Source organism: Equus caballus, chromosome 7, assembly GCF_041296265.1.
Source record: "Equus caballus isolate H_3958 breed thoroughbred chromosome 7, TB-T2T, whole genome shotgun sequence".
Lineage (NCBI taxonomy): Eukaryota > Metazoa > Chordata > Mammalia > Perissodactyla > Equidae > Equus > Equus caballus.
Genome location: NC_091690.1, coordinates 78,662,831 through 78,734,919, shown reverse-complemented (window position 1 = coordinate 78,734,919; position 72,089 = coordinate 78,662,831). Strand labels below are relative to the sequence as shown.

The window sequence follows — 72,089 nt, the reverse complement described above, 5'->3', positions numbered from 1 at the left end:
TTGGATGCAGATATAATACAGTTTCTTAGTGAATTCAACCAAAAATTACAAGACAAAACAGTACTTAAGTGTGAAACTCGCTGTGTGGTAAGATCATTTTGATGACAAGTAATGTTTGACTCATAAGAAATGTCAAGCTGTTTTATACACTTCCCAAGCTGTCAAAAGTTAAAATAAGAAACAAGATCTTCCATTCTTACACAAATTTACAGCAAATATTTATTCTGAGCTCAAACTAGAGTTCCAGCAGCATTTTTTAGAACATAATGCAACAGCAAAGAAAATTTCCATATTCCATTTAGAATACATTTAACTATGGAATTAAGGAGCTTCCATCTCCCCTTCAATTGAAAATGATTAATCTTCAGTGTAATGACGTGCCAAAAGTAAATATCAGAAGAATCTAATAGAATTGTATAAGTATCTTCCAAATACTGAATGTGCTAAATTAAAATCATATACTTGTGGATTGATAACTGTATTTGGCAGTATTGAGTTGTATGAAAAGACATTTTCAAAGATGAAATATGTAAAATGTCATTACAGATCAGCATAGTGTCCCGCCCCAGTTTCTATCTCAGTTGTTGGCACTCTTCTCTACTTCATCCCCATCTTCCTAACTTGTCTGTTTCATGGCATTTGCTATAATCAGCCTTCCACTGGAGCTTCTCCCTCCCCACCCTCACCCACCCATTAGATTGTTAACTCTGAGAAGACAGGATGCCCTTCCTGTCTGATTCTCCTGCTAGGTCTAGCACAGTGCCAGTAGATTGCACGTCAAGTAGGTTTCAATAAATATACATTAAGCGAAAAAAAAACTCACCAAAAAATGATGAACATTTGCAATCGATTTTGGTGACTTTGAACCTTGATTAAGTGAAAGTTTATCCCCCTAAAAAAATAATTTCATTCGTCTTCTTAGTAGACCTATACTACAAAAACTTGTACTCAATTAATATTATTATACTTTAAATTTCAGCAATAAAAATTTGTTTTCTCTTTTGTTATATAATTATCTACAAGATTTCCTTGATTTTGCTTCTTGGCCTACAAAACGTGAAATATTTACTCTCTGGCCCTTTATAGACAAAGTTTGCAGACTCCTGATGTATACCCCATATAATGGTATGCATTGTGGTGATTTGTCTTTTTTATTTTTGAAACACTGCTTATTTGTCTTGGATTCCCTCTCCACATACAGTTCAAAATCCCTGCTCCCATTCTGTCTTATACTCTTGCTCTGTTACTCCTTCTAATTAGCATGCATGTATTATTACTCAGGATTCTAATTATATGTTTATATTTCTGTCTCACCACTGGACTGCAAGGACTGAGTCATGTTCAATATCCATTTTAGTGATTTAGCCATGTCTTCTAGTATCTATTTTGGTGGATTAAATGCAGTAGCATTTTATTTGCATACACAAAACTAACCTCTTCATAAGCTGAAAACTGAATTCCCTATCTCTATCTCCCTGTCACATCCCTTCCACCAGATATGCGTTTCCTCTATCCTTTCCATTTCAGTAAAGGAGACTTCTATCAACCTGGTTGCTTACATCAGAGATATGGGTATAGTCCTTGACACTTCCTTCTTCCTCAATTGCCATATACAATGTATCTCACCAGGTCTTGTTAATTTTATACTCCAAATGTGTTTAGAATGTGAAGTCTCATCGCTATTGCTACTATGCTAAACTTACCACCGTTAGCTCTCTTCTGATCTATGACCAGGGTCTCCTATAATAATTTCTCTCTTTCCACTCTTGAAACAATACATTCTCTACCTACCAGTCATTGTTACCTTTTTTGAAAAATCATCTTCTTGCTCAAAATCTTTCAGTGTTTGCCCATTGCACTTAGGTTGAACTCCAAACTCTTTAACATGGTCTGAAAGAAGTCCTGTATGACCTGACCTCTGCTTACCTATCAAACCAATTTCTACCTCTCCCTCTTATATTCACAACATTTTGGCAAAATACGTTTTCTTGTAATTCTGTAGTGTACCACATTCTTTCTCATCTGGAACTATTGTGATCTTCTTCAGTGTGGAGTGCCATTTCCCTACCTCTTAATTTAGTTGAGGAATTAGCTTAAATATCAACACCCAAGGATCCTTAAGATATTCCTTTGTTGTTGCTTGCCTTAGCATTCCTTTTTTTTTCTTTCCACAGCAATTTTCACAACTTTTAATTTCATATGTGTGACATCACTTATTTAAACACTGCCTAGTACATCCACGTAGCTCCAGGACGTGTTGAAAGCCAGTTTTATGAGTTACCAGTTTTCCTTTTTATTATTTGTAAGGTTTAGAGCTATCCAATAGGATGCATTGCAATTGTTTTAAAATCTTTTGAAGATGCTTGTGAAGTTGTAGTTAATAATTATTTTTTTGGTGAGGAAGCTTGACCCGAGCTAACATCTGTTGCCAATCTTCCACTTTTTCTTTTCTCCCTAAAGCCCCAGTATGTAGTTGTATATCCTAGTTGTCTTTCTAGTTCTATGTGGGATGCCTCCACAGCATGACTTGATGAGTGATGTACAGGTCTGTGCCCAGGATCCGAACCAGTGAAACCTGGGCCACCAAAAAAGAGCATGCGAACTTAACCAACCACTTGGCCATGGGGCCAGCCCCTTATAGTTAATAATTTTTTATTGTGTCAACAGTAATAAGTACAGTATTGTTAAATTTCTTGGAAACATTAAATTAAAAAATTTTAAGTGTCTTAGGGTTGCCTATGCATATTCTTACAAATATTTATGCATATTCTTATAAATATTTTGACTATATTTAAGAGGATATTAATGTTTCAAATTAGTAGGGGAAATAATGAATTCTTCAGTAAATTGTGTTGGGACAAACTGGCAGGCAACTGGAGAGAAAAATAAATAGCTCACACCTCACACCAGATAAATTCAAAATTCACAAAGATTTAACCATTAAACAATAAAATCAAAGCACTGATAGAAATAATAAAATAATAGTTTTGTAGACCCAAGTATGATACCTAAACCTGTAGGATAAAATATCACTATAAGCAAAGTCAAGAGAGAAATGACGAATAGGAAAAAACATTTTCAACTCATTAAAAAAAATCTGATTTTTCTGTATATGTATAAAGAATTGCAATAAGTCAGCATTAACAGAGATCCATCATTTGATAGAGTAATGCACAAAAGATATAAATAGAGCAAATAAAGAGAAAATGATTTTTAAACATAAGGAGGTCGTAAAAAAAGTAAAATTAAAACTGCTTGTAGGGACCGGCCTCATGGCTGAGTGGTTAAGTTCACATGCTCCGCTTCATCGGCCTGGGGTTTCGCCTGTGCAGATCCTGGATGCAGACATGGCACCGCTGATCAAGCCATGCTGAGGCGGCATCCCACATGCTACAACTAGAATATACAACTACGTACTGGGGGGGCTTTGGGGAAAAGAAGAAGAACAAAAAAAAGAAGATTAGCAACAGATGCTAGCTCAGGTGCCAATCCTTAAAACAAAACAAAAACAAAACTGCTTGTAGATATATTTTTCATTTATCAGATTAGCAAATATCTAAGGATTTGGCAACAAATATTTTTTGACAAGGATACAGGGAATGAGACAAAACCATGCTTCATAGGAATGCAAACTGATATAACCTTTCGGCAGGGTCATATGTCTCCAAGTTTGCAGCATTTGTTTTAATAAATAACAAGGCAAACATGTCTTCTTGGTCCACTTCTATTTAGCATTATAACAGAGTTTCTAGATAGTTCAATAAGGCAAGAAAAAGATGGAAAATGACAGGGAAGGAAGAATAAGACTGTATTGGCACGACATGATTATCTATACAGAAAGTCCTAAAAAGTCTACAAAAAATGTTACTAGAACTGATAAGTGAGCTTAGCAAGGTCACAGGATACAAGATAAAAATACAAAAATGTATTGTTCTATTGTGTTTAAATATACTAGCTATGAATAATTAGTTACATATGTACTTGAAATTAAAAAATGATATCTGGGGCTGGCCCAGTGGCTGAGTTCCATGCGCTCTGCCTTGGTAGCTTGAGTTCAAATGTTCAGATCCCAGGGCAGACCTACTCCACCCACCAGCCATGCTGTGGATGTGTCCCACATACAAACAAATGGAGGAAGACTGGCATGGATGTTAGCTCAGGTCAAATTCTCCTCACCAAAAAGATAAATAAATAAAAAGGAAAAGAAAAAGAAAAAAAGAAAGAAAATAATATCTGGCTATTATTGTGTGGTGTCCTCTGTTAATGTCATTTTGGGCTAGTTTATTCCTAGTGTTGCTCAATTTCTTTATATGCTTACTGATTTTCTTTCTACTTGTTCCTACTAATTAATGAGAAAAAGGTATGGAAATCTTCCCCTACATTGATGGTTTTATCTATTTTTAAATCAGTTCTATCCATTTTTCCTCTATATTTTGGAGCTCTCTTATTAGGTGCATACATATTTAGGTTGGTTATGACTACTTGGTGAATTGACCTCTTTATCACTAAAAGTTGTGCCTATTTACCCCAGGAAATACTCATACGTACAGTGCATGGCTCGTAGTAAGAGGTCAGTAAGTATGGGCAAAATAAACTCAGAAAAGTCCATGGATTTTGACTCACTAATTCTACTTCTGGAATTTTATCTCAATATAGTGGTTCAATACAATAAAGAAAAAACTACTTAAATGCTCATTTTATTACTATTTATACTGGAGATAAGAAACAATTGAATTATACAAGATAGGAGAGTATATAGATAAACTAAATAATGGCACTTACACATGGTGATATATTTTATAGCCTTTAAATATTATTCTTACAAATAATTGCAAGAGTATGGAAAATAAATATTTATGATTAGGGTTAAAGTTTTACGTTCATTATTCCACTTAATTCTTATAATAATTCTGTGTGGAATTTACCATGATTATCTCTGTTTTTAGATGAGAAATCTGCTTTGGTGTCTTTAAATAACTTTTTGAATGTCCAATCGGGTAACCTCAGTTAAGATATTAAGTGACAAAAAGAACTATAAAAGATTTACATGCAGTATGTCTGCAATTGTCAGAGATTATTAGAAATAAGTACAGTAAACTGTTATCATCATTTGTCCCTGAGTGATGAGAATTTAGTGATTTTTTTCCTTCTTTCTACTTTTCAACTTTTTCCCAAATTTTCATGGGAGTGGTTTGTTGACTATACAGGGTAAATAATCTCGTTACATAGAATTATATCAGAGACATTATTCAGAATAATTTTATAAGAATACCCTTTAGGGGCCAGCCCGGTGGTGCACAGGTTAAGTTCGCACGTTCTGCTTCAGTGGCCCAGGGTTCGCTGTTTCTGGATCCCGGGTGTGGACATGGCACCACTTGGCAAGCCATGCTGTGGTAGGCGTCCCACATATAAAGTAGAGAAAGGTGGGCATGGATGTTAGCTCAGGGCCAGTTTTCCTCAGCAAAAAGAAGAGGATTGGCAGCAGTTAGCAAAGGGCTAATCTTCCTCAAAAAAAAAAAAAAATACCCTTTACATAATCCTTGGCAAGTGGCAATGTAGCGTCTTCTTTCACTCTTTTGTTATAAACCTGCTCATTTCATTTTAGGGTGATGATTTGTTTTAGAAAGTTCTTTATTGCATTGTTAACATAACTCATATCTGGCTTGTAATGGGAGAAAATTGTAGTTGATGTCAGAATGTCAGCTTCAGATCCCGCTGCTACTATTTGCTGAGTGTATGGCCTTAAAGTTATCAGGACTTGTTTCAGCATTTAAAAATGAGAATAATAAGTATGTATATAAAAGGGATTGCAGCAGCTTTAGGTCAAATAAGCCATGAGGTATTTGATGAATATTGGAGTTGGAGGGGAAAAAAAGAGAAGTAAGGCAGATGGACAATTATGTGTAGATTCCATACATTTATGCCTTGATAAAGAGAGAGGGCATTGAGGCAATGTAGTCTTGGATCTTGGGGCTTCAGTATTTGTTTCAAGGACTTGATGAATTGAATTGGAGTTGTTTTACACTTCAGCATGGGTCTAGTTTAGGTTATACAATCTTATGTGTTGAGAAAAAGGGAATGAGATCAACCCCTGACTGCAATGTGGCAGTCTATCTTAGTTTCACTAGTCCCCAAGTAAAGAAAGAGTTCCAATTTTCTTGTATTTCCATCACAGTGTTTAAATGACCCAGATTCATAGCTCAATTGCTCAGGAATTCGAGGATTAAGAAAAATCATTTTCTTCTACACTGTTGGGCATAGAAAAGTGCTCAAAAAGTAGCCATTTATTAAAAATAGCCCTCTATTAATTTTACCCATTAACCCTACCACTCACTGCTGAGGACAACACTGAGAGGTCTATATCCTCTTCTTTATGTTAGTTATTCAAATATTTGAAGACAGTAATACCATAAATTCTCTTTCTAAAACAAAATATTGCTCATTTCTTCCCTCAAACTCTTTTAGTCTCAAGGTCTCTAAACAAACTAATTATCCATCTATAAAACTTTCCGGTTTTCTGGTTTATCAGCATACGTCTTGAAGGATATTCCAGGCGTGGTCTAATCAGTTTGGAATGGTGTCAGACTATTTGTTGATTAATCCCTACAAATCTAGCTATATTTCAATTAGTGAAGTTTAAAGCTGGGTTAAATTCATATTTCTCATGTCTTTTTTCACATACAGTAATGTCTACTCAGGTCTCCCTTATTCTGCTCTTTTAAAATAGTCTTTTGCTCTGAATCTAAGTTAATTAATTATTTAGCTATGCATTGCATGGTACTGAAAAAAGTTCAGAACTAAGATTCAAGGCACCTGAAATTCGTTCCAAATATATATGATCAAATATCTTTGAACCTTGCTTTCCTTAGCTATAAAATGAGAGATTCAGATGAGGTTATTGCTAAATGTTAATACCTATATGTGGGTTTACAATACGCTTAGTGCTTTCTTAAGTGCTTTACACATGATATTTACTCTTAAAAACAAATCTATCAGATAGATGCTTTTGTTATTTGCACCACTTTACAGATGAGGAAAGAGGCAAAAAGAGTTTAATTGAATTTCCCACAGTCACCCAGCTAATAAATGCCAGGGTGGGCTAAGAACCCAGGAAAGGTCACTTTATTTTAGGCAACATGCCATTACTTCAGAACTTCGTAGTTTCTCCTTTCATAATTTCTATTGTTGATGAAATTATAACCTTCTGAAAGCAGTAATTGTGCTTTATGGCCTTTTGCATTTTCCACATCAAATATAAAATTTTAAAATCAAAAGGCGCTAAAGAAAATATAATAGAGTTGTTAAAAAGACCTATACTGGAGTCAGGTAGGATCCATTGTAAGCTTTGAAGAAAGCAGCACCATGATAGAAATTATGTTTGTGCAAGTTTGAAGTTATTTCGACAAGGCTTAAAAACCTGAAAAAGGAATTGAGAGAGAAAATTGGAAACTCAGGTCATTCTACCTGAGAAAAATAGCCTGAGGAAGGATTTTATTAAGGCTAGTAGGGCTAGAAAGGAATGTGCATGGGGATTAGTGATCGATTTTCCTCTATCCATGCTAAATATCAACAAATTTAAGAGCCAACACTACCTCAGGGGCATGCAAAATGAAATGAAAGAATGAGGAGAATTATGTGCTAGGAGGGATTATAGGCTTTTTTCCTACTAAATGGAGTCAGATATGTTCAAAACAAGATAAAGTGTAAGATGAACTTTATGTCCCCAAGTTCACATTTTATACCATCCCCAATACATGTCCCATTGGTGCGCATTACAAAGTAAATACCTGAGATAGTTTGGCCACAGAAGTCTCAAAATGCCAATTGCAGCAAAAAGAAAAAGAATATAAGTCTACAATGGACAGGCAGAGGAGTTTTCCAGGTGGTGGTGATAGGTCTGAACTATGTCAGTGCTGTGTTCTCTCCACTGAGCTTTCCAATAGTCATTTCTGAGCTGGATTTCATCCAGATAGAGATGAGAAGAGAGGCAGAGAAGAATCACAAACAGGAAAAATGGATTGTTCTTCATTCAGTAAACTTTAGTCTTATTTCTCAATGTCTACGGGATGCAGTTTCTGAGGCCTAAAGCCTTGCGGAAGGTTCGGCTGAGGGCATTCTTCACCTCATTATTTCTCAGGCTGTAGATGATGGGGTTCAACATGGGAGTCACAACAGTGTATGATAACGACAGTAGCTTCTTGCTCTTGGGAGAATTATTGGACTTAGGCCGGAAGTAGGTGAGGCTTGAAGATACATAGAAAAGGGAGACAACAAGAAGGTGGGAGGAGCAGGTAGAGAAGGCTCTATGCTTCCCTTTAGCTGAAGGAATATTGAGGATGGCAGCAGCAATGCAAGTGTAAGAACACAGGATCAGCAAGCAGGGTATCATCACAACCAGAATGGTTCCAACGATCGCATAGATCTCAAACAGTGCTGTGTCTGCACAGACCAACTTCAGCACAGGTGGGCTGTCACAGAAGAAGTGGTTCACCTTGTTCGTGCCACAGAATGGAAAGCTGAAGAGCCACGTGGTCTGCACTGTAGCTACAGGAAAGCCTGGAAACCAGGAGGCAACAGCCAGTTTGGCACGTGTCCTTTGGTTCATGATGACAGGGTAGTGCAAGGGATTGCAGATGGCTACATAGCGGTCGTACGCCATGGTGGCCAGGAGGAAGCATTCAGCAACTCCGAAGAAGAAGAAGAAATACATCTGAGTGGCACAGCCAAGGAAGGAGATGGTTGTGTCCCAGGCAAGCAGGGTTCCCAGCATCTTGGGCACAATGACTAGGTTGAAGCCAATCTCCAGGAAGGACAAATTCCTGAGGAAGAAGTACATGGGACTGTGCAGCACGGGGTCAGCCAAAGTAACCAGAATGATGAGGCTGTTTCCCATCAGGGTGACCAGGTAAATGATTAAAAATGTCAGGAAGAGTAAGGACTGTATTTTAGCAGGTAGGGAAGAGAAGCTCATGAGGATAAACTCATTAACTTTTGTCCAGTTTCCTTCAGCCATAGACATAGGAATGAATCTCTAGCAGTGGTCATGGAGAGAGATTTTTGATTTGAAGGGTCAGATTCTAGATCTGTTATTCAGATTAATTCTTAGTGTCAGGGAAAGAGGCAGAGCAGGATCTCAGCTGGAAGAGGAAGGACCTTGTGTTGTGTAAGAATAAAGAGACACCAAAGAATGGCCAGAGACTGAGCTCTGAAATGGGCAATAGCTCATCATTCTCTACTCTTATTCTTTTTTAGGATCCACTTTGTTACTATATTTGCTAAAACAAATTGGATCATCTCCACGTACACTCATTTTCTGCTGCACACTTTATATTTTTTCAGTGGAGTTAAGTGAGAGGGATCCTGATGCAATGAAGTGGAGTTGGAAAAATAGTGAAAAATTTCCATTTATACCTATTATATGGGCCCCTTCTTCAAAGACTGATTATGTTCATCATCTCTATCTACTACCAAAATTAGTACTTATCTTTTTGTATGCATCTAGATACTGCAATTCCAAAATGATTTGAGAGGCTATGCAATGGAGAAAGTGAATTGTGTCATGTTTTGTTTTGAGGTGAGGGAATCTGTGGGAAGGATGCCTACAGAGTATGGCAGTTTTAATGCTCATTTTTTTTCTTTTCAATATCAGAACTACAGTCTATTTCAAATTATATAATAATTCTTTCCTTTTGCCTAGTCAAATTATAGGGTAACAACTATAGGAACTTCCTCTTCAGTCCAACAGAGCTATAATTGACAATTGATTGTCAAGACACAGTATATCCACTGGCTCTCAAAATTAATATCTGAGAGAAGTACTGCACTACAACTACAAAGAAAGTGAGTATGTCCCAGGAGATTCCAACTACTTATCTTTCAAGAATGGACAAATTGGAAAGAAAGAGACTCCCACAAAAATTCTGTAAAAAATATGAGGACTATTAGAGTGAACATTCAAAGGAAAACATACACGAATAAACAATTAACTTGGCCTATGTGAAATAAGAGATAAAATCTTAAATAAATATGAAAAATGAAATATTTATCTCACTTCTATAGAAACACTGGCAATATGATGATTGATTGCTCACTGAAGTTTAGAATCTAATGGAGGAGATATTTAAATAATCAATTGTAATTAATCACAATGAACTTGACAATACAGGAAATATACAGTACCTTGTGGGGCATGAAGAGAAAGGATATGTTATGCAGTCTATGAAGTTTTTCTAGGCAACAGAGTGGACAATGAAGTTAGCTAAAAGATAGGTAAAACATCTAGGCTGCTATATGACATTAGGAAAATATTATACAGAACAAAGTACTAGGAAAAAATAAAAGTGACTGAGCTAATACTTTTTGAACTGAAAGCACTGCTCAGTACACAGCAAAATAAATGGAAATATACTCACGCAAATATGTCTTGATTTTTGTGTTATTTTTCTTTTAATTTTGAGGGTAGAAAAAACTTTCTTTAAGAACTCAGACAGGTAACAAGTAAAAATAAAAAAGCAAAACCACGCAAACCACAACCAAAAGTCCTTTTTATCTACACACAAAAACACAAGAACTCTTATCTGACACCACTCACAAAAATTAACTCTAAGTGGATTAAAAACTTAAATGTAAGACCTGAAACCATAAAACTCCTAAAAGAAAACTTAGGGAAAAAGCCCTTTGATGTCATCTTGACAACAATTCTTTTGGATATGACACCAAAAGGCCAAGCAACAAAAGCAAAAATAAACAAGTGGGACTACATCAAACTAAAAAGCTTCAGGACAGAAAAACAGTTAACAAAATGAAAAGGCAACCAATGGAATGGGAGAAAATATTTACAAACCATGTAGTTGTTAAGGGGTTAATACCCCAAATATATGAGGAACTCATACAACAATAGCAAAACAACAAATAATCTGATTAAAAAATGGGTAGAGAACTTGAATAGGCATTTTTCCGGAGAAGACATATAAATGGGCAACGAGTACATGAAAAAGTACTCAACAAAGCTAATCATTAGGGAAATGCAAATGAAGACCACAGTGAGATACTGCCTTACACATTTTAGAACATCTGTATCAAAAAGGCAAGATATAATAAATGTTGGCAATGATGTGGAGAAAAGGGAACCCTTGTAGACTGTTGGTGGGGATGTAAATTGGCTCAGCCATTATGGAAAATAGCATGAAGTTTCCTCAAAAAATTAAAAATGGAACAACCATATGATACAGCAATCCCACTTCTAGGTATATATCCAAAGGGAATGAAATCACTGTCTTCAAGAGATATCTGCACTCCCATGTTCACTGCAGCATTATTCACCATAGCTAAGACATAGAAATAACCTAAATGTCCATTGATGGATGAACAGATAAAGAAAATGTAGTATATATGTATATATACATAATGGAATATTATTCAGCCATAAAAATGCTGCAATTTGTGACAGACAACATGGATGTACCTTGAGGGTGTTATCCTAAATAAAATAAATCAGGCAGAGAAAGACAAATACTGTATGATCTCAGCTATTTGCAGAATCTAAGTCAAACTCATAGAAAGAGAGAGTAGAATGGTGGTTGTCAGGGGTTGGGGGTTGGAGGAAAAGAGGAGATGTTGGTCAAAGAGTACAAACTTCCAGTTATAAGGTGAATAAGTTCTGGGGATCAAATGTACAGTATGGTGACTATATAGTCATATGCAGCATAATGGCGTTTTGGTCAACAATGGTCCACATATATGACAGTGGTCCCATAAGATTAGTACCATATAGCCTAGGTGTGTATTAGGCTATACCATCTAGATTTGAATAAGTACTGTAAGGGAGGAAGAAATTTTCCTCTATTCTTGTAGGTTCTTCTGGCTGCTCTAAGAATTAAATTGACATGAGACAGATTAACAGGCAAAAAACAAAGAAAAGTTTAATAACACGTATACATGGGAGAAATCCAGAAAACTGAGTAACTCATCAAAATGACCAAAGCCTCAACTTAAATAACATCCTCAGCCAAAGAAAATAGAAGATATTGAGGGTTGGGAGAGTCGGGGACTTCAGAGGGAAAGAAGGCAATTCACAAGTAGGTGAAAAGGAGCAAACATTTGGAAAACAAGTGTTTGGCCACACAGAAACAGAAGAACACAGAGGGGAGCCCAATGAACAGATTTTCCTAGGTTACTCCCTGTCTACCATCTAGTTCATGTTATGCTAAGGTTTTTTTTTAATCAAAATTCTTTTAGGCAGTTAAGGGGGAAATAACAAGAAAAACTTTCTGAATCTTTTGTTTCTTAAAAATAATCAGCCTAAAATAATCCTCATGTTAAAGAGATACATTTTGGGGGGCAAATTTTATTCCCCTTCAGCACACAGTGATGTTTGAACAAAGATAAAATTGCCTAAAGATGCATTTCTCAGAACATATCCCTATTGTTAAGCAACTTATGACTATAGTTAACAACATTGTATTATATACTTGAAAGTTGCTAGGACTGTAGATCTTAAATTCTCTCACCATACACACACACAAAAGGTAATTATGTAAGGTGATGAATATGTAATTAATCTTACTGTGGTAATCATTATTTCACAATATATATATGTATCAAATCATTGCATTGTACACCTTAAACTTACAGAATGTTAAATATCTATATCTCATAAAGCTGGAAATAAAGTAACTCAGAAGAATAGCAGTTTTCTGCTGACAACATGTATGACAAATCACAGTATATTCAGGTTAAAAAAATTTGGAAAGAAGAATTAAGATATATTATTATCACATAAGAAATGAAAATAAATTAACAAGGTTGTCAAATCAACTAGAAAGCAGAATAGACACAGAAAGGAGGAAACAGAATTAATTTAAAAATTATAAGATAGGTAAGTATACGTGAGTTGGTCCTTTGAAAAATTCAAAAGTAGAGATAAATTGTTGGAAAACTTAATAAAGAAATAAATGGAGAAAACAAAAATATGCAATATTAGGAATAAATGGAAAATCACTGCAGAAGCAGAATGAAATTTTAAAAATTATGAGAATATTATTACATTAATAAATATAATTTTTAAATGAAATTGATGGTTTTCTAGTAATATTTAAGGTTCACTTTGAGTTAAAAAGGTAAAATATGAGTTTGTTGAAGTAATTTTATCAAAAATTTATCAAAAAGGCCATAAGCTGGGATAGTTTAATGGATGACGTAATTCAATCCTTCAAGGAACAGGTAAATCTCATGATTCAGAACAAAAAAAGATGTAGTGTTTCCCGATTAATATTATGACAATTACATATAATTTAACCTGTTCTCAAAAGTTGCAAATATAATACACACAAGAAAGCCCAACAGTCAATCTTATTTGTGAATACAAGTGCAAAAGTATCAAATAAATTGAGAGCTCTGTTTACCCAAAACTATCTCTATACAGCCAAGTAGAATTTATTCTAGGAATACAAATGCTATGGATCATAATTTTAAAATAGCCAAATACAATTAGCCCCATCAAAAATTCAATTGAGAAAAATATGTTAATCTCAGTAGATCCTGAAAATATTTGATGAATTCAACATTTACCTCTGATGAAAAAACAACCAACCCAGCAAAGTTTTAGTAACTGACAAATTGAAGGATACTTTCTTAATGTAACCCAAATCTTCATATGAAAGAATAGCCAATTCTGAGTGTAGTAGTATAATATTAAGGTAAGGGTTCTACAGATCTGCTGTACAATATTGTGCTCATAGTTAACAACACTGTTTTGTGTACTTACAAATTTATGAGGATAGATCTCGTGTTAAGTGTTCTTACCACAGTTAAAAAAAAATTATTTAAAGACATGGGAAAAAAAAGGAAAGCAAATGATATAATCATACATTTGAAATCATAATGACTATAAAATATGGAAGAAATATTCAAAGTTACCAGAAAGTAAATGCAAACTGAAAATAAGATTTTATAAAATTGTAGTACACAGTTATGTTAAAAGTGAAGGGAAATAAACATGATAGGTTGGACAAATAGGAATGGCAAGCATTTGGTGTAAACGTAATTCGGCCTGACTTTGTTTTTTCCAAAAGGGCCTGATATGCCCTTCGAGCATGCATTGTATATCTGCTTAAGCATTTGCTATGTCCCAAACACAAGAACAAATGGCCTTAAGATAAAGGTACAACTTCCCCCCACATTAGCATTTCCTTAAGGATAAGCATCTTTCCTTAGGCCAGGAACTGATTGCTGTGCTCACCTTTGACCACCCAGCTCACCTGTAATCACCCAGCTGGAGACAACAGACCTGCCACCCTGCTGTGTTCACTGAGACAGCAGACCTACCTGCTGTTTCCATCAGTTGCTGTGCCAACAGAGCAGTCTTGCGACTATTGTAAAAGGGACATTTCAATCCTATGTGAAACATCCTGTTTGGGGGTATATAACCACTCTGTGCACCCCACTTCTTCCGTGCCCTTTCTTCCTTTGGGAAGAAAGGCCCCGGACCATGGTCCTCAGATTTTAGATAAAGCTTTGTTTAATTTTCTCCTGATATTCTGTCTCATGTGAATTTAATTCATTATCCGGCCAGAGGAACCCAGAGAGGGTAGAGGAAATGTCTTCCTCTCCTACAACACTTAATAGAATGGAGAGATATTCAGTATATTTAGCTAGATGGATGATGTATGTTACAAAATGGTATGTTTAGTGTGAACACATTTATTTTAAAATACTAAATGACATCCATACATAGAAAAACTGCAACTGTATTCATTTAAATGTCAAAATCTTAGTGGTGTGATTATAAGTGTTTTAAATTTCTTCTTTGTGTTTCATATATTCTATATTATTCATCTCAACGACGTATTACTTTTTATTCAAATACCTACACTGTTAAGAACAAAATACTTATGTAACTCAAAACAACTCAAAAATTTTAAATACAAATGATAGTTATAATAATATTTGTAGTAATTCAGCAAACAATAAAAAGTGTTATCTAATAATTTGTAAAGAGGTCATACACATCATTAAGGAAAAACATAATCTCTCTCTCCAAAAAACAGAGGGCACAAAGGTTCAATTCACCAAAAATACCAATAAGGAATAAACATACAAAATTATTCAATTTTCCTGGTAGTAAAAGTAAATAAAAATTAAACAAATGAGTAAATCACACAGAAATTCAATTTTTCTCATCAAACTTAGAAAAGTGAAAATAATCATAAAGCTCAGTGCTAATAAGAGGAGTGGTATGGTAGATAATATCTTTGATTTTGTCTGTTGATTAGTATAATTTTTCTGAAAAGCAATTTAGAAAATTTGTATGAAGTCCCGTAAAGTGTTCATACATTTTGTTTCAATAAATTCCTCAGAGTTTCTAATCTAAGCCAATAATCAGGGCCATAGATAATGATTTAACGTATAAACCTATCCAGTGTTGTATCATTATTGTGTTAAAATTGTAAACAATCACTAATCCATAAATGACTAGGGAAATTATGGCCCAAGCCCTTAAGAAAATATCATGTAATATCTAAGTCATTTTTGAAGAAATTTTACTGCAATTGAATAATATTCACAATGTAATATTAAATGAAAAAAAACCCAAGAATGCACACATGCACATGTAAGATTCCAACTTCTTAAATACATGCACGGGAAAAAAAAGACTGAGAGAATATGCAAAATTTTAGCAATAATCACCTTTAAGTGATAGGAAAAGAGTTGGGATTACTTCTCTAATTTCATTTTCTGGTTTCCCAAACATTCTGGTGTGAGCTACATTAATTTTAGAGCAGCAATAAAAGCATTAATGATAAAAATGAAAATGAAGACTATGTTGGTAGTATTTACTGAATACATAATAGAATTGTGCCTTGTATTTTACTTTAATTTTTTTCATATTCTTCTCACAACTGTTTGATTCAGATGCTATTTTTATCCTCCCTAAATTGCCAATGGATGAACTGAAGTTTAGAGAGGTGAAGTAATTTGCTAGTTAAGAAATTTGGTAACTTGCTAGCATGGGCAGTAAAAGGCAGAGCCTGCACTTAGAACCATAATCAGAAAAAGTATAGTACAAGTAACACTCGGGTTTTCAGCAAGACATACAGTATGAATACAGAATATTTCTTAGGTCTTATCTTTTGTCCTCTGTAATCCAGGTTCCTTAATCTCCACCAACACTGAGCTTCTTACCACTTATTGAACAAATGATTCCTCTTCATGATTCCATACCAGAGGTCTACAAATTTTTTCTGTAAAAAGTCAGATAGAAAATATTTTAGGCCTTGTGGACCATGTGATCTCTGTTGCAACTACTAGATATCTAAACAGATACACACAAACAAAACACCTAATTTATATAATAATAGAGACATGCAAATAAACAACTAGGTATACAAATATATGCAATGCCTAAACAAATGAGCATGGAGTTCCAATAAAATTTTATTTATAGACATCAAAATTTGAATTTCATATAATTTTCAGGTGCTATAAACTCACTTTTGATTTTTTTAGCTATTTAAAAAAATGTAAAATTCATTTTTAGCTTATGTGCCACATACAATAGGAGGCTGGCTGGATTTCACCCATGAATTGTAGTTTGCCAATCCCTGCTCTATGTCTTTGCCCATGACATCATCTCTGTTTGCACATGCCCCCTCCTCTACCTGGCTGACTTCTTTTCATTTTCAAAACTCGAATGTTTCCCCTGTACACTTCCAGATAGGGTTGTTCCTGGATAGCTTAAAAAATATCTATTATTCAGTTGTATTTTAATTATCTATTGATATCTGAATTTCCCAGTTTAATCTGCAAGCTCCTTCAGACCAAGAACTGCTTATTATTTATAGAAATAACCCCAATGTACGGCGAGATTAAGCTATTTATATGCATTTTTGTATGAATGAGTAGAAGAATGAACATAAGAATTTCATAAAGTTCATTATTTTTGGAGTTTCCATAGGATTCAATATCCACCCACATCCTTATACTAAAAGCACTTTCAGTAGAAGCTCCACTTTGTGACAAAGTATAATATGTGGGCTGGTGGAGAGGAAGTAGGGGAGATGAAAGGGCCTGTTGGATTTCCCATAGAAGTTCTGGAAACTGCTGAGGAAGAAGAGAGGGTACTCTGGCTTGAGGGAGGGGGACATTGCAAAACCTGGTGGTCAATGGTCACCAGCCTACAGGCTTCTTGCAAGTCCCTCTAGAATGTCTGCAGGAATATCCCTTTGATAATCATTTGACTGACTGTCCCAGGAATAGGAACCCACACTTCTAGGCCTTCTGTACCCACAGAATTTCCCTAAAGAAGTAGCGTACTCTGCTGTCCTCTGCCTCATGAATGTTCCACTGAGGCAGGTCATCCCTGAGTTCATTAGAGGAAAGTCAAGACTTGGAGGAGGTATATGTCCTGTCAAAGCTTCGGGGCTTGGAAGCTTCCTGACCCAGTAAGCCTTAGAGGACAGAATTTTGGAAAAAAATTTCCTAAGTCCTCTCTTTCTTCTTGTGGCCTCAGATCTCACTTATCTTGTGGTATAGAAGGAGGAAACTGAGGCTGAGGGAGGGGAGGAACTGATGAGATCTTTCCAGTGTGGACAAAGGACATAGGTCCTGCCAAACCCTGCCCAAACCTTGTCCAGTTGAGCAACTGAACCTGGACAGGGGTCCCTGGTTGATTCAGCCCTTGGTAGGAGCCTTACCTGTGTGCAAAAGGGAGATCTGCCTTGATCATCTTGGCCTGATATCCATGTTTCATGCTTGTCCTTGAGTATTTGAAGATCTCTGGCTCTGTTGTCAGAGGAACCAGGGAAGTTTTACTTCTTGTCCTGGATGAGCCGTTAATGGCTGGACCTGAAGCCAGGTCACTGCCACCTTTTCTGCATCAGGCATGAGTGAGCACACTGCATGGGTTGGCCATGCCCCCAGTCCTGATTTAGGAGAGTTATTCCCAGCTGTGCCTCTTTTGTCCCCAGGGCCAGTTGAAGGACTGGCAGTTGTATTTTCCCTGAGGTGTTCCTGAGTTCAGTTTAGCTCCTCTTCCTTCCCTTCCTCAAGGGTATTTGACCTTTCTTGAATCCATGGTCCTTTGGGGTCCTAAGGAATGTCAAATGCCGATAGGTTGAAGTTCAAGAAAGGAAAAACATACTCTAGTAATGTAACATTGTATAGAGAAAAGCACAAAAGTTTTGGATTCTGAGTGACCTAAATTTAATCCCAGCACTGGAACTCTCTGGTTTGTGATGCTTAGCAATTTTATTAAACTCTCTGAGTTTCAACTTCCATATTACTTAGACAGAGATAATATGCTTATTTTACAGGGGTGGTATGATGAGTTGAATTATATCTACCTTTGTGTCAATATAGTAGTGTCTTACAACATATATATTAATATCTCATGTGAATATCATGTTACAATAACCTATCCTATAGCCAACAATTGTTCATCAGCAAATATGTATTGAGTGATTACTACATGCCAGGCATCATTCTAGACCATAAGAAAGAGAAATGAGCAAAACAAAGTCTTTGTGCTCATAAAGCTTACATTTGAACAGGAAAAGCCAGGCATTGAACAAATAAAAAATTAACCACATAAGACTAAGTAGTTTCTGTAAACAAAATCCAGGAGGGAAAAAATAGGTAGCTGCCAAAAAGAAGAACTCAATCAAATAGACGTCTTTTAATATAAGATTTTTTTGTATTTTTGGCAAATACTAGGCTGGTCATTGTTAAGGAAGATGTACAAGCAGAAGATGTAATCCCTTATCCAAAGGTTGATCAAGTGAATTGAGCCCATCGGCTTTTTTTTTTCCCCTGAGGAAGATTCACTCAGAGTTAACATCTGTTGCCAATCCTCCTCTTTTTTTGCTTGAGGAAGATTAGCCCTGAGTTAACATCTGTGCCAGTCTTCCTCTATTTTGTATGTGGGTCACTGCCATAGCATGGCTTGACAAGTGGTGTAGGTCTATGCCTGGGATCCAAACATGGACCACCAAAGCAGAGTGCACTGAAATTAACCACCATGCCATGAGGCTGGCCCTGAGGCTATCAGCTTTTGAAAAGTCTAATGAGCATACAAGATAGAGACAGTGATTCAGGTTTAAGAGTCATACAATTTTAAACACTGGAAAGATTACAATTGTTTTTTATTGTAGCATAATTTTTAACAGTAAAATAATGTGAAAATTATCTTAATTCCATCAATTTTAATGAGATGACTCATTAAAAATTGTAGATTTTCCATTGGAACGCTATGTAACAGTAAATTTGTTATATTAATGTGGAATAAATTCCCAGACTAATTTTTACTGGAAAAAGCAAGTGAAGGACATTATATACACATCACACAAATTAAATATATTTCATAGAAATACATGTTACACACACATACATATAAAATTGTAAATAGTAAATTTCTGTAAAGATACACAAGAAATTGGTAATAGTTATTGCCTTTGGGGCGGGACAGTGGGGAAGCACAGAAGTCAACACTGAGAAGGAAGTCTTTTGATTGTACTTAAATAATTTTATCATGTACCATTTATTAAATTTTTAATAAAAATGAAAGACACTTGAAACAAAACAAGACTTTCATTCTGGTTCCTTCCCTATTTATTTCTAGCCTTATAACCTAGAGAAAGATATTAAAATTATTCTGCATCCCATTACTTGTTGCGAGAAGGAAATGAGATGAAGTATAGAAAACATGCCACGCCTTGGAGACTGTCATATGAGGCAAGGTTCCCTCAAGAAAGTATTTGACCTGGGACTGGAAGGTTGTCATCAAGGAGGGGAAAGGACACTCCAGTTGACCATGTAATGACCGCCACTACCATTCCTGCCACCAACACTATTTCTGCAATCACACTTAATTTTCATCAGATTGGCTTCTTTCTTTTCCACTAATGCACTAAGCTCTTTCCTGCAATAGAGTCTTTTCTTAGGTTAACCCACTTGTTTCTAATGTTTTTCTTCCTAATTTTCACCTGGTTAACTCCTACCCAATTTTCTTATACCACTTCCTGATTTTCTGATATTAATTCTTCAGAAAGGAATTCCCTAACTCTCTTGTATTAGAACTTTCATTTATTCTTCCTCAGAGAGTCTTGTTCTTTTACTTCATAGCAATAAATAGCATTATATAATTGTATATTTATTTGTGAATTCTTTGTTTAATTCTCTTTTGATTGGATTGTAATATCCCTCAGGATAGGGACTCTGTAAATACGGTACTTAACAGTGAGTGTGAAGGAGGATTGGAAGTAGGCATGGAAGTCATGAGAACAGTGAAGCAGCTTACTTGATAATAATTTAGGAAAAAGGAACTGGCTGGGCCAATGGCAGTGGCAATGTAAATGTAAATGTAAACAAAGGATGGGGAAGAATTTTGCCAAGGAAGAATTAGCAGGATTTTGAGGCCAATTGAATATTTATATGATAGTACTTATCAAAGTGTAGAACTACAACATAGTAAAACAATTTGCACAGGACTATCTTTTTGCTGTATAGCTGTTTATTTACTTGTCTCTCTCATTCAAGGAGCTAGGCACTCTTAAAGGGCAGCACCTTGTTCATTGTCATATGATCAGGATTCAGCATATAAATATTCACTGATTAAGTGAAAGAATGTGTCAATGAAAGGTGGAGTCAAAAAGAGGAATAAGTAACAATCCAATGGCAATGACAATGGAAATGGGAGTTATCACGAAGAGATGAGTAAAAATTGTGTTGCCAAGGAAGAATTTGCAGGAGCTGAGGCATGTTGAACACTTGTATGATAGCAATTAGCAAGTTGTGGCATCACAACAGAGTAAAGTACATTGAATGATGTTTCAACTGTACAACTGTTTACTTCTCTGACCCTTTTATTGCATGAGCACCAACTAAACAGCAGTACGTTGTTCTCCATTATACTTTCAGGACTCAGTATACAAATGTTCCCTGATGGAATGTAAAAATAAATCAATGTAAAACTGAGTCAAGAAGAGAGGAAAATAATAAGAAAAAGATCGCCCAGATTTGGTGATTGGAAGAATGAGTTTTTTTGTGTTTTATTCTAAGTAAACCCTGAGTTCAGAATCTCATCTTGTAGGCATACCACACAAGGAGTTAGAGTTGCCTTATAGTCTGTGGGTGACTCTCAGCTAACCTGCTCAGCACACTCCCAACAGGCTCTGATCCTTGATCCAAGTTCTACAAGGTTTGGACTTTTGTACTAAGTAGAGTGCCTGGGTGCTCAGGAGTATGTCTCTCCCATTCTGTTGACTCATGATTGCATCATTCCTGTTTTGACTGGTGATACTCAAAGTGCCCTCATACATTACATTATGGGTAATGCAAGTTGTTTACAACTTCAGAGCACTACAGAGGGAGGTTATCGCTTTTGGGTGAGTTGTTTATATGAGTATGTGCAAATAAACCCTCACAAACGACATATATTTATTAGTAAAAGGGTAGCCATATTTACCTCTTTTGGTGGGCAATTGGATAACAATTCTGGTGGGCTTTTTGGGTTAAAATTTTGGGAGTCTTTTGAGAAAAACATTTATGAGCAAAAGAGCATTTTTGTTGGGAAATGCTTAGTGGAAACATATTTGCTGTGTTTATTGTCATTCTTATTGGGGAGAATGAAGCATCCTTCATAAAAGTTGTTTTCACACATTATACTTTGGGAGCATTGTGGTAGATAGATACCTTGCTGCCTAAGCAGAAATGTCTTGGAGGCAGCTGGAAACTCACATTTGGGTAAGAGGTCACTGCTAAAGATAATAATTTGGGTCTTAATCATTCATTCAACATTTATTGAGTATTAGTGAGTGCCAGGCAAAGGAACATGAATATAAATTAGAGGCCGTTCTTACATTCAGCTGAAAGACATGCATGTAAGGTACAATTAATTAGATTGTCCTAAATGCTTTAACAATACTATGCCCAACATATGATGTGTGACAAAGGTAAGTAAACTCAGCTTTGTCTAAGGAAATCACAGAGAGGTTCTAGAAGAATTATATTCTATATAGAATTATATCATAAAGAATAGAATTAGAGCTGAATCTTGAAAGATAAGTATAAATTAACTTAGTAGGAGGAAGATGTGATAAAATGAAGGAATTTTAAACAAAAATCATGTAAAGATATACAGGCTTAATAATAATTTCTGCCATTTATTGAACACTTACTCTGGGCCAAGTATCTTTTTCATTCAGAAAATAAAAGTAACTTTATAAGTATTCTTAATGCTCCTAAAGAAATAACTAATCATGCAATAGATCAGATAATTTCCATTTAGGTTGATCTCAACATTGTTTTTTGTTATGCATTGTTTCATTTGTTCACGTTACTCTCGTAGAAGTTCTTTTCGTTTACATCTTAAACATTATTTTATTTTCTCCTTCTTTCCATCTTCTACCTATATATTTTAGAAAAGGCATATGCAATATGTTAACAGTGCATGATATTTAGGATTCAGACTAGATTAAAATCCTAGCTCTGAAACTTAAATAGTTGTGACTTTTGAGCAACTAACTTGCTCTTTTTTATTTTGAGGAAGATTAGCCCTGAGCTAACATCCGTGCTCATCTTCCTCTACTTTATATGTGGGACACCTGCCAGAGCGGCTTGGTAAGCACTGTGTAGACCCACGCATGGGATCTGAACCGGTGAACTTGGGGCTGCTGAAGCTGAGAGCACAAACTTACCACTATGCCACTGGGCCTGCCCAAGTTACTTCCTCTTTTGAAGGAAGTATCATTTTTTATAAATTGTGATAAAACCAGTGAGGAATATTGATACTTTATTTAAAAATGTGTAACTCATTTCTGCCTGTTAATAAATGTTAGTTACTGCATTTGTGCTGCTCCCTGGGAGAAGTGGAGTTTACATAGATTTCTCAAGTTACAATTACAGCAAACCTCCTTGAGAAGTCTACATAACTGATCTCTCGCTCTGAATTGAAAGAGATACTGAAGCATAGAAGTGATCATAGAGCTCCACAAGGGGAAGTGATTGACTTACATAGTTTTAATTTTATTACATATTAATATATATATATGTTATATAATTATATTATATCTCATTTACAGATTAGGAAATGTAAGGATAGACATTTAGAATAATTTTTATGAACTTGCACAGTATTTGAACCTACATCTTTCAGACGCTAAGTTGTTCAGGGAAATAAAATAGACTACGTTTAAAGAAAATAAAAATACATAGTGAAGGGGCAAAGAAATTAGTTCAATATGACTACAGTAGAATAAATAAGGGAGTAGTAAGAGCTGAAATTGGAAAGATAAGGTAGAGCTGAGCTGTAGGAGGGCTTTTATGACATGCTGAGAACGTTAGTTTCATTCCGAAGATGAGAGTGAAGCACAAGCATTTTAAGCACCATAATGGGCAAGAACTCTGGAGAGGCTGAGGAGAATGTGTTGGGACGAGGCGTATATGAAGTCTGCAAGGCGACTGGAGGCTGGGACACCAATTAAGGTGCTCTAGTAATTGTCTGGAGGGAGACATAAGTCAACACCCAAGTTTCATCTCCACAGAGGTGATTTGTTGAAACCCCAGCAATGGGTGGGGTCTCTAAGAGATAGCACGTAAGGAGGAGAGAAGAGGGCCAATCGCTGAATTCCCAGGACACGTATAGTTTGAAAGGACTTGGAAAATGACACAAAGAATCTGCACTTGTCTATGCAGAGCAAATAGCAAGGGAATCCACGGTTATGGAGGGCAAGATGATAAGTTTCAAAAGCAATGTTCCTTTTACACATGCATCAAAGAACCTGGAGAGCATTTGATTTCCTTAAGAATCTCTCTAGACCAAGAGCTGGTCCTAGCCTGGGATCACTTGACTCTGCTGTAATTCTTCCCACCTAAGGCCCTAGTCCCTCCACATCTCTGTCTGTGGAATCATAGTCTCAGAGAGCTGGAAGGGATCCTGGAGACCTAAGAGTAAAAGCCTGGGAGTCTCTGCTAAAGGGAGTTAGTTCTCTCTCTCTCTGATGCAGCTATACTTAGGCTGAGCTATGCTCTCACTGGCTTCCATCCTTAGTCTCCTCCACCCCTGGGGTTGCAGAGTAACTAGTCTATTAAAGAACGGTCACAGGCTGTGATCTCATTAAAAAGTTGTTAATGAGGCACACTGCCGTTCAGGAAGCACAGTTGACTGAGGCTCCCAGTGGCCTCTCCTGGGGCACAGAGGGAAAGCTTAGCTGAATAGACAGGATCAGATCTGAAGAGAGGGCTAATGAACTCCGCCTGCAGAGCCACATCTCCAAACGAACTCATCTTGCAAGGCAAGAAGGCCAGCTTTGAAGCTCAAGTTCCTGCTGGCCTGTAGGCTTACAGGAGTGGGTTCAGTCCAGAGCAGCTGTGATTTTCCTCTGAGCTATCAGCTCTGCTTTATGCCTGCTCTGCTGACCTATTTAGTTGGAGGACTTCAAATTCTGAGATTAATAAATGATTTTGGATTGTACTGAGTTTGTGGCTCATGAACAATTGTATAGCCCTTTTGACTGGTCTCTATCCCATAGACTTTTTCCCTTTGCCCCCATTCTCCACACTACTACCAAGACAATCTTTCCAAACATATAACTGATTATTACTTCATACTTAAAACCTTTTAATGGAAATAGTTCACAAAATAAGATCAAAGTCCTCTGCATAGAAGGCCCTTGATTATTTGGCTTCTGCCTATCTCCTAGACTTCTCTCTCATGTTAGCATTTTCATGGGATTACCATTTCATTACCACTACTATCACCATCATCGTCATCATCATAACTAACATTTGTGTGGTGCTTCTTATGTGTCCAGCCACAGAATTACGTGTATTAATTCATTTGAACCTCACCAACAAACCAACAAAGTCACTGCTGTGATTATCTCCATTTTTACGGATGATACCGAGTCAAGATACGCTGTGTAACTTGTCCTCTCAGAAAGACAGAGCCAGGATTACAACCCAGGCAATTTGGCTTCAGTTTATGCTCTTGCCTGTTATGGTATGCATCACCAAGATTTAGGCTTCTGTACTTTTTGCACTTGCTGCTTGTTTGTCTTGGAATGCCTGTCTTATGTATAATCTCCAAACTTGTCTCCCATCCCTTCTTACATTTCTTGCTCTGTTACTACTTCTCATCATTATGCATCTTATTACCCAGGGTCCTAATGTTTATATGTCTGCCTCCCTACTGGACTGAGAGTTTGTGAACATCAAAGGTTGAGTTGAGTTCAGTAACTGTTAGAGTGATTTTAATGAATCTTTTAGTGTTTATTATATTAGTTTAAACATACACAATACTATATTGTCTTTTAGAAACTGGAAACTGAATTCTTGACCTCTCTCTCCAAGCCTCTACTGCCATCTCTGCTCATCCTCCTTACATCTTGATAGAAGGAATCTCTATCAACCTGGTTGCTCATGCCAGAAATAGGAATGTAGTCTTTGATATCTATCCAAAACTAAACCACCATCAGTTCTCACCCAGTCTGCTGCTATTCCTATGCTAGTTTCTCTCTTTGCACTCTTGCTGCTTGCAATAAATTATCCACCCAGAAAACAAAGTTATCTTTTTAAAAAAAATACCCCTTGCTCAAAATACTTCAATGGCTGTCCACTGAACTTAGATTGAAGTGTAAAATGTATGACTTGGTTGAAAAGAAGTTCTAAATGGTCTGACCTCTTCTTACCTGTATAATCAATTTTTACCTCTCATGTCCTTACTCATAACATTTCCATCAAATAGATTTTCTCTGGTTTTGATATCAGGACAATGCTGACCTCACAGAGTAAGTCGGGAAATGTTCCCTATTCTTCAATTTTTTAGAACATTTTGTGAAAGGTTCGTGTTAAGTCATCTTTAGAATTGACCAGTGAAGACATCTGTCCGTGGGCTTTTTTGTCTTTGGGAAGGTTTTTGATGATTAATTCCAGTTCTTTACTTATTATAGGTCTATTGAGCTTTTCTACTTCTCGTTAGACAGTTTTGGTTTGTGTCATTCTAGGAATTTTTCCATTTCATTTAGGTTATCTGCTTGTTGGCTTGAAGTTATTCATAGCATCGCTTATAATATTTTTTATTTTGGTAACTTCAGTTGTAATAACTGCTCTTTTATTCCTGATTTTAGTAATTTGAATCTTCTCTCATTGTTCTTGATCAGTCTCACTAAATATTTATCAATTTTGTGGATGTTTTCCAGGAACCAACTTCTGATTACATTGATTTTATGTATTTTTTATTCTGTATTTAATTTCTGCTATAAATTTTAAATTATTTTCTGAGAATATTTATTATTTCCTTCCTTCTGCTCACTTTGTGTTTACTTTGCTCTTCTATTTCTAATTTCTTTTTTTTTTTTTTTTAAAGATTTTATTTTTTCCTTTTTTCTCCCCAAAGCCCCCCGGTACATAGTTGTGTATTCTTCGTTGTGGGTTCCTCTAGCTGTGGCATGTGGGACGCTGCCTCAGCGTGGTTTGATGAGCAGTGCCATGTCCGCGCCCAGGATTCGAACCAACGAAACACTGGGCCGCCTGCAGCGGAGCGCGCGAACGTAACCACTCGGCCACGGGGCCAGCCCCTATTTCTAATTTCTTAAGGTGGAATGTTAGGATATTTGTACGAGATCTTTCTTCTTTTTTAGGTTAGGTTTTACAACTATAAATTTCCCTCTAAGCATGCCTCCACTGTGTCCCATTAGTTTTGATATGCTGTGTTTTCATTGTCATTCTTATGAAAGTATTTTCCAAGTCTCCTTGTGATTTATCCTTTGGTTTATTAGTTATTTAAATTTGATATATTTTTAAATTTCCCTAATTTCCTTCTGTTGTTGAGTTCTAAATTCATTCTATTTTGGTCAGAGAACACAGTTCATATAATTGAAATTCTTGTAAATCAATTGAAATGTATTTTATGGCCTAACGTATGTTCTACCCTAGAGAAAGTTTTATGTGCACTTGAGGAGAATGTGTATTTTGCCTTTGTTGGGTTTAGTGTTCTACAAATGTATTTTAGGACTAGTTGGTTTATAGTTGCTTTGCCAAATCTTCAAGTTTTCTTTTTCTTTGATCTTCTGGTTGTTATATCCATTACTAAAGTAGAGCATTGAAGTCTTCCATTATTGTTGTTGAAATTGTCTATTTCTCCCTTAAATTCATTCAGTTTATGCTTCATATATTTTGGGGGGGGGGGTATTGTTAAGTGTGTATATGTTTACAATTATTAGATCTTCTTGTTGGTTCAACCATTCTATAAGTATTAAATATCCTGCTTTCTTTCTAGGACTAGGTTTTGCCTTAAAGTACATTTTCTTAGATTTTAATATGGCTACTCCAGCTATTTTTTGGTGGCTGTTTGCATGGTAACTGTTTTTTTTTTAACCAATCTTTTACTTTAAACCTCTTTCTGCTTTGAATTTAAAATGTGCCTCCTATAGACAGCATACACTTGAATCATATTCATTTAATCCATTTTGTCAAACTCTGTAGTTTGATTGGAAAATTTAAACCATTTAAAGATAATGTAATTAATTATTTTTAAAATTGAGATATAATTGACATATAACATTATATTAACTTCAGGTGTACAATATAAAGATCCAACATTTGTGTATATTGCAAAATAATCACCCCAATAAGTCTAGTTAACTTCTATCACCACACAGTTACAAATTTTTTTTCTTGTGATGAGAACTTTTAAGATCTGCTCTCATAGCAACTTTCAAATATATAGTACAGTATTGTTAATTATAGTCACCATGCTGTATGTTACATCCCTTTGACTTATTCATTCTATAACTGGAAGTTTGTACCTTTTGACCCACCCTTCCCCATTTCACCCATCCCCCAATCTCCACCTCTGGCAACCACCAATCTGTTCTCTACTTATAAGTGTGAGTTTTTTTAGATTTCACATGTAAATGGTATCATATGATATTTTTCATTCTTTGCCTGATTTGTTTCACTTTGCATAATGCTTTCAAGGTACATCCGTGTTATTGCAATGGCAATATTTCATTCTTTTTTATGGCCAAATAATATTCCAGTGTGTGTGTGTGTGTCTGTGTGTGTGTGTATGTATGTATATATACTACATTTTCTTTATCCATTTGTCTATAGATGGACATGTAGGTTGCTTACATGTCTCAGATATTGTAAACAATGTTGCAATGAACCCAAGGGTGCATATATCTTTTAAAATTATGGGTTTTTTTTCCCTTGAATAAATACCCAGAAGTGGAATTGCTGGAGCATATGGTAGTTCTATTTTTAACTTTTTGAGGACCCTCCAGACTGTTTTCCATAGTGGCTGCACCAACTGACATTCCCTCCAACAGTACACAAGGGTTCCCTTTCCTCCACATCCTTGCCAACACTTATTTCTTGTCTTTTGGTAATAACCATTTTAACAGGTGTGAGATGATATGTCATTTTGGTTTTGATTTGGATTTTCTTGACCAACAGTACACAAGGGTTCCCTTTCCTCCACATCCTTGCCAACACTTATTTCTTGTCTTTTGGTAATAACCATTTTAACAGGTGTGAGATGATATGTCATTTTGGTTTTGATTTGGATTTTCTTGATGATTAATGATGCTGAGCACTCTTCCATGTACCTGTTGGCCATCTGTATGCCTTCTTTAGAAAACGGTCTATTCAGATCCTCTGCCCATTTTTAAATCAGATTTTTTTTGCTATTGAGTTGTATGAGTTCTTTATATATTTTGGATATTAGCCCTTTATCAGATATATGATTTGCAAATATTTTCTCCCATTTGGTATGTTGCCTTTTCATTTTGTTGATATTTTTCTTTGCTGTGCAAAAGCTTCTTAGTTTGATGTAGTCTCACTTGTTCATTTTTGCTTTTCTTGCCTTTTCTTTTGGTGTCAAATTCAAAAAATCATCACCAGCATCAATATCAGGGAGCTTACCCCCTATGCTTTCTTCTAGGGGTTTTACGGTTTCAGGTCATATGTTCAAGTCTTGAATCCATTTTTAGTTGATTTTTGTGTATGGTGTAGGATAGGGGTCCATTTTCATGTGGCTGTCCAGTTTTCCTAGCATCATTTATTGAAGAGACTATCCTTTCCCAATTGTATAGTCCTGACTCCTTTGTTATAAATTAATTGACCATATATGTATGGATTTATTTCTGGACTCTCTATTCTGTCTTCTTCACTTTCTTTCATTAATGTCTTATAGTTTTCAGTGTACAAGTCTATCTCCTTGTTTTAATTTATTCCAAGGTATTTTATTCTTTCAATGTAATTATAAATGGGATTGGTCTCTTAATTTCTCTTTCTAAATAGTTTGTTATTAGTGTATAGAAATGCAATTGATTTTTGTACATTGTTTTGTATCCTGCAACTTTACTGAATTCATTTATTAGTTCTAACACCTTCTGGTAAAGTCTTCAGGGTTTTCTATATGTAATATCATGTCATCTGCAAATAGTGACACTTTTCCTTGCTCTTTTTTGACTTGGATGTCTTTAATTTTTTTTTCTTTCCTAGTTGCTCTTGTTAGAACTTCCCACACCATGCTGAATAAAAGTGTGAGAGTGGATATCCTTGTGTTGTTCCTGATCTTAGAGGAAAAACTTTCAGCTTTTCACCATTGAGTATGATGTTAGCTATGGGCTTGTCATATATGGCCTTTATTATGTTGAGGTATATTCTCTATACAACCACGTTGTTAAGAGTTTTTATCATGAAAGGACTTTGAATTTTGTCAGATGCTTTTTCTGCACCTACTGAGATGATCATATGACTTTTATGCTTCATTTTGTTAATGTGGTGTATCACATTGATTTGTGGGTATTGAACCATTCTTGCATCCCTGGAATAAATCCCACTTGATCATAGTGTATGATCCTTTTAACGTATTGTTGAATTCAGTTTACTAATATTTTGTTGAGGATTTTTGCATCTATGTTGATAAAGGATATTGGCCTGTAGTTTTCTTTCCTTGTTGTGGCCTCATCTGGCTTTGAAATCAGGGTAATGCTAGGCTGGTAAAATGAGTTTGGAATATTTAATCCTCTTCTATTTTTTGGAAGAGTTTGAGAAGGATTGGTATTAATTCTTCTTTAAATGTTTGATAGAATTCACCAGAAAAGCCATCGGGTCCTGGGCCTTTGTTTGTTGAGAAGTTTTTGATTACTTATTTATTCTCCTTTCTAGTAATTGGTCTGTTCTGATTTTCTTTTTATGCATGATTCAGTCTTAGAATATTGTATGTTTCTAGGAATTTATCAATTTCTTCTAGGTTGTCTAATTTGTTAGCGTATACTTATGGTAGTCTCTTGTGATTTTTTGTATTTCTTTGGTATCAGTTGTAATGTCTCCTCTTTTATTTCTGACTTTATTTATTTCAGTCCTTTCTCCTTTTTTTGGTGAGTGTAGCTAAAGATTTTTCAATTTTGTTGTTCTTTTTAAAAGAACATCTCTTAGTTTCCATTATCTTTTCTATTGTCTTTTGTCTATATTTCATTTATTTCCACTCTGATCTTTGTTATTTCCTTCCTTCTGCTAAATTTGGACTTCATTTTTTCTCCTTTTTCTAGTTCCTTGAGGTACAAAGTTAGGTTATTTATTTGTGCTCTTTCTTGTTTCTTGATGTAGGTATTTATAGCTAAGAAATTCCCTCTTGAAATTGCTTTTGATACATCCCATGAGTTTTGGTCTGTTGTATTTCCATTGTCATTTGTCTTAAGGTATTTTTGATTTCGCTTGGATTTCTTCTTTGAACCATTGATTTTCAGTAGCATGGTGTCTAATCTCCACATATTTGTTAATTTTTCAGCTTTGTTGTAATTAGTTTCTAATTTCATATCTTTGTGGTTGGAAAAGATGCTTGATATGATTTCATTCTTTTTAAATGTATTTAGACTTCTTCTTCTCCTCCTCCTCCTCCTCCTCCTCTTCCTCCTCCTCCTCCTCCTCCTTCTCCTTCTTTTCTGAGAAAGATTCACCCTGAGCTAACATCTGTTGGCAATCTTTGTCTAATTTGTATGTGAGCCACCATCACAGCACGGCCACTGATAGAGAAGTGGTGTAGGCCTGTGCCTGGGAACCGAACCTGGGCTGCTGAAGCAGAGTGTGCTGAACTTAACTACTAGGCCACTGAGGCTGGCCCTAGACTTCTTTTGTGCTCTAACATCTGCTCTATCTTGGAGAATGTTCCATGTGCCCTTGAGAAGAATGTATATTCTGTTGCTTTTGGTTGAAATGTTCTGTATATGTCTGTTAAATCCATCTGATCTAATATGTTATTTAAGGCCAATGTTTCCTTAAAAATTTTCTGTTTGGATGATCTATCTGTTGATGAAGGTGGGATATTGAAGTGCCCTACTATTATTATACTGCTATCTATTTCTCCGTTAGGTCTGTTAATATTTCCTTTATATATGTAGGGGCTCCCAGTTGGATACATAAATATTTACAAATGCTATATCCTCTTGTTATGTTGACCTATTTATCATTATATAATGACCTCTTCATCTCTTATTACAGCTTTTGAGTTAGTCTGTTTTATCTGATTTAAGTATAGCTACCTCAGCTTTCTTTTGGTTTCTGTTTGCATGGAATATCTTTCCCATGCCATCCCTTTTAGTCTTTGTGTGCCCTTATGTCTTAAGTGAGTCTCTTGTAGACAGCATATAGATGGGTCTTGTTTTTTTTTTATTTTTCTATTCAGCCACTGTGTCTTTTGATTGGAGAATTTAGTCTATTTATGTATAAAAGGATTAATAAGTATGTAGTTATTGTCATTTAGTTAATCGTTTTCTTCTTGTTTTGTAATTCCTTTGTTCCTTTTTTTTTCTCTTGCTCTCTTCCTTCATGATTTGATGATTTTCTGCAGTGGTATATCTAGATTCCTTTCTCTTTATATTTTGTGTTTTTGCTATAGGTTTTTACATTGTGGTTACCCTGAGGCTTATGTAACGCAATTATATTTATAGCAGTATATTTCAAGTTGATAACAACTTAAGTTTGAACACATTATAAAGCTCTATATTTTTACTCTCCCTTCACGATTTTTTATGTTTTTGATGTCACAACTTACATCTTTCTATCTTGTGTATCCATTAACAAATTATTGTTGTACAGTTGTTTTTACTGCTTTTGTCTTTTAACCTTCATACTAGCTTTATAAGCAACTAACCCACCACCTTTACAACATGAGATTACTGTGAATTTTACTATAAGCATATCTGGGAGATGTTCCAGGTTTGATTCCAGATCATCACAATAAAGTGAATATTGCAATAAAGTGAGTCACACAAATTTTTTGTTTTCCGAGTGCACATAAAAGTTACGTTTACACTATACTGTAGCCTATTAAGTGTGCAATAGCATTATGTCTAAAAAAACAATGTACATACATTAATTAAAAAATACTTTATTGCGAAAAGGCACTAATCATCATCTGAACCTTCAGTGAACATAATCCTTGCTGGTGGATGGTCTTATAAAAAATGCAATATTTGCAAAGCACAATAAAGTAAAGCATAATAAAGCAAGGTTTATTATGTATATATATGGTGAGATTTATACTTTCATATGTTCTCCTGTTAGTAATTAGTGCCCTTTCATTTCAGCCTAAAGAAGTCTCTTTAACATTTCCTGTAAGCCCAGTCTAGGGGTAATGAGCTCCTTTAACTTTTGCTTGTCTGGAAAATATCTCTCCTTCAGTTCTGAAGAACAACTTTGCCACATAGAGTATCTTGGTTAGCAGATCTTTTTCTTTCAGTGCTTTGAATATATCATGCCATTCCTTTCTGGACTGCAAATTTTTTTCTAAAGATTCTGCTGATAGTCTTATGAGGGTTCCCTTGTACATAAGTTGTTTTTCTGTTGCTGCTTTTAAGATTCTCTTCTTGTCTTTAACTTTTGACACTTTAATTAGACTGTGACTTGGTGTGGGTCTTGTTGGCTTCATCTTATTTGGAACTCTCTGGGATTCTTGGATCTGGATTTCCTTACACAGGTTGGGGAATTTTCAGCCATTATTTGTTTATGTAAGTATTTTTTCCCTTTTTTCTCTCTTTTCTCCTCCTGGGATTCCTATAATGTGAATGTTGTTCTGCTTGATGTTGTTCCATAAGTCCCTTAAGCTAGCTTCACTTTTTTTTATTCTTCTTTCTTTTTTGCTGCTCTGATTGGGTCAGTTCCACTTGTCTGTCTTCTAGTTCACTGATTCTTTCTTCCACTTCATCTGGTGCACTGTTGAACCTCTCTACTGTATTCTTCAGTTAAGGTATTGTATTCTTCACTTCTGAGTCTTCTATCTGTTACTTTCTTATATTTTCTATCTCTTTGTGGAAATTTTCACTTTGTTCATCCATTTTACTCCCAAGTTCAGTGAGTATCTTTATACCCATTATTTTGAACTCTTTATCAGGTAAATTGCTATCTTTATTTCATTAAAGTCTTTTCCTGAGTTTTATCTTATACTTTCATTTGAAACATTTTCCTATTTCTCTTCATTTTCCTTGACTTTCTGTGTGGGTTTCTATACATGAAATAAAACAGACACCTCTCCCAGTCTTGAAGGAGTGGCCTTATGTAGGAGATAAAACTTATTGTTCATCTCTGCCCCAGCTCTTGGTTGTCTTTCAAACCTTTGTGAATATCCAGGGAGACTACTTTATTCTTATGGCTCCTCATAATTGAGGATGTCAAGACCTGTCAGTGTCTTGAAGGAGAGGATCTTGACTAGCACTTAGATTCAGGCTGATTAGAAGCTAGATCCTCAGGCAGCAGCTTTTAAAGTATACAAATATACCTCTTTCAGGTAAGAATGAGTCATGGGCATTCTGTCTGCTCTCTCTGAGTTGAGCCTTGGGGTGATAACCAGCTAAGAAGTATTTATTTGTTTGCTACCATCCCATTGAACCTGTGAACACATGTACCATGGGCCACCAGAACCAGGTTATCAAGGGATGTGTCCTCTGGGTGACACCCACAAAAGTCAGTGCACCAAACATGTATACATACTCCTTTCTCAGAATCACTGACAACCTGGGACAGGGCAGAGGGAGAACGTGAAGATGGTGCCCATCAGCCACCCTGATTTCTGGAGAGGATTATAGTCAACCCTTAGATGTGCATTTAATTAGAAGCCTGCCCTCAGGCCAGAGCTATGATGATAAGCCAATAGGCTTCTTTCATAGAAAGAGTGGGAGTGAGTTTCAGTCCACTGTCTCTGTGTTGTGCCATGGGAGAAGTAGCTAGTTAAGAACTGTTTCTCCTTTGTTACAGTCCTATAGGACCTGTGAAAATAAGCCCTACTAGTCACCAGAGCCAGGTGATCAAGAAAGGTCTGCTGGGAGGCAGCTACAAAAATCAGGGTGCCAGACAAGTGCATAAACTCCTTTCTGAGAGATACCAGCTACTTGGAGTGAGGCAGAGGGAGAGTGCAAAGATGGTGCCCACTGGCCTTGAAGAGTATTTCAGTAGGCCCCCAAATGTGTGTTAAGTTGATGTCTGCCCCTCAGGCTGAATGTTTAAGATAAGCATATAGGCCCATTTCACAGAAAGCCTGAGAACTTTTCAGTTGGCTGCCTGTGTGCTGGGCCCTGTGGGTGAGTCCACATGAGCCCTTCAAGAGCCATTTCTCAGTTCACCTTGTGGATCTCAGGGACACAAGCCCTCTTGGCTTTCAAAGCTATATGTTTCGGGGGCTCATCTTTCAGGGGCAGGTCTTAAAAGTTGGGATGCTAGATGTGGGGTTTAAACCCTCCACTCCTTGGTAGAAGCTCGGGGTCGTAATTTCCCTCTGATTGTGGGTTGCTGTACAGGGATGGATTTTATGGCAAGGTTGTGTTTCAGCTTCTCCTAACTGTTTTCATGTGGTTTTTTTTTTATTGTTCACTCAATGTATAGGAATTGCCATTTGGTTTTTGGATTTCTTTCAGAGGAAATTGCTCCATATGTAGCTGGAGATTCACTGTGTCCATGGAAGGAGGTGAGTTCAAGATCCTCCTACATCACCATCTTAAACCAAAACCTCCATGTTTCTCTTTCTTCAGATTTGATTGGAGATATTGCCCATGGTCATCTATTGAAGAGCATTTTTTAAAAATTTTTCTGCTATTTTGTCCAAATGAAAAGATGTTTAGAGTATTTGTTACAGAAGCATCCCACATCTAGCTGTCCGTCAGAATAGTATAATCCCGATGGAGTAAAAACCAGCACTAAAATTTCAGTGGCTGTCATCCACAATGGTTTATATTTTAATTATGCTACATTTTCACTGTAGGTTTACTGCAGTGCTGATCCTTGTTTTCTTCACTTGAGGACCTCAGCAAATGGAGTATCCTCTATCGCAAACATTGTCTCATGGCTGAGGAAGAACAGAGAGGTAGTGAAAGACAAGATAGCTATTAAAGCTTCAACTCAGGAAGGACACACACTTCCTACCACACTTCATGGACCACAGGAAGTCACATGGCCAAATCTGAACTTAGGAGGAGATGTAAAATTCTTGCACAGGAAAGAGGTACAGCAAGTCACATGATCAAGTTGGACCTCAGCAGGATGGCGGTATATAATCTCTCTAGAGAGGAAAGGACTGTAAATTGTAATGTAATATGTCTCATCTCTGTATTGCCTTCTGGAAAATTAAAATTTCTTAATTGAAAGGGATATTTTTCAACAAAAGTCCCATTGTTTAATGTTCAAACTATAGCCTTGTAGCTAGATTGGCAGAAAGTACATTGATTTGTGTTTGTAACAAATTTTTGAGGTTGCTTCACTTGCTAGTATTTTTTGTTATTGAAATTCATCAGTTATGGTTTTACAGAGAAGTAGAAAATATTGTTACATCAATGATGTATTTGTGCTACATTCTGTTGAAACTGTAGTTCTGATCTCTTTTTCTAAACATTCCATCTATTTTCTGTAAAAATATATTTGATAATCCAGGTGTTTTCTTCATTTCCTCCTGTAAAGATTTCTTTTTTTCCAAATTCTGATTCTTTTCTCAAATTTATTTCCAACATCTGAAAATAAATACAATATTTAGCATTTTATTTTCAAATTTATAACATTTTAAAACAATATGTATGTGACATCACTAATTTTATCAGATGTTGATTTCTATATTGATGAATTTTTCATAACAGTAAGCCATTACTTTAATGTAGTTAGAGAATCACTATTTAGTGCTCTTTATGTCTATAGAATTTACTCTGTGAATGATTAGTGATAAATGAATAGTAGTATTAATTATGATGCTTATCATCATAAAAATATTTGCAGATTAAAACTGGGAACTCAGCAATTCTATTCTTAAAAGAAGAAAATATGAACTATAACATGAAATGCTAAATTTGGCTAGTCAAATAATACTAATAGAGATTTTCATTTTTAATTTTAGTATAATCACTTATCTGTACAGAGGCCAGAAAAGCAGTACATTCTCTTCAAATCTTTTACATCCTTCCTGGATTTTTTCTTTTTTAGTGAGGAAAATTCACCCTGAGCTAACATCTATTGCCAATCTTCCTCTTTGTTGTTTTGCTTGAGGAAGATTAGCCCTGAGCCAACATCTGTGCCAAACTTTCCTCTACTTTCTGTGTGGGATGGCTCCACAGCATGGCTGATTAATGGAGGTCCACAACCGGGATCTGAACCCATGAACCTGGGCCTCTCAAGTGGAGTGAGGAGAACTTTAACGACCAGGGTTAAACTTTAACTGCATGGGGCCGGCCCCATATCCTTACTGAATTTTTGTCTAGTTATTATATCAGTTACCAAAAGAGGATTGATGAAAGCTCCAACTATAATTGTAGACTTGTCTATTTATCTTCATTTGGTTTCACATATTTTAATGCTCTGTTATTAGAGGCATCCGCATTTAGGATTGTTATGTCAATGTAATGAATAGATCTTTTTAGTGTTAAGAAATTCTTGGGGCCTGGCAGGTGGCTCAGTGGTTAAGTGCACACGTTCCGCTTCGGCGGCCCAGGGTTCGCTGGTTTGGATCCCGGGTGTGGACATGGCACCACTTGGCAGGCCATGCTGTGGTAGGTGTCCCAACATATAAAGTAGAGGAAGGTGGGCACAGATGTTAGCTCAGGGCCAGTCTTCCTCAGCAAAAAGAGGAGGATTGGGGGCAGATGTTAGCTCAGGGCTAGACTTCCTCAAAAAAAGAACAAAAAAGAAATTCTTTGTTCTTTGATAGTATTTCTTCTTCTGAAAATTCTTCACACAGTCTATTATCTCAGTGGCTTCAACTTTGTTATGGTTAGTGTTTGCTTTATATACCACTTTTCCATTATTTTATTATAGCCTATTTGTATCATTGTATTTTAAAAAGCATCTCTTATTGACAGCATATATTGGGGCCATGCTTTTTAATCCAGAGTGACAATCTCTGCCTCTCAATAGGAATATTTAGTCTATTAAATTAAATAGGAATATTTAGTTTAAATATTGGGGATATTTAATTCCAAATTTTAATCTACAAGTTTTTTATCATGATAAGCATCATAATGTAATACTGCTATTCACTTAATTATCAATAATCTACGGAGCAAATTTTTTAGACATAGATCGCTATATAATGATTTGCTAATTGCGTTAAGGTAATTGCTTATCATTGTGAAAATTTGTCAGTATAAACATCGACTTCAGTTAAAATGGGCAAACTCACAATTAATTTTAAAATGGTTGGGTTTGGGTCTGCCATTCTTTCCTCCTCTTTTTGGTTTAATTGAGCATTTTTTTCTCTCTTGGCATTTTAACTATTTCTATCAATATTTGTTTGTTTATATGTTTTCTTGAGTGACTGCCATATGCATCATTAACATGTAGAAATCTATCCTGATGTATTATAACTGTTTGTGTGTAATGTAACATTTTTATAAAAGTAAACTTCTATTTACCTCTCTTTTTTGTTCTATTGCTGTTATACATTTTACTTATACATATTCTGTAAATTTCATAACACATTGTTATTATTTTGCCATAGAAATTGATTGCCCACTTTTACTGATTGTGTCCACTAAGAACAACTAAAAACCCTGGACATCACATATAAAACAAACATAAGACTCTGAAAGGTGGAGGAAAGAAGCTTGATTAGCTAGGAACCTTGTGGCCCAAGGAATGAAATGGTGGTGAGTTCCCTAGGTCTGCTTTTGGCTTCATATATCTTAGACCTGATATTAGAGATGCCAGAAATCTGGAAATGCTAACATATACAAACAAAAAAGCCCCAACCAAAGTGTGCTCTCTCTAGCTAAATGACCAGGAATGGGGGAACCTAGCAAGACATAAATGTTTTAGACAATAACCACTCTACTTCAGCCAAATATAATGGAAAAAACTGTGGTCTCATCCCTACCCACACCAGCAAAGTTTGAGTGTGGAGTCTAGAATGATTAAGGATCCGGGAATTTTACCCCCACTGGGGGTGGTGAGCTCTCCTGACCCACTGCCACCAGGTGTAGTGGACAGCCTGGATTTTTACCTCTATCCAGCAGTAATAAGGTGCCCTTCTTTCCTCACGCTAGGGTTGTGTTAGAAGATGCCTAGTGGAGAGTCAGGACTTTCAGCATCATCCAGCTGTCATGATGTGGTGGCCACCCATTGTGGTGTCAGTAGAGGCCACATAGGGAGCAGTAACTAAGCACTCTTAGTCCTCCCAGGAAGGTATCAGTGGAGTAATAGGGAGCTGGAACTCCCATCCCTGCCCAGCTCAAACTGAATGACAAAAAACAACCAAGAAATGCCAATACTGAGATTATAGAAATGTTAGAATTATGGATAAAAATTTTAAAATAACTGTTATAAAGAGGAATTATGAACACACTTAAATGAAAAATAGAAAATCTCAGCAAAGAAATAGAATATATACAAGTTTGTTTGCTCTTCTTTGGTGGCCCAGGATTTGCTGGTTTGGATCCTGGGCGTGGACTTATGTACTGCTTATCAGGCCATGCTATGGCAGGCGTCCCACATATGAAGTAGAGGAAGGTGGGCATGGATGTTAGCTCAGGGCCAATCTTCTCCTTCAAAAAAATAAATAGAACATATAAAGAAGATACAAATGGAAATTTTAAAACTGAAACATAAAATGAGGAAACAAAAAAGCTCAGTGCATGGGTTCAACATCAGAATGGAGGGGGGAGGATGGAAGGGATTGGTCATATTATAAGAAAAGATCTTAACATTTAGGTTATCATAGTCCAGGAAGGAGAGGAGCAAGAGAGTGGGGCTCACTAAGTACTCGAATAAATAATGGCTGAAAATTGCCAAATTTGGCAAAAGCCAAATCTACCAATTCAAAGAGCTGAATGAATCCGGAACAAGATAAACCCAATGAAATCTGTAAGATGAATATCAGAGACAAATTTCTGAAAACCGAAGATAGATAAAATACCTTGAAAGCAACAGGAGAGAAACATCTTACCTAGGGGGAAAACAATTTGAATGACAGGAAATTTCTCATCAGAAACCACAGAGGCTGGAAGGAAGGGGCACACTAGTTTTCAACTGCTGAAGAAAAACTGTCAACTCTGAATTCAATATCTAGTGAAAATATCTTTCAGGAATGATGGGGGAATCTAGAAATTCTCAGATGAAAGGAAACTAAGAGAACATGTTACCACCAGACTTATCTTTAAAGAATGGCCATGGAATTCTCTAAACTGAAAGGAAATGATAATAGAAATTTGGAAGAACAGGAAGGAAGGAAAAACACAGTTAGCAAAAGCATAGAAAAATATAAAAGACTTTTCTTCTTCTCTTCAGTTTTCTTTTTGAAAATTGAGATGTAATTGACATACAATGTTGTGTAAGTTTAAGATGTACAACATGTTGATTTGGTACATTTATATATTGCAGTGTGATTACCACCATGGGGTTAGCTAACACTTCCATCAGGTCACATAAGCTACAGTAATCAAGCCTGTGTGTTATTTATGGAGGCATAGACTCAAAGATCAATGAAAGAAAATAAATCTAAAAATAGACCCATAACCATATACTAACTGATTTTTGAAAAATGGCAAAAGTAATTCAATAGAGGAAAGAATGCCTTTTCCACAAATGGCGCTGGAACATTTGAGAATCCATTGATAACAAAACCAAAACAACAAGAAATAGAAAACCTAGACTCAAGTCTCACACCTTATACAAAAATTAACTCAAGATGGATCATGGACTTAAATGTAAAAGACAAAGCTTTAAAACTTTGAGAAAAAACATACGACAAAATCTTTGGGAACTAAGGCTAGACAAAAAAAAATTCTTGGAATTCACACCAAAAAAATCCATAAAAGAAAAAATTGATAAATTAGACTATCAAAATTAAAAGAAAGACTGTGAAAGGCTGTGTAGAGGATCAAAAGAGAAGCTACAGACTGAGAGAATATATTTGCAAACCACACAGAGCTAGGCTCTAGGAAATATACAGAAATCTGAAAACACCAGTTAAAAAAAAAACAAACAATAGCAACAATCCAAGTACAAAATGGACAAAAGACAAGAAGAGACATTTCATTGAAGTATATACAGGTGGCAAATAAACATGTGGAAAGATGGTCAATTTCCTTAGTCATTAGGGAAATGCAAATTAAACCACAATAAGATATCACTACACATCTATCAAAAACACTAAAATAAAAAAAGTAGCACCACCAAATGTTGGCAAAGATGCAGAGACACTGTCTCACTCGTACATTTCTGGAAGTGATGTAAAATGTTACGTCTGCTCTGGAAAATAGTTCCCTGTTTCTTAAAAGACTAAACATGCAATTGACACATGACTCAGCAATTGCAGTTTTCTGCATTCATCCCATAAGTGTAAACTTATGTTCACATGAATACCCCCATGCACAAATATTTATAGCAGCTTTATTCATAATAGCCTAAACTGGAAACAACCCAGATGTCCTTCAACCGGTGCATGTTTAAACAAACTGAGGTATATGCATAGATTGTAACACTACACAGAAATCAAAAAAGAGAATGAACTATTGATACACACAACAACCTGATTGAATCTCCAGAGAATTATGCTAAGTGAAAAAAGCCAGTAACAAATGATTACACAATGCATGACCCATTCAGATAGCATAACTGGAATGACAAATTATAGAAATGGAGAACAGATAGCACTCACCAAGGCTTAAAGAAAGGTAAGGATAAGGGCAGGAGAGAAATGGGTCTGCCTATAAAAGGGCAACATGAAGATCCGGGAAGATACTCTGTATCCTGTCTGTATCCATGTTGATACCCTGTTTGTGATAATGTACTATAGTTTTGTAACATGTTACCATTGTGGAAAATAGCAAAGAGTGCATGGAATATTTTTGTAGATTTTTTTACAGCTGTATAGCAGTTTTTATTCTCAGTTTAGTACTCCTATTTTTCATGAGAATAATCATATATGTAAATGGTATTTTCAATATTTGTTATTCATTTCTTTTATGTTGTATAGTATTGACAAAAGCTGCCAAAGAAACATGAAATAATGGGGATAAAGAATATTTTTGCCATCTTCTGTTTTAATAAGAACATATCTAGTCTCTCCCCATTTGTTTATACATTTGGTTTTAAATAGAAATATATTCCACAAACCCTTATCTGCAATTCCAAAATGCAAGTAACTTTGGAAATTGAGCATTTTCTCCTCAGTGTGGGGCCTAACCTCATTGGATGACAAAATCTGTTGTGAACTGACACTTTATTTATGGTATTTATTTATTCCACATTGGAAAATGATCATACGTTTTGCTGTAGAGATATTAATGTGTTAAATTATAGGATACTGCCTCAATTCTCTGGAAGTGTTAGGAAACATATGGTATATGCAGCTTATCATCTTTCTAAAATCTGAAAAATTCAAGTGCCTCACTTGTTTTGAATAAAGGAATTTGCACCTGTATTTTTTTTATCTTAAGGATATATCCTCTCTATCCTCATAGGTGTTGAATTTATCAAATGGACTAAACTGTACATATGTTGAAAATATTATGGCTTATTTTATTTAGCCTACTGATGTGGTCTGTTGGCTGACAATAATCACCAAAGGCAAACTGACATCAACCTCAATAAATCTAAACTTTTGCGAACACTCCTCATTCAAACAGTACTACCATATCACCCAAATCAGTGCTAATTCAACCAGCTACTGGCTTTGGTGGTTTTTCAACTAACAGTACAGCATGTCAATAACGTTTATGCATATACTTAGTTTTCCTTTTTTCAAAATAGGGTTTACTACAATGTCTATGGCATATGATTTTGCTCAAAATTAAGTTTTTACTTGAAGGGCATTTGCAGATATTCTTTTATTCTCTACCTCTCCTCATTACTGCATCATTTTCTTCTGGCTTGGTCACTTCTTCATGACTTCCTCGTTATCTTTTCCATTCCTGGAGCACTGAGTTTTGTTTCTATCATGAGATCAGTGAGGCTTATGAACAGCACACTGATCCAGACAATGATAACTGCCCAATCATACTGATTTGGTTCTGATTATTTAAATTTTGTTTCCTCCCTATTATTTATGAGAATTTGTCTTAAACTCAGACTCTCAAAAGTCCTTCTCTTACATCTCCAATATTCCCACAAATAATTCCTCTCCAGTGTCAACAGATTCAGATTCAACAAATATTTCTTGAACACTAGCTAACACTTTTTGAGAAACACTATGTTCCAGGTGCTGTTCTAAGAAATTGCCATTCACATATTCATTTACCATTCACAACTGTGTGAGATGGGTATTGAAATTATTCCTATTTTACAGATAAGAAAACGGAGGCACAGAGAGGTTAAATAATTTTCCCAATGTCACGTAGTTGAACACAAGCAGTGTGACTATGGAGCCCACATTATTAACCTCTATTCACGCTACTTGTTATGGACTGAGTACTGCGCCAAACAGTATTCACAAACTTTGTTTATTTAATTCCTAAAACACTTGTAATATATGTTATTATCATTTCATAGAAAATAAATTGATATATAGCAAAACCCTAGATTAAACAAAATATCAACTGCAGATGTGGAGCTAAAATGCAGAAACCCTAACATTCAATTCAGTGCTCCTCCTATGATGTCATGGAATTAAGCGATATTGCCCCTATGGGCTCAGGAGTTAAAGGAAGAAACAGTCTAGTGTTGTTAGTATATGAATTCCATTTTATAGATTAGGATATCTAGGGCTCATAGAGGTGAAGTAAATTGCCCAAGATTATGTGACTGAGCTAAGATATAAACCCAGATTGTCCTGGCCTAAAGCTGAGGCTTTCCTTTGAGCGGGAATGTGGCATGATAGAAAGAAGTGGAGGCTGACAAGGAAGGAGAAGGCCAGGGGAGAAACTGTGAGGTTGTAGGGGTATTGTGAAACTCTCTCCTTCATGTGACTTTCCTGATAAACTTAAATTTCCTAAGTGTCCCAAACATACACTTTCCTGTCCCTTGCCCCAGTCTTTTTTTTTCTCTTGTATCTCTTTTGGTCTCTTGGGCTCCACTTCAGAGCTATGCCAAAGCATCAGAAGGAGGAGGGAAAATGGGAACTACAGGAGAGAGGTGCAAGATAAAAGGATCTTTCCTGGTTTGGCAGGTTCTCTGATCATGGGAGGAAGAGAAAGTGGAGTCTCTGTCGCATTTCTCTTTGTGCTGATGTTTCAACTTTCTTTTATATACACTCGCTAAGTCTTTTCCTAACAAGCCTGGTCATCTCAGGAGGACCCTGAGTCAAAGAGATCTGAATATAGTGAGTGGATTCTGTTATCTACTGCATTCTTCTTCAAGTAGTAAATTCTCTCAATGTTTTCTTTCTGTCCAAAACATTTGTCTTTCTATTCCTCTCTACACCTGATAAAACTCAAACTCCTATAAACATTTTCCAATCTAATCTGTTCTATTGAGACTTATACCAATATCACATTCTTCATCTTTTCCACTCATAGCTAATCTCTATTTATTCGTACTCTGCCTGCACTCTCTACAGCTTTTGTGATTTTCTATTCCTAGTCTATCCTTTCTATATTATAGCTGTCATCACCTAATCTTCTTTCATTGGATCTGTTGTCTATATAACAAATTTATCCTGCCCAACTATCATTCATTTTATACATGGAAGGTCCAATCTCTCTGCACTTAATCTAATTTTACCATGTTTTATCTGGTCCCTGTGGATCTTGCTCACTGTTCTACATTCAATGTCTGTTTTCCTTACATATTATTCCAAATTTATTACACATTATTTCAAATTTCCTGGTAATTCATTTAAATTCTCTACTTCTGATCAATTCTGCCCAGCTCCTTTTTACATTCAGCCTTCTTTATATTTCATTCCTATAACCTGCAATTCATGTCTTCTGCCCATATCACACCTTTCTCCATTTTATCATCCATCTACACATCCATACAACCATTATCATGCCTTTAACTAATTGGTTATTAAAGCAGACCCCCATTATAGGAACTACGCTTAAAAGGAGAGACAGAAATACTAGTAAATAATCTATGTTTGTAGAAATACAGGTAGTTTGGAGAGTGATAACTAATGAACTGAAATGTGAAAGATAAGAATTCCTAGGAGCAGGAGTGGATGTTTTTGATAGAAGAGCACTTGCAAATCATAGACTTAGGGAACGTGATGATTTGTTTATAAAAAGGAAAATAGTGGGCAATGATTTAATTGTTTTAGGATAGTTAAAAGGAAATTCATTTTGATGCTTGCTTGGGGGATTTTGTCTGTATTCTCCAAAATCAGATACTCTTGGGGTCAGTGATGCGGTCAGATTTCTAAATAAAATTTCATTCTAGAAGCAAGTGCACTTAGAGTGATGAGGGTTGAGTAAGTGATGAGAGGGAGGAAGAAAGACCAGGTTATAGGCTATTGAAACAGTTTAAATCAAGAAATACCATGGACCCAGTTGGTATAAAGGACTAGGGTCAAGGTACTAGAAATAGGACAGGAAAAAGGATACAGACATGAGGGATAACTTAAGAGAAAGTTTAGGTAGGACTTGTATTATTTGTGAGTGGGATGTGGGGTTGGGGTCAGGAGTATTGGTGTAGAAGATCTAGGAAACTTCCAGATCTCTGTTATAGGTGACTGCATGAAAACTAATGCAATTCATTGTGATAGAGGAATAACAGATTCAGAAAAGACCTTTCTAGACATATTGTATTTGAGGGACCCAGGTGATATCAAGGGAATCATATCCACCCTTTGCTATCCCATTAAAGCTGTATGGGGCCACTCAGGCACATAGTTCCTCCTTTACAGTTACCTGAGCAATAGCAGTAATATAGCTAGTAAAATGATATACAGGTTTTTACAGCCTCTAATGGGAAGAGTAATGAGAGGAGCCCCATCAAACCAATGAAAGGGAAAGGAAAGAAAAAAGGATAATTAAGATTTCTATGAGGAGATGATACATGAGCCAGGACTTGAAGGCTAACTAGGAGTTAGCCATGCTCATGGAAATTGCGGCATGAGCAAAGCCACAGAGGTGATACACATGCGGTATGCCAAGAGCTGCAGGTTATAAAATACAGTGTAGGCGGTGGCAAGAGATATAGTTTTGGTGATAGAAGTGGCAGATTGTGAAGTACTCATATATCTTGTTAAATAGCTTGAACATTATTGTGTAGGCGATGGGGTACTATGGAAGGGTTTTAAGTAGAGGAGTGAAATGGTCAGATTTGAGTTTTATGGGAGAGACTATAGGCAGTGAGACCAATTAGGAGTCCACGTGTGAGAAGCTAATCTTTTTTTTCAAGTGGACAGAGCATCAAACATGAAGATAGAGAAGATTAAAGGACACACAGGAAGGTCTGGAGGCAAGAGGGTCAAATGCACAATGAATGGCACATGTGGCAAGTAAGGATCAAGGCTGAGGTTAGGAATGACAATCGTAATTTTGAAGTTCCCATTTATGAAGCTAGAATATAGTATTGGGATAGGCTGGCAGCTTAAACTTTCAGGGATGAGAAGATGAAGATATGCCCCTACCACTAGATTATGAGCTCCTTGAAGACTTAGTACATGTCATTTACCTTTGCATGTACTGCAGCTCTTAGCCTGTGGTCTGGAACATAGTTGATCCACCACAAATTTTGAAATAAATAAATTGGAGGTGCAGATGGTAAGGGTGGGAGTGATGGGAAATGCAAGCCAGTGAATTTGGGCATTTTGTAGTTGTATTAAAGCACTCTAGTATTGAGAAAAATGCCTAGGGCTCAAGTACTGAGTAATACTCAAGTATTGATCACAGAGCATAAAGAGAAGAGAAACTCAGGTATAAAATCATTAGCAGGTTTGATGTTTTTAGATTCCATACATAAGTAAAATATACAGTATTTGTCTTTCTCTTTGTGGCTTATTTCAATTAACATAATGACAAAAAGCTGCATCAATGTTGTTGCAAATGGCAGGATTTCCTTCCTTTTCTATGGCTGAATAATATTGCATTGGGGGTGTGTGTGTATATATATATATATATACACCACATTTTCTTTATCCATTCATCCATTAATGGACACTTAGGTTGTTTCCAAGTCTTCTCTACTAGGAGAAAGAGAAAGTAGAATGATGGTTGTCAGGGGCTTGGGGATGGGGAAAATGAAGGATGTTGGTCAAAGGGTACAAATTTTCAGTTATAAGATGAATGAAGTTCTGGGGATCTAATGTACAGCATGGCGACTATAGTTAACAGTACTGTATTGCGTACTTGAAGGTACCATGAGAGTGGAGCTTTGATCTTTTCACCATAACAACAACAACAAAATGGTAATTTTGTGAGGTAAAGGATGTGTTACCTAAACTTATTGTGGTAAACATGTCACAATATATACCTGTGTCAAATCATCATGTTGTACACCTTAAACTTATACAATGCTATATGTCAATTATATCTCAATAAAGCTGGAAAAAAATCGTTAGCAGGTTGAAGTTTGGTGTGTGAGCACATTCTGCCTCTGCTAACCTCACAGGAACAGGCCAAAGACTAAAAAGTAGGGACTCCCCTGAGGGGAAACAGTACCCAGGTGTTCAGCTGATTCAACCCCATTCTCCTTTCTAATCTCTACACTCCCTTCCAAGGCTATGAGCATACATGGACACTAGGGTGACAGAACCCTTTCTTCATACCAGCTCTCATGTGGCTATGCCAACTTCTGTTCCACATCAGATCAAGAAAAGGCTTGAAGTTTGCAAAGGGAAAATTTTATTTTTGATACTAAGGTAAACAAAAAGAGTACTCTGCTAAATGTACGCTTTTATATTGATCTTGACACTATCAAAGTTATTAAACAAGGATGACACTAGACTGAGGTGGCTCTCATACCTTGGTAGCCTACATAGGAAAGGAAACCAAAACTTAACCCAGAATCATTTGTAAATGCACTCATGTCTGAGAAAATGAAATTTAAGAACAACCAATCACAGCCAGCCAACTACGCTTTCCCAAATAAGGCAGCCCCTGAAGCTACAGCCAGACAACTAACGTCCTTGCGTGCTTCCATGTCCGCTCTATAAAAGCCTTGCCCCTAGTTTCTTTCAGTAGATGCACCCAACCACTTTCAGCTAGGTGCTGCCTGATTTGAATTGATGTTTGCTCAAACGAACTCTTGAAAATTTTAACGTGCCTCAGTTTAGCTTTTAACACTATTAAAGGAAGGTATTTTACTGTCATTCTCAGAGAGTTAGCACAACTTTCATAACTGGTGGGATTCTCAGTTCTTCTGTTGTCCAGAATCCAGTTCCTAATATGATTACCAGGTGGGTCCCAGGCCCTCCTCTTAAGTACTAGCATGCAGAACTTTCATTCTACAGCTGCTTTCTACTTTGTTCCCTCTTCCTTGCAGGAGGCAATTGCTTCTCTAGCCGAGCCCCAAAGATTCCCTCTCCTGGATGTAAATCTAGGATGTATCTTATAGCCCCTCCTTCATGTTGCCTGAATATTTTCTAAGCTCTGAGGTCCTGATTTCCTGGTTCCATCTCTTAATATCTGTGTGACCTGGAACAAGTCACTTAATCTATGCCTTAGTGTCCTTAGGTGTCAAGTGGCATTAATAATGGTACTAACTCACAAGGTTCTTCTGAAGATTAAGTGAACTAATATCTGCAAATTTTTTTTAGAACAATGCCTGTATTAATAACACATAGTAAATACTCCATTGTGTTATATGTAATTGTTATTCCTCCATTGTGTTACATATCTCCTCCAAAGAGAGTCATGATCCAGCTCATAGACAAACTCTCAAGTTAGGGCAGCCCAGATTTTCTTACTATTTTGGTTTTCTTTCTATGTTCTTCAGGGACCAACTAGTGTCATTTTTACCTAGTGCTTATCAATATGTGCTTCTCTAAGAACAAGAACATACTCTTTTCTATCCCCAATACAACACAATTTATTTCTGACTGCCTTTGCCTTAGCTCATTTCCAGATTACAGAAGAAAGCAACGGCCACAGCTCAGTGATGAATTACATGCACTACATACGCTGCATTCTACGAACATAAACCCACTAAAAGAAAGGCTGGGTTCTTGCTGCTGCCTTCTGAAGTCTTTCTATTCTCCCTCCTGAAGAACAGTGGGTAAGACTGACTCCATGGAGCAGAGGAACCAGAGTGGGAGAGTAAGTGAGTTCGTGTTGCTGGGCTTCCCAGCTCCTGTGCCACTGCGAACGCTATTGTTTGCCCTTTCTCTTCTGGCCTATGTGTTGGTGCTGACTGAGAACACACTCGTCATTATGGCAGTTAGAAACCATCCCACCCTTCACAAACCCATGTACTTCTTTCTGGCTAATATGTCTTTCCTGGAGATCTGGTATGTAACTGTCACTATTCCCAAGATGCTAGCTGGTTTTACTGGGTCCAAACAGGGCCATGGACAGCTAATCTCCTTTGAGGGCTGCATGACACAGCTCTACTTTTTCCTGGGCCTGGGCTGCACTGAGTGTGTCCTTCTTGCCGTTATGGCATATGATCGCTATGTAGCCATCTGCCATCCTCTCCACTACCCTGTTATTGTCAGTGGCCGGCTATGTGTTCAGCTGGCAACTGGCTCCTGGGCTGGAGGTTTTGGCATCTCCATGGTCAAAGTTTTTCTCATTTCTCGCCTCTCTTACTGTGGCCCCAACATCATCAACCACTTTTTCTGTGATGTCTCTCCATTGCTCAACCTTTCGTGCACTGACATGTCCACAGCAGAGCTTACAGACTTTGTTCTGGCCATTTTTATCCTACTGGGGCCACTGTCTGTCACTGGTGCCTCCTACATGGCCATCACTCATGCTGTGATGCACATTCCCTCAGCTGCTGGGCGCCATAAAGCCTTTTCCACCTGTGCCTCTCACCTCACTGTTGTGGTCATCTTCTATGCAGCTAGTATCTTCATCTATGCCCGGCCAAAGGCACTCTCTGCTTTTGACACCAACAAGCTGGTCTCTGTACTTTATGCTGTCATTGTACCATTACTCAACCCCATCATTTACTGCTTGCGCAACCAAGAGGTCAAGAGAGCCCTACGCCGTACTCTGCACCTGTACCAGGGCCAGGATGCTAAGCCTGGGAAAATTAGCAGAGATGGGTAGAAGGGAGGTGTTAAGTCTTAGAAACTGTTCTTAAACTTGGGATCTAGTTCTTCTATGAAGTCCAGAGGAGCTCTTAGGGCCTAAATTAGGGACTAGAGTTTCAAAGTCACCAACAAAGAACTATTTCAAGAGAAGGAAAAGGGATGGATAGCAACCTGGCAGCTAGCAGCTGAATTTCGCCAGGACAGGGCTATAAAATACAGGCTAAAAGTAGGTTCCGTGTTGTCCGCTCTATTGTAATTTGCACAGAGTAGGTTCATGAATCACGCTTCCTGGTGGAGTGGAAAGGACTGACTTTGAGCAGAAGACATAACTGCACTTGAATATTTAAACAAGCCAACAAAGGTAGAACTAAGGTCTCTCTAAAAGGCTCCTCCTAGGTTTGCTCCTGGGTTTTTGTTCTGAGGCAGAAGGTGTAGAAAAAGGAGGCAGAAGGAGAAAACCATTCAAGGAAGCACAGGCTTCATAATGGAAAAGCATCGGGAGACCTCTGGATGAGATCCCTTCTAGCCACAGGCCATGATTATAGCTCATGAGGTAACAGCGGGCCAGGAGGCAATCGTTCTAGTGTGAGTTACAAGGTAAGGAGACAAGAAACTGAGAATTTTTGTGTTGGCAAAATATCATCTCTTGGGCCACAGAGCCTTCTAGCTTCATGTCCTGATTTCCCGAGGTCAGTTCCCACATTGAACTAATGGCCAAATGCAGTTGTGCATTTAATCTTCTGCCTCCCTATTTAGACTGTAAGCTCCATGGAGGCAGGGATCACATTTGCTTTTTCATCATTTTATTACCGTGTCCCAGAATTGTATCTAACACCTGGGGGCTATGAAGAAACATAATAAGCGAATATAATTTGGAGCCATGTTGGCAAGGCCTGTGTGTCACCCCTGTAGATAGGGTTGACAGGTGCAGAAACTAGACCCCTCCTACTTCCCCTGAGTACCGGGAGATACAAATTGGCTCAGACTTGCTGGAAGGAAATTTGGCAATATGTATTATAGATACTAAAAGTATTGAAAACATTCTGATTGAGAAATATTTGTATAGATAGACATTTTTGTTTTCAACAAGAATATGGAAATATGTTAAACTTCCACAAATATAAGATTAATTAAATAAATTAAAGCTTATACATTAAATGGAATATTATGCAGATCTTAAAATAACATGATGTAAATAAAGCTAGTGACAGAAAAATATTCCTAATGTAATAAATGTCAAGATTAGGTCATGTAATCGTATCAAAAGTGTATGTCTTATGTATTTGTTTGTTTAAATAAGACTAGAGGGAATTTGACTAGAACATTAGCTGTAACTATGCAATGGAGCCCTTATTCTTCTGAATTGCATTCTGTGGCAAAGATATTGTTACCAACATATTTATTTAAATAAACATTTCTTAGCCAATAAAATACACAGCTTTATTCATCTGGACAGAGAGATGATTAGAGGGTACGTCAGTAGGATTTTCAGAAATTTAGCTCCCCAAAGATACCCAAGACCCAGAATCCTGAGGACAACAGCCTACATGAAGCTTCTCTCTCTCCAGGTGTGGGAGCCTTCTGTTGTTGCAACTTGTCTGTCTATAGTTGTCTGCTGCTAATAAAGCATATGGAAGCCTACTACAAGGATATCAGGCATTATTTGCTAGTCCCTACATATTAAAAGTTCTAATATAATATTAATATCTATTTGTGTCAAAACAGTTATATAACCTTATGAGTATCTTATCATTATAATTTATAAATGGCTAGATATAAAGTTTATAAAAAGTCTATCTCCAAAATGTCCCCATAGAATAACTTTCTGAAAGGGCTAGTGGTCTGGGATGGGAGCATCCTCCTGTGGGCCTCACTATTGTAGCATTATAGGAACCTCCTTATGGGTTAACTCCAGCTAATAGGAGGTAACGGCATGATGTGGATTTCTTTCATTCTTCTTTTTTTAAATTTCAAAACTTTTTACAATAAAATGTATTTTTTTTTTAGTTTAACAAAACGCTTGTAATTCTGACTTCAAAATTTGAAACGAAATACTTCAGGTATATGAAGAGTATTTAGCACAGTGTCCTGCATATATTGAACTTTCAATAAGAATGAATGAGAAGATGTTTGAATGCATATGAACTATGGTGGGATTGACGCCTCTCTGGACTTGGACTGCATTTTCAAAGTCATATGATCCTCATGGCTCATATGGAATTGTCACAAAACCTAAGATTTTTCAAATGAACTGTTAATTATCAGATTAAGTATTCCTCATTCTCCAATGACATAATTCCTTTTTCCCCCTAAACCTAGATAGAGGATTTTATTTTATCTCTGTTACATTTGATCCTGTTTGTTTTAAACCATCTTTATAGTCTACCAGTCTCTCAAACTATTGCATAGATAATGTGACTCTTTTGTAACTCCCTTTTGCCAGGGTAGTGTCGTAGTGTCTGGAGGAAGTCTCCAGTCTCTTCCATCATTACAGGAGTTGGGAGTATGAGATCCACACTGGGTCTTTCGGAAAGGAGAGATACCCAGCGTGGCCAGGCCAAGACAATTAACATCTCCAGAGCAAGGGAGGATCAAAGTAGAAGCTTCTGTGCTTAAACCATCTCCTTGTTCCCATCGACTTTCAATACACTCCAAGTTTCTTAGTCTGCCTTTCAAGTTTCTTCACAATATGGTCTGAGGTTTCCTTTTGGTTTTTATTTTAATTTCCTCCCCACTACCTTGTACTCACCTTGTGCAGGTGAATTTTAGATTGTCATTAACATTTTTTTTACTTGAACTTAATAATCCAATATCTTTTACCATTTGCTAACATTTCACATTGAACAGTCGGAAAACATCCAAAAACCCTTTGGGTAAAAGAGCATTTTAAAAAATAGCATTCTTCTGTAGTCTTAAAAACCTTATTTTGCTTCATTAAAAAACCCTTACAGTTTACAAGTAAAGACTGAGAAACTGTCAAATCAGAGGAGACTAAAGAGAAAAGATACCTAAATGGAATTTTGCATCTTAGATTGGATCCTAGAATATAAAAAGGATATGGAAAAACCACTAAAATCTTAATAAAACCTTGAGTTTAGTTAAAAGTAATGTACCAATTTAGATTCTTAGTTTTGAAAATCTCCAGGTAACGTAAGATGATAATATTAGAGGAAAGTGAAATCCTGTGAGGGGAATATGAGAGGTCTCTTCAGTATCTTTAAAACTTTTCTGTAAATCTAAAATTATTACAAAATAAAAGTTTATTTAAAAAAGAAATGTATTGGTCTTTTTATCCTAAATAATGTAATACAATTTGATTGATTCCAGGTGACTTTATAATAATAATAATAATAATAATAATAATAATAATAATAATAAGCAAACTGCCCCTTTTTGCTTATGGTGATATGTATAGAAAACACTTGGTATTTATGTCTATACTGAGAAATCTTTTTTTCAAATTTTCCTGGATTTTTAATTCTCATGAAACACATGCATTGTTGCTATTTTAATTTGCTGAGTGATAAGAGAAAGTGAAAATAAAGTATAATTGACACATAGTTATTGATTTATGCCTTTGGTAACTCTAACCAACTATACCGGCTCTTCCAGATATCACCATTTGGTGCAGGTGAGCAGGAGTGAACAGTTTCAGGCAGTGCAGAGAAGAGAGGGCTTAGAGCACAGGTTTTCTCATTTTCTCTTAAAGTCTTTCCCTTGGGGGTATCATCTAGCCTTATTTTCAAGTTCCATAGCCTCATTTCATGATGACCAGTGGTTCAACGTTCCAAGAATTAGTGTCAACTCACCACATGCCTTTAGACAAAGCATGTGAATGGGTGAAATATGGGAGGCTTAGGTCCATCCTTCTCCATCAAATTCCAGTCACACATTGACCCTTAGATCCTTTCTAGGATCTGGATTTTCTCTGGGATTTCTCATTTGTTCAGATCTCTGCTTCACTTCCTTCAGCCACCTTTGCATACTCACAGAGACAGAAATGTATCTCCTGGCTCTTCATTCTTGCAAAACTTCTAGGACTTGATTCTTGATTTTGTGGTTACTGAGGTACAATTAAGAGCAGACTCCGTGAGCCCACTAGCCTGAGGACAACTTGCCAGACAGAAGGAGTTGACACTTTACACTGTCCTTAGCATGCAGGGCACACTTCACAAATGTTCAGTAAGTGACAGAACGATTCCTATAGTCCAAGGCAGTGGGTGTGACCTCAAGTCACTGCAGAGGCCTCATTATTTCAATGTCTCAACTCTTGCTGTCATTACTCTACATCTTTTTCTGTGCTAGTCTCTCTGAAGCCAAAGCCCTACTCACCTCATTGCCACTGATCAAATCGTGGCTGTGGTTCATATTCCATGCAGGTAATATTTTACATTTGTGTAGTTATCACGAAGCAGTTTTAGAATTGCTTTCATATACGTATTACTTTTGAGCCTAACATCAATGACAGGATACAGACAAGGGAATCATTGTTACTCCATTTTATGGATAAACAAACTGAAGAATAAAGGCAATTTTCTGAAATCAAATGTCTTAAAAATGGTGGAAACTAAGATTAGGAACCTTGTCTTCTCACTGCTGAATCAACACTATTTCCCTTGCCACTACTTCCATGCTAAATTCTTCCTTTATGTCTAGAATGACACTTTTGATGAAACCTTTCTAGTTTCCTCAGTCAGAAATCATTTCTCCCTCTTTGGAGTTCCTAGAGCACTTTGTTTGCACATCTCTAATAGCTCGTGTCACATTCTACCCTCATTATAGCGCATACTTCTTATTTTACTTACAACACTGTAGGTTCCAAGAGGGTAGAGATCATGACCTAAAAATGTTTCTTCCAAATAATCTATAGCACTGTGCCCTGTACATAATAAGAGCTCAAGGCAGAAAATATTTTATATAAAGAATAAACAAATGCATATCTCTATTACCTTATTAACCCACTTAGATTTCTTCTCCTGGTTTCCGAGTAATTTGGTGTTGCTTTACCTTACATACAGGACTAAAAGGAAATGACCATATCATACGCACAGGTATAGATAAACATGGTTCAGGTATAAGCAGGAATTGACAAGTGGATGGAGATTCATCTTCTTTGTCCCCTGGACATAGTTTGACAGTACGCACAGCGTTTCCCCAGAGCAGGACAGACCAAGTGCAAATGAGTCTCCTGGGAAGAAGACAAGGGCAAAATATAGGTGAGTGTTAAATGTACTCTCCTGTCCTGCTCCAGTCTTCTTGTCTTAGTGCTTCAATACCTACTACACAGTCTAAGCAGAGACCAGACTTGGATCTCCAGGAAGTAAGAAAATCTGCAGATCACTCTGCTTCCTGTGATACATGCAAATATCTGAAGGATTTTCCGTTTTCAGGAGAGAAGAAATGGATCATGGTGAGTAGCTGGAGTTACCAAGAGAGATTGATTGATCCCTGAAGGAAGGTCCAAGGAAGATGAGGAGGGACTTGGGAAAATGGTAGGACATATCATTCCTGGACAAGAGAAAGGGTGTTAGGGAAAATGACTAGATAAATGAAGATTCAGGGCACACAGCATGGTTATCCAAGGTTGGGGGAATTTGGATGGTTGTGAGGTCATTCAGGTTTGGGGACAGGGTACAAAGGACCCTTCTAGAAGTCTGTCAGTGTCAGTATCGTCTTTGAGAAGAAGCACAAGGACTGAAAATTATACTGTAATACGATGAAAGGATTTCTTTCCTTGGATACTGTAGAGAGCCCAAAGCTCAGGGTTCTCAGTTCTGAAAGCCAGAAAAATAGAACTCCACATCTTTTAATGTTTCAAAATAGAGCCTGTTGGGAGGTAGATTTGCAGCAAAGAATATGGAAGAGAATATGCAATAGTAAGCATGTGCTTGAATATACGGAAACAATACTTTAAAGAGAAGATACAGTTCTGAGTGATCTGCAACTCAGAGCTCTTCAAAGGTGCTACAATCCTATACTGAAGGAAAGTTGAATTATTTTATTCCATAGAATATGACAGAAAAAGTGAGCAAAAGAGAGAGAATGAAGGACCGAGTGTGTTTATGAGTCGGTATGAGTGAAATATGTGAACACTCATAACTGATTAAACATGGATAGGTGTTATGCAACATAATTTATAGCAGCTAGTGCTTGGTCCATACCAATTGGTCAAGTCCTGTGTTAAGTGCTCTCCATGGAATATAAATTTAATTCTCACAACACAATCTAGTAAAGTAGGCATTATTATTATTATTCCTGTTTTACAAAAGATGGTATGGAAGTACATACTTGACAAGTGATTTGTGCGGTATAACACAACTCCTAGGTAATGAAATCAATACTGAAATCTTTCCTCTAAAAATCAGTGCTCTAAACCAGTATGTAAAGGTGAATGTGCAGTAAATAGTGTGGCTGATGATGGAAATGAGGAATGTTATACATATCCTGAAGAGTAGGAGCTGCTACGTTGGTGCTACTTCCTACGAGGGCTATAACGTATTCTCTGCTCCAAGAAACAGATACTTTTCACCAGCAAAAGGATTTTATCAAATGCATTGAGGAACTAGGCAAAGAACTCTAGTAAACTACCTCACAGGTGAAAGTGGAAGTATGTGGCTTAGAGTAAGAGACAGTCTCTTCCCACTGATTAAGCCTCACTGAGTTCTGCCCATGTGTGTTGTTATGGAAAGGAGGTGATGGAGTCAATAATATGCATTTCAGTACCTCATCCTTTAGTCCTTTGCTATGAGCCACATCCAGAAGATCTCTAGTCCTGTGGAATATCAGAGTGAACCCTGATTGTCCTCCTACCCTCTTTGTGCCAAGTGAACAGTATATTAGAGAAATAGTTGGCAGAAAGAGTGAGTAATGGACTGAAGGCAGGACCTTAATTCAGGCTTCATGGATTAGAGAAGCATTTAATGAAGATAAACAGTCACTGATGTGTTTTCAAGAGATGACTCTGTGGTAACCTACTTCCTTAACCACAGATTAGAATTCTTGGAATAGCTCACAAATAATTCTGCCTTGCAGTCTTGCAAGACCCATCTATCTAAGTACAGCACTCCCCTTCCTCTGCTCCCCTCTCTGGTCCAGAACCTGAGACAATGACTGATATTTCGAGAACCTGACCTACCAACTAATTTTAGACCAGAGATCATATCCAATGTTCTCAGACCTTGTGGATATGTTTATCATGAAAGTACCCCATGTGTGCAAGCTGAGGGTGTGTCCACAGATGTGTAACCTTGATAGATAGGTGCTTCCTACCAGCAAAGACCCTGAGATCACACTTCTCTGCCCTTGACCTATTTCTTGTGGATTCCAAAGCTCCAAGGGATTCATTAATTCACTTTTTAATCCATATCCATTAAATATTCATGTATTTTCCAGTCACTGTCCTGGGCATGGGGTTCACAGTCATGAAGGACAGAGTCTTGAGATTTGGAAAGTTGAAGTGCAGTGAAAAGAAACCTAAATGCATGAGGGGGGTGTGCACTAGGAACGAATGCTATTGAGGCACTTGACCCCGCTTTGGTGAGATGCCTCCTAAGTGGAATCTTGAAACTTGAATCAGCAGCTAAAGATTTTGGAATGGGCATAACTGGAAGAGGGAAGAGTGTATGTAAGTGCAAGAGTGATTATAATGTGTGTGGGAAGAAGAAACTAGGAAAGTATGTCTCGAGCATGAAATACCACATAGATGGTCACAAGACATGAAGCTGGAGAAGTAGGTAGGGATCAATATATTAAATGCGTCCTATGTGTGATAATGAAAACATTTCCATGTTTATTCAAAAGCAATTGGAGTGTCACTAAGGAATTTGTGAGGAAGTTATATCACTTTTTAATTTCCACAGACACTATTCTGAAGAAACTGTGCTGAATCAAAGGACTACAGTCAATGGATCACCCAAATACTAAACTTTGTTTCCTTTCAGGTGGGGAAAAAAGTCTTTGTGCAGTGAGTTCCTAGTTAAATAGAGATCTGGAACCAACAAGGGAGAGACTATCGGTCTATGTTCACTGACAAAGGAGCTGGGAATGACATGAATAGTGACATTCAAATATTTCCTCAGGTGAGAGAGGCTTAGGGGTGGGAGTTCCTTTGATTCTGGGAGACATTCATAATAAACAAAGAAACAACAATAAAAAATTTTGATGCAAATGTGTGCTTCACATTAGAAGATGACTCCATATTAACCAAAGTTATTTTATGAGTTCACTCACAGGGAAGACTGATTTACTATCTTATCTTGGTCTCTTGTCTGATGTCATAGTCATGTTCATTGTTTGTGGTATTGTCACAGAAGACTTCAATACCTCTCAGGGCTCTTAGTCATGCTGGAGGAAAACATCACTCTGGTCAGCGAGTTCATCCTGGTGGGCTTCCCCACTGCCCCATGGCTTCAAGTCCTGCTCTTCTTCCTCTTCCTTGTGGTCTATCTGCTGGTGGCAGTGGAGAATCTTGTCATCATGCTTGCGGTTTGGGTCACTGGCTCCCTCCATAAGCCCATGTACTATTTCCTGAGTAGCTTGTCTTTCCTGGAGGTCTGGTATGTCTCCGTCACAGTCCCCAAGATGCTAGATGGATTCCTCCTGCAGAGACGGCACATTTCCTTCACAGGTTGCATGACCCAGCTCTACTTCTTCATTTCGCTTGCCTGCACAGAATGTGTGCTTCTAGCAGCCATGGCCTATGACCGCTATGTGGCCATCTGCCACCCTCTCCGGTACCCAGTCATCATGACCACAGGTTATTGTGCACAGCTGGTGACTTCCTCCTATATGACTGGTTTCATGGTCTCTGTCATCAAGGTCTGTTTCATTTCACATGTCACCTTTTGTGGTTCCAATGTCATGAACCACTTTTTCTGTGACATCTCACCAATCCTGAAACTGGCCTGCAAAGACATGTCCACAGCTGAGCTAGTGGACTTTGCCTTAGCTATTTTCATCCTTGTCTTCCCTCTTACCACCACCGTCCTTTCCTATGTCTACATTGTCTCTACAATTCTGCGTATACCCTCCACCCAAGGAAGGAAGAAAGCCTTCTCTACCTGTGCATCCCACCTCACTGTAGTCATAATTTATTACACAGCCATGATTTTCATGTATGTTCGGCCCAGAGCTATTGCATCATTTAATTCCAACAAACTAATCTCAGCTGTGTATGCAGTCCTCACACCCATGCTAAATCCCTTCATCTACTGCCTTAGGAACCAGGAAGTCAAGAATGCTATCAAAAAGACTGTGGGATTTAGGGGCTGGCCCCGTGGCTGAGTGGTTAAGTTCGCGCGCTCCGCTGCAGGCGGCCCAGTGTTTCGTTAGTTCGAATCCTGGGCGCGGACATGGCACTGCTCATCAAACCACGCTGAGGCAGCGTCCCACATGCCACAACTAGAAGGACCCACAACGAAGAATACACAACTATGTACTGGGGGGCTTTGGGGAGAAAAAGGAAAAAATAAATCTTTATTAAAAAAAAAAAGAAAAGACTGTGGGATTTGGTCAGTGCGTCCTGCTTAGCTGAGCTCCACTGCCTTGAGGAGTCAGTGTCCTGGAAAGCATGTCATCCCATACACTTATCATGGTTTTGCATATTTGCTTGCTCTATAGATCTAGATTCTTAAAGAAATTATATCATAGAAAGAAAAAAAATTAAAAATATTAACAGGATACATTATATATTGCTTTAATCTTGAATTAATTTTAATACACACTCTATACATTTAATAATTATTTTGAAATGACAGAGTAATAAATATTTAACATATATAAGTTGGTGTTACCGGCTCTTAGTTAATATCAGCCCTGATATTGGTTCCCCTACAGTGAACCTGGCATGTATGGGATTAAAGCTAAAACCCTGCACTCCTGGTTTCCTGGGTCTTTAGTTACACTCATTTGTAAGTGTTTGTTTCTTTAACCTCTAACTCCCTGAGCTTTACAACCAAATAGAAGTTACAAATTGTTAAAGCCCAGATGGCCTCAAACTGGGCTCCTGCTAAAGTTGTAGCTAGTCCCAGGACCTTGAAGTTCTTTTACAGGGAAATTAATGTCCAGAGAATATCAAGAAACTGAAGCTTCCCAGGCCCACCTCCTTGGCTTCCTGACGTCAGAGTCTACCTTCCACCATGGAGATAAACAGCCATGGACACTCATCTGAGAAATCCTTTGTCTCCTCCACTGGAAGCAGCCCCAGACACAGGCCAATGGGAAAATGCTGACGAAGAAGTCCATGGTCCCCTTCTACTACCAAAAACCTCAAATAAAAACACTTACCTATTTCTTAACAGGGAGCAAGCAACTTTTGGGGCACTAGCCCTTGCTTTGCTCCCTCTGCCTAGCAAAGTAAAGCTTTCCTTTTTCTCCCAAGATTCTGTTCTCGTTATTTGGATTGACATCGGGATCAGAGACCAAACTTTTGGTAACACTGGTGTTATGAGTACTTTACACATAATGGACTATTTTATTCTTGTAACACCTCTACGAGTTAATTATCATTACTTATCTGATTTTACAGATCAGGAAACTGAAGCACACAGAGAGATGTTAAATATGTTTTCCAAGATTGCACACTTAGTAAATATCAAAGCTTTTATTTGAAGCCAGGGGCTCCAGCTCTATAATCAACTGTATTCGATTTTCTCTGTATCTAACAGTCTGTGATAGTGGTTCTAGGGTCCCATGAGTTAAAAAACATTGATGCCTGGATGGAATAAGCAATATAGTCAGTAAAATCTGTGTAGTTGTGATGATAAGTGATAGTGGTGTGGTAGTGATGGTAGTGAGAAAGCTGTTTGTGATTCCATTGGGTTAGTGATGATGGGCTACCATTGATATTAATCTTGTAGATCATTTTGCAATCTTCTTCCAATTTTAGCCTCCTTCCAGGACTATAACAGCTCATTTATCATTACAAGGATGGGATCAGTAGTTTCACAAGAGATGAAAAAATTGGTATTACTGCAACTTTTGCTGTTGATACATATCTCTTGAGACTTTTGGCTCTTGAAATCTTGTGGCCATCCATGCTATATGTGACAATTATCGCCAAGCTGATGGAGTACTATTTCATCAATATATGTTTGAGCTGAAATCTTCAACACATCAATATAACAAACGTTCAACATACAAATAAGGTGAAAAACAAATACAAAATTTCTAAGATAAGTGAGATTGTTAGATGCATTGGGGCATCTGCTGACTAGGTAAGGAAATGTGGTATACCAGGGAGAATTCCACAAAACTGATAAAACTGAGACCAAAATATGAAAGAAATAATCAGAAAGAGCTATCTTGGCTCTATATCCCATCCATTTGAAATGGGAGTCTCAAGCTGGTCTCCAATTTTGGCCTAAGCCACCCTCAACATTATTCAACAATCCTGTACTAATCTTCCCTATATGTTGCTTTTAGAATGTTACCTACCCTACTACTTCAGAATTCTCAACTCGAATGAAATAAGACCCACTCATTTTATTTATTATTATTATTATTTTGGAATAGTTCTAGCATTTGTGAATCTCAATAATACCTGAACTTTTCCCCACCTACACCAGTTCAACCTTGCTTTATACTGATCCCCAATATGAAACATATATTCTGATATTATCAGCTTAATGTGCTCAATAATTACAATATACTAATTCTCCTGCTTAATTTCATTCATTCGTTCATTCGTTCATTCATTCAGTATTTCTTGTGCCCCTATTCCTTGCCAAGCACTCTAATAACCTATGAAGATGTAATGGTCAACAACAACAAAAATAGACACAGATTCTTCTTTCAAATAGCTATAATGAATAGGGAAGATAAAGGCATAATTACCTTCAGTGTTATGTGATGATGCAAGTACAGGGTAATGGAAGCAAATGGTAGGTGGATCTATGGTGAGCAGAGAAAATGTTCCAGCGGAAGCAGCTTTTAGGCTAACACTTAAAAGAATTAGACAGATGTAAAATGGTGGGGAGTAGCGAAGGTCAGGGATTGCAGAGACAAAAAAGGCCAACAATCAAGAGAAATAACAGCACATCCAAAGAACTGAACAATGATTAGCAAAAAGTGACATGAGGAAGAGAGGGGTCACGTGAGGAAGTAGACTCATGTTTACCAAAACAAATCTTACCAGTTTGTGAATTTTCTCTTACTACATAGGTTTATGGATATATAATAAGTTCTACAGAGGAATTTTCAGTTTCTGCAAGTACTAGCTCTTTAGCTTTAGTATGTCTACCAAGTGAATGGTAGTCACTGATAGAGTGGAGCAAGAAAAAAGTGAGTTGGCTTTGAATATTTGGCCTCCTCTGCTATACCTTTTCATTCTGAATGACAGACGTCAGTTTGTGTTTGACTCCTCACTACTCTCGAGGGCAGAAAGTAACAGTATTCTTCCTTGAGTCTACAATATCGGCCACCCCTGACACTGTAGGCACTTGTACTGTTTATTGATTCCCATCCTCCAGTTATCTATTCTTTCCACTCCTTTTCCCCTTTGTGTACCCTATCTCCCAGGGGCTGAGAGGAATTGATCCTGTGGGCTGTATCACTCTGGCTCTGTTAACCTCTGGCTTCCAATTTGGTTGGGTGAATGGGAGGCATCAGCAGAAAACTGAAGGATGCCAGAAAAGAGATGACAAAGGATTTTCCCCTACTTCCAGTGGGTTCCATGGCTCTGGCAATGACTACAACGCATGCAACAGGGGCACCCCTTCCAAGTCTGCAGCCATCACTGCTTTCTGCACTGCTACTTCTTACATGACTCAGCATCCCTTCTGTTGTCTTCACCTTGCCCAAACTTAGAGAATAGTTGTGAAAATTAATTCTAATCAATAATTTCAGCAGAAACTGCTTTCTGTTTCTTCCTGGGATTTTGACTGATATGGCATTAAACAAATATTAGTCAAATTGAAATAAATCTCATTGAGAATGCTTGCAATAAATATACTACTTTAAAACATATGTGTGTTTATATTTTGAAATCAGTAATATAACATAAGCAAACCTCACTTTTTATCTGCTATATGACAGAACTTGAATTAAAATAGAAAACCGTTTGTTCTACATTTAATTTTTCAAGTATCTCTCTGTAAAAAAACTTTGACCTTTCTTCCATCCCAGTGATACCGCTGCCAAATTGAATTGATTCTGAGATGTCTGAGTTAAAACATACAGCAAATTTAAACCCAGGTCTTGAATATACTATGCCTAGCTTCTCGGCCAATGACTGGAAGACTGTATCTGCCACTAGGAAGCAGTCATTTCCGCTCAGAACCAGTCCAAGTAAGTTTACTTCACATAACTACCCCTTTACTTTTCCCTTTTAGTTCCGCTGCTTCTCTTATCAAAGTAAATCAGACTATATTTTATTATCTGTAGAAGAATTTCCCCAATATATTTTCAAATGTGCGTCTAACTCTCTCACTGAGGTTTACTATCTTTTAATAAATAACATAATCAGTCTTTTTTTAAAGTTATTTTATTGAGGTCATATTCGTTTAAAAAATTGTGTAATTTCAGGTGTACACTATTATATATCAGTTTCTGTATAGACTGCATCATGCTCATCACCAATAGTCTAGTTTTCATCCATCACCATACATATGTGCCCCTTTACCCCTTCGACCCACCCCTCACCTCCTTCTCCTCTGGTAACCACTAATCTGTTCTTATCCATGTATTTATCTTCCACATATGAGTGAAATCATATGGTGTTTGTCTTTCTCTGGCTTATTTTGCTTACACAATATCCTCAAGTTCCATCCATGTTGTTGCAAATGGGACAATTTTCTCATTTTTATGGCTCAGTAGTATTCCATTGAATATACACACCACATCTTTCTCCATTTATCAGTCGATGGGCGCTTGGATTGCTTACACCTCTTGGCTACTGTGAAAAACAGTGCAATGAATATAGGGGTACATAGATCTCTTTGTGTTGCTGATTTCCTGTTCTTTGGATAAGTACCCAGTAGTTGGATGACTGGATCATATGGTATTCCTATTTTTAAGTTTTTGGGAAAACTCAATACTGTTTTCCATAGTAGCTGCAACAGTTTGCATTCCCACTAATAGTTTATGAGGGTTCCCTTTTCTCTACATCCTCTCTAACATTTGCTATTTTTTGTCTTATTAATTATAGCCCTCTGATGGGTGTAAAGTGATATCTCACTGTAGTTTGGATTTGCATATCTCCAATAATTAGTGATGTTGAACATCTTTTCATGTGCCTGTTGCTCATCTGTATATCTTCTTGGAAAAATATTTGTTCATATCCTCTGTCCATTTTTTGATTGGGTTATTTGTTTTACTGTTGTTGAGTTGCATGAGTTCTTTATATATTTTGGAAATTAACCTTTTGTTGGATATATGATTTGCAAATATTTTCTCCCAGTTGGTGGGTTTTCTTTTTGTTTTGTTCGTGGTTTCCTTTGCCTTGCAGAAGTCTTTTAGTCTGATGTAGTCCCATTTGTTTATTTTTTCTTTTGTTTGCTATGCCTGAGTAGACATGCTATTTGAACAGATGCTGCAAGGACTGATGTCAAAGAGTGTTTTGCCTAAATTTTCTTCTAGGAGTTTTATGATTTCAGGTCTTACATCCAAGCCTTTAATCCATTTTGAGTTAATTTTTAGTGTTTGGTGCAAGATAATAGTTAACTTTCCTTCTTTTCATGTTACTGTCTAGTTTTCCCAGCACCACTTATTGAAGAGACTTTCCTTTCTCTATTGTATGTTCTTGCCTCCTTTGTTGAAGATTAGCTGTCCGTAGATGTGTGGTTTTATTTCTTGGCTTTCAATTCTGTTCCACTGCTCTGTGTCTGTTTTTGTACCAGTACTATGCTGTTTTGATTACTATAACTTTGTAATACATTTTGAAGTCCAGGATGGTGGTGCCTCCAGCTTTGATCTTTTTTCTTAGGATTGCATTGGCTATTTGTTGTCTTTTGTTATTCCATACAAATTTTAGGATTCTTTGTTCTATTTCTATGAAGAGAGTCATTGGGATTCTGATTGAGATTGCATTGAATTTGTAGATTGCTCTTGGAATATCTTTCCACTTCTTTATGTCTTTGATTTCTTTCAACAATGTCTTACAGTTTTTGGCGTATAGGTCATTCCTATCCTTGGTTAAATTTATCCCTAGATATTTTATTTTTTCTGTTGTGATTGTAAATGAGATTATATTCTTAACTTTTCTTTATACTAGTTCATTGTTAGCATATAGAAATGGAACTGATTTTTGTAGGTTGATTTTGTATCTGCAACGTTGTTGTAGTTTTTGACTTTTCTGTAGTTGTTGTATTGCAAATAGTTTTGAACTATTTGGTGGATTCTTTAGGATTTTCTATATAGAGAATCATGTCATCTGAAAACAGCAAGAGGTTTACTTCATCCTTTCCAGTTTGGATATCTTTTATTTCTTTTTCTTGCCTAATCACTCTGGCAAAACCTCCAGTACTATGTTGCACAGGAGAGGTGAGAATGGGCACCTTGTCTTGTTCCTGTTCTCAGAGGGATGACTTTCAGTTTTTCACCATTTAGTATGATGTTGCCTGTGGGTTTGTCCTATATGGGCTTTATTATGTTGAAGTACTTTCCTTCTATACCCATTTCATTGAGAGTTTTTATCACAAATGGTTGTTGGCTCTTGTCAAATAGTTTCTCTGCATCTATTGAGATGATCATGTGATTTTTTTCCCTGAGTTTGCTAATGTGGTGTGTCACATTTTTTGACTTGTGGATGTTGAACCATCCCTGCATCCCTGGAATAAATCCTACTTGGTCATGGTGCATGGTCCTTTTAATGTATTGTTGTATTTTATATGCCAATATTTTGTTGAGGATTTTTGCATCTATGTCAATTAGTGATATTTGCCTGTAATTTTCCTTCCTTGTGTTGTCCTTGTCTGGTTTAGGTATCAGGGTAATGTTGGCCTCACAGAATGAGTTAGGAAACATTTCATCTTCTTCAGTCTTTTGGAATAGTTTGAGAAGGATAGGTATTAATTCTTTGAACGTTTGGTAGAATTCTCCAGAATTCTCTAGAAGCCATCTAGCCCTGAACTTTTAATTTTAGGAAGGTTTTTGATTGTTGTTTCAATCTCTTTCCTTGTGATTGGTCTATTCAGATTCTCTATTTCTTCTTGATTCAGTTTGGGAGGTTGTATGATTCTGAGAATTTATCTATTTCTTCTAGGTCATCCAATTTGTTAGCATATAGTTATTCATAGCATTCTCTTGTAATCCTTTGTATTTCTGTGGTATCCATTGTAATTCCTCCTCTTTTATTTTTAATTTTATTTATTTGAGCCTTCTCTTTTTTTCTTAGTGAGTCTGGCTAAGGGTTTGTCAATTTTGTTTATCTTCTCAAAGAACCAGCTCTTACTTTCATTGATCATTTCTTTTGTTTTTTTTCAGTCTCTATTTCATTTATTTCTGCTCTAACTTTTATTATTTCCTTCTGCTGGCTTTAGGCTTTGTTTGTTCTTCTTTTTCTAGTTCTGTTAGGTGTAGTTTAAGATTACTTATTTGAGATTTTCTTCTTTCTTGAGGTAGGCCTGTATTGCTATAAATTTCCCTCTTAGTACTACTTTTGCCACATCCCATAAGAGTTAGTATGTATATTTTCATTTTCATTTGTCTCCAGGTATTTTTATTTCTTCATTGATTCAATGGTACTTTAGTAGCATTTTTTAAAATTTCCACATATTTGTACATTTCCTAGCTTTTTTCCTGTAGTTGACTTCTAGTTTCATAGCATTGTGGCCAGAAAAGATGCTTGATAAGATTTCAATCATCTCTAATTTATTGAGGCTTGCCTTGTTTCACAATATATGGTCTTTCATTGAAAATGTTCCATGTGCATTGAGAAGAATCTGTATCCTGTTGTTTTGAGAAGAATATGTATGCTGCTTTTTATTTTTGATAGAATGTTCTCTGTATATTTATTAAGTCTATCTGGTCCAGTATTTCTTTTAACACCACTACTTCTTTATTGACTTTCTCTCTGGATGATCTACCCATTGATCTAAGTGGGGTGTTGAGGTTCCCTACTATTCTTGTGCTGCTGTCAGTATCTCCCTTTAGGTCTCTTAATAGCTGCTTTATACACTTTGGTGCTCCTATGTTAGGTGCATATATATTCGTAAGTGTTATGTCTTCTTGGAGGAATGTCCCTTTTATCATTATATACTGCACCTCTTTGTCTTTCATTGTGTTTTTTATCCAGAAGTCTGCTTTGTCTGAGAAGTATGGCAACAACTACTTTCTTTTGCTCACCATTTGCTTGGAGTTTTTTCCATCCCTTCACTCTGAGCCTATGTTAATCTTTAGAGTTGAGATGTGTTTCCTGGAGGCAGCACATTGTTGGGTCTTGTCTTTTAATCCATCCAGTCACTCTGACTGTACCTTTTGATTGGAGAATTCGATCCATTTACATTTAGAGTGATTATTGATATATGAGGGCTTAATACTGACATTTTATCGCTTGTCTTCCAGTTGTTCTATATTTTCATTATTTCTTTTCCCTTGTATTTCTGACTGCCATTTCAGTTTTGTGGTTTTCTGTGATGGTTTTCTCAGTTTTCTCTTTACAATTTGTGGCTTTGCTCTGATTTTTTTGTTTAGTGGTTACCATGAGGTTTATATAAAAGATCTCATAGATGAGATAGCACATTTTCTGAAGGCCTCTTATCTCCATTAGCCTAAGCAGGTTCCATCCCTTTCATCTTCACCTCTGAGTTATTGTTGTCACATATTCTTCTTTTTTGTGTTGTGAGTTTGTGACTAAACTGAATTGTTTGTAACTATTTTTGATGCTCTTCTTCCCTTTACCTTGTATGTTACAATTAAGTGTTGGTTAACCTATTCTGATGGAGAGTATCAATTTTCTGGTTTTGTCTACCCGATTATCGTCTTGCTCAAAACTTTGTAAACCTTAACCTTTTTGTTTCAGGTAGGAGGGCTTCCTTCATCATTTCTTGTAAGGCAGGTCTAGTGGCAATGAACTCCCTCAGCTTTTGTTGATCTGGGAAAGCTTTTATTTCTTCATCATATCTGAAGGAGAGTTTTGCTGGATGGAGTATTCTTTACTGAAAGTTTCTGTATTTCAGTATTTTGAGTATATCATTCCATTCTCTCCTAGCCTGTAAGGTTTCTGCTGAGAAATCCACTGATAGCCTGTAGGTTATTTTCTTCTGCTTTGCTGCCCTTAATATTTTTCCTTTGTCATTGAAGTTTGCCAGTTTTAATGTTATATGACTTGGACAAGGTCTTTTTGCACTGATGTAATTTGGAGTTCTATTGGCTTCATGTACTTAGTCAGGAGGTTGTGCTCATGTAGGCAGGGTCTCTGTGCTTAGCAGGAGGGGTGGGTTAGTCTCATGCAGACAGGGCTGCTGTGCTTGGCTGAGCTACTCCAGCAGGCAGGAAGGGTACTTTCTTTTGCACAGGCCAGGGCTCTGCTTGTGCTCGTGGGCAGTTAGGCTGAGCTGCATTACTAGGCAGGACATATGCCTATGTGGGGGCTGAGCCACCAGCATTCAGTTGGGAGCATTTCTGTTCACAGGGCTGCCACAGCACAGTGGGTGTTCCCGTGAGCTGGGCTACCACTTTGTGAAAGTGTTTCCATGTGGGTCGGGCTGCCCCACCTCGACTTACAGTTGTGCTGGGCTTCTGTGTGAGGATCTGAGACCTGGATCACTGCCACTGGAGAGAGGGCAGTGTGCACTGACCTAAGTCCACTGCTATCCAGGGATCTAGTCCGCCCACCTCCAGATGTATAGCTGCATAGATCTCTCTGGCATCCCGTTGTGCTGCATAGGGATCCTCTGTTGGTTAATGAATGTCATTCTAGCTATAACTTGGAGGGGAGAGACAAAGGGAACAACTCACTTCATCATGGTGTTGACATCAACCGCATAATCAGACTTTTAAAACAGCTTCTTTGGCAATTGTATAAATGGGAAAATACTGGGAAAGAATCTGGTCTTGGGAGGCAAATATTTAGCTTAAGTCTCTGGCATTATCAGTTGTTAGCTTTGTGTTTTTTGGTAGGCTATTAGAACTTTGGTTTCTTTGAGCTTCAGTTTCCTCATTTGTGAAAGGTGGGTCATAATATCTACCTTCAAAAGTTGGTATGAAGATTAAATGAAAATGAATATATATAAATGCATCTGGCACAGCATTTGACACACATTATTCTAAATTATTCAACAAAATACGAGATAAAAAAATTACTCATAATATCTTTAAAACTCAACTGGAGTCGCAAGTCTTCCATGATGCTTTCCTGTTTTTTCCAACTTTCAGCTTTATTTCCACACTTATTGAGAAGAAATGACCTCTAGCTACACTTAAGTCCTGTTCAGTGTGACAATATCTTGGCTATCACACTCTTCCAAACTCTGCCTTATGCTGAAAATGATGCAAATACACATATTGTTTCTCATACTAGATTGTAAGTTTCTTATATCACAGACATCTCTTTATGACTCACAGTTAGTAAACATTATTTCTACTTATTACGTATTTAATGGTCAGTAGATATTTGGTGAATAAATCTCTTTCTGAATGTATGTAATACTTTCACGTCATTACCACTGTGCCCATGCCTTCCTAGTATTCTGGCATAGTTTCAATTTTAAATATTCTTCTCTCTCTAACTCTTCCAATTTTTTGACTAAGGCAAATATAATGGATTATTTATTCATATTCACTTCAGTTTTTTTTTTTTTTTAACGTGTTGAGTCTGAAAAGCTTAAAACTACAGTTCTCAAGCTTTCATTCATGCGTAGGTTCCTGTCTGATGTGCTTCTATGAGACTTTGATTCACAGGTAAGTCACATGCAAAGGGAGGCAGAGTGTGGGGCATTCATTTAGCTAAAGTGGATTATTATCAAAGTTCTGGAGCCAACAGCTTCTGGATCATTAGCCCTGGAGAGGAAGCAGTAACAACAGCAGCAATTTTCAATACAAGAAGTTATGGTTGAGATGGGGATTCTGGAGGCTGAAAGGTCTTCCTGGGGCTCAGGCAAAAGTCCCCTACTCCAGCCCTCTCAATGATTTGACAAGAACCAAATGCTCTTTCTGCTTCTACTAGGTAAGGTGAATTCCACTATCTATAACAGAACACTGATGGATACAATCACTGTGGGAAAATTATTATTTATTCTGAACCTTGATTTTCTCATTTGAAAACTGGGAATATTAATAACATTTCACAGAGTTGTTGGAAGCACTAAAGTAGATGACACACGTGAAGTTTTTCACACAAAGCAGGCACAAAACATTAATATCAGCTTCAGCTTTCTTCAAAGAGTTTCTCTTATGTGTTCACAGCTGTTCCTATGAACCTACCAATGGTAGTCCCTGCATCTTTGAAGTAGAGACGATTTTAGTTATTTGATTTACTGGAGTGTTTCGGGGTAGAGGAATTAAAGTTTAGAATAACTTAAAGCTTTCTGGAACGAGACACTGAATGGATAATTTAACTGGTTCCTTAAGTATCTGGAATTATCCTAGAATTCCAATGTTTCAGTTATTGATAATCAAATTAACCAAATCTGGGGCCGGCCCCATGGCCGAGCGATGAAGTTTGCGTGCTCCGTTGCGGCGGCTCAGGGTTTTGCTGGTTCGGATTCTGGGTGCGGACATGGCACCGCTCATCAGGCCACGTTGAGGCGGCATCCCACATGCCACAACTAAAAGGACCCACAACTAAAATATACAACTACGTACCGGGGGAATTTGGGGAGAAAAAACAGAAAGAAAAAAAGATAGACTGGCAACAGTTGTTAGCTCAGGTGCCAATCTTTAAAAAAAATTAACCAAATCAGTAAATCTTATAAATATTGTGAAGCAGAGTTCTTTATAAGCATGCATGGAAATATATCATAGGAAACCCTACCTTTTATGCACAATGAAAGTAATCAGGTAAATATAGTAATAAATATTTTTGTTGAATTTTATAATTATTTAATTTAATTTAATTTAATTTAATTTTTTGGTGAGGAAGATAGATTGGCCTTGAGCTAACATCTGTTGCTAATATTCCTCCACTTTGTATGTGGGATGCAAGGCCTGATGAGTGGTATGCAGGTCCATGCTCAGCATCCGAACCTGCAAATCCTGGACTGCCAGAGCAGAACACGTGAACCTAATCACTATGCTACCCTGCCAGCCCATATAATTTTGTTTTTAATAATGGTTATTAATTGAATGAATAAATTGATATACTATTAATAACTTTCTATGTGTTTTTATTTAGATAAATTGAGAAATAAAAAGCTTATGTTTGTTCTTACCCATGAATTTTAGCCCTGAAAACATGTTCACATGAATGCCTTAAAGATGGCACCAAAATTCTACCTATCGATACACTTATGTTTATTGGTATTACCTCCAATAGAAAAGTATTTCACAGGGAACTAAGAATATCTCCAAATATTGGACAATAACCTTTAGCTGTTGTGACCACACTTGCTGTATTCAAAGAGAGGTATATGCAGAGGGGATGTTGCAGGCAAAGACACATTCTGTCACACATTAGATATGTGTCCTCAGTCTCCTAATTGGTTAGCACGCCTGGACTAGATCTGAGACACAAGGTCACTTTTTATTCCACTGTCTTAACTCCTAGACTTTGAAAAGTCTGAACTATCTCCTTGTAATTTTCCCCAGACCCTCAGCCTAATCATGGCCCTCAAGTCTTATCACTCTGGTGGCAACAGGAGACATGGAAAGATTAAATTGTAAGAAAGAGAATGTTGCAATCTAAGGTTTAGAGCTGAGATGCCATCAGCTGCCTGTACCCTGTGTCATTTGCCTCATCTCCTGCACTCTTTTGTTTTGGATCCTGGCTTAGTTTCTTCTTGGATCTCAAAGAATGGCTATTCCTCCTTCTAAACCTCTTCTTCAGGTTATTCTCAATAAAAATTTACATGAGACATGAAAGAGAAGAGCAATGTAAAATAATCCAAAAGGAAGAGCCAAGACAAGAGAAGTTTCCTTGAAAGATAAAAGAGCCCAAACTGGCTACTTCTAAGTTTACTTTACCAACCAAAGCTTGACTCCTTAGCCTTATGTGCAATCATGTGTCTTGATGCTTGGGGGTACCCTTCTCTTGAGTAGGGAGAGGGGAAGGAAAGATGTGCTTCTCCCTAGAGCTTAGTATGTACTCTTAACACCATTGTCGTCTTTTGTATATTATGATCCACTCAGCAGCACCCCCTCTGAATAACATTAATGCTTTAAAATAATGGGTCACCAATAATAGTTACTTCCCAGACAACCATGGAGAGGAAGGAAAATCAAAGTTTGGGAGTAGGGCTAAGATCTGTCACCAGGCTGATTTGCCATGAACTTGTTGCTCTTCCTCTCTATTTCTCTCTCTGATAATCGTCTAGCATCTTCACTGTTTGTTGACCCTTGGAGATCACTAGGGAAATTTCTCTAACATCTTTGTTATTATTTTTCTTGAAACTCCTATAGCATTTGTGAATCAGATCCCTAAGGAAGTGTATTTTTAAAGAATAATTGTCTT

At 36.9% G+C, this 72,089-nt stretch overlaps 3 protein-coding genes and 3 long non-coding RNA genes across 7 annotated transcripts; 3 read left to right on the top strand and 3 right to left on the bottom strand.

The window, feature by feature from the left end:
- Positions 1-8,059: 8,059 nt before the first annotated feature.
- Positions 8,060-9,019, bottom strand: OR10A5K (olfactory receptor family 10 subfamily A member 5K). Its single transcript, NM_001391443.1, has one exon. The coding sequence runs from the start codon at positions 9,017-9,019 to the stop codon at positions 8,060-8,062; it is 960 nt and encodes a 319-aa protein (NP_001378372.1).
- Positions 9,020-13,335: 4,316 nt separating this feature from the next.
- LOC138925198 (uncharacterized) lies at positions 13,336-18,087 on the bottom strand. The gene is made up of 2 exons (XR_011441091.1): positions 17,694-18,087; positions 13,336-16,241 (listed from the first exon to the last, which is right to left on the bottom strand). It is a non-coding gene; the product is annotated as an uncharacterized lncRNA (long non-coding RNA).
- A 14,676-nt stretch (positions 18,088-32,763) lies between these two features.
- LOC138925197 (uncharacterized) lies at positions 32,764-41,890 on the top strand. Its single transcript, XR_011441090.1, has 2 exons — positions 32,764-34,960; positions 35,255-41,890. It is a non-coding gene; the product is annotated as an uncharacterized lncRNA (long non-coding RNA).
- On the bottom strand, positions 33,298-38,582 carry LOC138925196 (uncharacterized). The gene is made up of 2 exons (XR_011441089.1): positions 38,471-38,582; positions 33,298-35,996 (listed from the first exon to the last, which is right to left on the bottom strand). It is a non-coding gene; the product is annotated as an uncharacterized lncRNA (long non-coding RNA).
- Positions 41,891-48,578: 6,688 nt separating the features above from the next.
- Positions 48,579-49,562, top strand: OR6A2 (olfactory receptor family 6 subfamily A member 2). Its single transcript, NM_001391442.1, has one exon. The coding sequence runs from the start codon at positions 48,579-48,581 to the stop codon at positions 49,560-49,562; it is 984 nt and encodes a 327-aa protein (NP_001378371.1).
- Positions 49,563-57,886: 8,324 nt separating this feature from the next.
- OR6B6B (olfactory receptor family 6 subfamily B member 6B) lies at positions 57,887-59,078 on the top strand. Of its 2 annotated transcripts, XM_070272178.1 has the most exons (2): positions 57,887-58,798; positions 59,043-59,078. In XM_070272178.1, the coding sequence occupies exons 1-2, from the start codon at positions 57,887-57,889 to the stop codon at positions 59,076-59,078; spliced, it is 948 nt and encodes a 315-aa protein (XP_070128279.1). The 2 variants fall into 2 exon arrangements, with proteins under 2 accessions (XP_070128279.1, NP_001378369.1); NM_001391440.1 differs by lacking the exon at positions 59,043-59,078 and having other exon boundaries at positions 57,887-58,828.
- Positions 59,079-72,089: the final 13,011 nt, after the last annotated feature.

Bases quoted from the DNA above. Each gene is read 5' to 3' on its own strand.
- OR6B6B (XM_070272178.1), top strand. From the start codon at position 57,887: ATGCTGGAGGAAAACATCACTCTGGTCAGCGAGTTCATCCTGGTGGGC. The intron at 58,799-59,042 runs GTGGGATTTAGG...AAAAAAGAAAAG, and splicing joins AGAATGCTATCAAAAAGACT to ACTGTGGGATTTGGTCAGTG.
- OR6A2 (NM_001391442.1), top strand. From the start codon at position 48,579: ATGGAGCAGAGGAACCAGAGTGGGAGAGTAAGTGAGTTCGTGTTGCTG.
- OR10A5K (NM_001391443.1), bottom strand. From the start codon at position 9,019: ATGTCTATGGCTGAAGGAAACTGGACAAAAGTTAATGAGTTTATCCTC.